The 72,089-nt window shown below is 31.4% G+C and overlaps 1 long non-coding RNA gene across 2 annotated transcripts; it reads right to left on the bottom strand.

Moving 5' to 3' along the window:
• Window positions 1-27,872: 27,872 nt before the first annotated feature.
• On the bottom strand, window positions 27,873-29,662 carry LOC139853469 (uncharacterized). 2 transcript variants are annotated; one of them, XR_011761367.1, is made up of 3 exons: window positions 29,139-29,662; window positions 28,727-29,063; window positions 27,873-28,115 (listed from the first exon to the last, which is right to left on the bottom strand). It is a non-coding gene; the product is annotated as an uncharacterized lncRNA (long non-coding RNA). The 2 variants fall into 2 exon arrangements; XR_011761366.1 differs by having other exon boundaries at window positions 28,727-29,138; window positions 29,402-29,662.
• Between the last annotated feature and the right edge of the window lie 42,427 nt (window positions 29,663-72,089).

Below are 72,089 nucleotides of genomic sequence, written 5' to 3'. Positions count from 1 at the left end.
ACATATACGTATCATACTTTTACACTTTGAACACAAGTACGAAAACGAACATTCCACGTACGGGTTTGAACGAAAATCCTCAATTCAATTATCATTAGTTACACTTGCAGGGTGTAAACGTGAACTTATATTATGTGATCACATGGGCTTGACGAGCCTCATTCGGACGGTTCGCTACCGTTAGCGGATGAAATATATTTTCGGGTCTAGTGTATGTTCTAACACTACGCAAAGGGTGCAAAACAGTTAAGTTTGATAATTGGGTGCCCACGAAACAAATAACAACTTTAGAATGCAAATGATTTAGATAATCATATTATATTAAATCTTGTGGTTCAAATGCAACATTTACTAAAACACCTATGATTTCACCAACGTTTTCGTTGACAGTTTTCTATATGTTTTCTCAGGTCCTTGAAAGCTACTTGATACATGCTTCCACACTCTTTTTGATACTTGCTTGGATGTCGAGTATACATGCATAGTTGGAGCGTCTTTTGACTACTTTAAATTGTGTCACATAGGTTTCATTCGTACGTTAAACATTGTAATGTAACTAGTCTTTTGAACTACATCTGTAAACTTGAAGCATCCTTTTTCTTATGAAATGAATGCGACATATTTTGGTCAAACGTCATGATAAAGACTTATGACCATGCAACGGGACCTAAGTAGTCGGTGCCATCAACATGATTTGGTCGGGTCGCTACAACCGTAAGTTACGTCGTGTTTTCTTTAAAGCATTAAATGAGTGGAACCCAAATGCAATTTTACGCTACGGGTTGAGAACCTATTTTGACTCAACATATCCCAACATAGGACTTCGTGAGTTAGAAAGAGCTTCTAACATGCAACATAAAGAATCATGTTATGCTTACGGGTTAGTGATGTTCGCTTCTCACCAAAGTGAGAAAAAGAACATCGGATTACGACTGTTAAATAAGACATTCCCACAAGTGACGGATTCAGTAGTTGAGGTGAGAAACAAGGTTTTTAGATTATTACGGGGATGTTGGTGATGGAATTCAATGAGTTCATAAAACATGTCATTAAGTTTAACATAGTTACAAAACCAACTTGTAATTGTTAAGAAAACGGAAGCCAGATTATCAATAAAACAAGTTTATATGATTAACCATTTATAATGAATTCCATATAGTCATCAAGACATGAATGTATGCTTCCATAAAATAGCAAGGAAGTAAGATTATACCTCCTATATGATGAGTTAAGAGCTGAATTTGGACAGCAGCAAGTTTGGAAAGATGATGATGAAAGCAAGCTCCAAAACTATGAAACCTCAAGAGATAATACCCCAAGCCAACCTCCAACACCTAGTACTTTAGTTAGGATTTAATTAGACACTTAATGTGAGCTTGAAAAAAAAACTTGGAACCTCCTTTGATGTACAAAACCCCACGGTTTTGTGGACAGCAGCAGGAGCTGAATTCAGTTTTTTTTAAGCTTGGAAAATACTAGTTACACTTGAGAGAATAAGTCTTGCTTTGGTCCAAGAGTTCCCCATCCTTATATGGACTTTTGTGTTCTTAAAAGTAACAATAACAAGGCATGCATATGAGTCTTGGAGACCCAAAATCTGCCACTATATATTATATATAACAATGTATTTACATATATATAAACTTGATATATATATATATATATATATATATATATATATATATATATATATATATATATATATATAAAACATGTATATTTTTATGTTACTTTCATATTTTATAAACCTTTTATAAAATATAACACAATATCATCATTTAAAACTTATAAACAATTATATATAAATTATCCAAATAATTTATCTCAAGTGATAACATTTTAGAAAACCGATTTTCTAAATTCCAAGTGTCGCGTATTTACTTAATGATTTAATCGTTAAGCTTGAATACGTTTAGGGTGTCAGTAAGCTTGTTATTGGGTATGACCCGACTTGGATCATAACATATTAGCCACATTAAATTAATATGTCTCTCGGGCATACGAAAAACCTTCAATCTCCCACTTGCACGAGAAACATAAGAAATTAATGAAAGTGATGGATACCACCTAACGACCGTCCATCACCCCCAATATGTTATGACTTTGTGCCATTCAATAACATCATCCTTTTCGAGTTCCCATCTCGAATATGAATAGGTGAATCTTTCATTATATCCTTTCGTCCTAGATGTCATGTTAAATCCAAGAGATACAGAGTGACTCTCAACGAATAAGAGGGACAAATTCCATCTTGACTACATACGTCCTAAATATGTACCTTGCATTATGCCTGAGCTCTTCCTAGTGAACTACCATATTTTAGAATAGCGAAGGAAAGAATCAAGGCACAATACTTGGTAAATATCTGAACCCAATATGCATCTCAGGTCAGAGGATACAATGATATTCACCTTTACTCAAGACTACATGTTATCAACCACAAAGGCTCCATTTAGTAAATCTTGAGGGCGGGTCTTCCAATATTTATATCCCACAAATATCTATGAACCTTGGTCGCAACCTTGCCCCACATTCATCCCGTGAATGTATACCAATCCAAGTTCATAATAGTCTAAACCTCACACTTGTTCCCACAACTGTGATCGACTACGGAATTTAGAATAATTACTTATTCATGGATAAAATATGCAAAATAGGAACATAACTCAAAATAAATTAATACCATAATTATATCAATGAGTTTGAACAATTTCGTTCCTTTACAATACTTAAAACAGATCACAACCAATCACTAGAATATCGAAGCCCTAATGCACTAACATGCCCTTGATGTTTTGCACCATGTAAGAGTTTCGTGAGTGGATCCGCTATATTAAGATCTGTGTGAACTTTGCGAATACATATCTTTCCCTTTTCAACTTCATCCCTTATGTAGTTGAATCTCCGCTCAATGTGACGGGTCTTTTGGTGAGCACGAGGTTCCTTGATTTGAGCAATCGCACCCTCGTTGTCACAAAAGATCTCAAGAGGGTCCTGAATGGAAGGGACTACTCCTAAGTCATCGATGAATTTCTTCATCCATGCAGCTTCCTGAGCTGCCAATGATGCGGCGATGTACTCCGACTCTGTAGTGGATAAAGCAACAACATCCTGTTTTGAACTCTTCTAAGAGACCGCACCTCCATTTAACGTGAAGACATAACCGAATTGTGATAGAGAATCATCTCGATCAGTTTGGAAACTCGCATCTACGTAACCTTTTATAGCAAGTTCCTCTTCACCAAACCCATATATCAGAAGCATATCCTTAGTCCTCCTAAGGTATTTCAATATACTTTTAACAGCAATCCAATGACTGTTTCCTGGGTTATTCTGGTATCTACTTGTCAGGCTAAGAGCGCATGACACATCCGATCTAGTGCATATCATTGCATACATGATTGACCTAATGGCAGACGCATATGGGACTTTCATCATTCTCTTTTGATCATCTTTCGTGGTGGGACACTGAGATGAACTGAGAAGTGTTCCCTTTTGAATAGGTACCAAACCTTTCTTAGAGTTCTCCATCATGAACCTTTTCAAGATCTTTTCAATGTATGCACTTTGATTCAAACCTATCAGTTTCTTGGATCTATTCCTGTAGATCCCAATCCCCAAAACGTATTGTGCTTCTCCAAGATCCTTAATGGAGAAGTATTTACTTAGCCAAGTTTTGACACCTTCCATTGCCGGAATATCATTTCCAAATAACAATATATCATCCACATATAGTACAAGGAACATGATAATGCTCCCACTAGCTTTCTTATATACACAAGCTTCATCACCATTTTTAATGAAGCCAAATTTCTCAGCTTCCTCATTAAAGCGATGATTCCACATTCTAGATGCTTGTTTCAATCCGTAGATTGACTTCTTTAATTTGCATACCTTTTTAGGATATTTCGGATCAACAAAACCTTCAGGCTGAACCATATAGACATCTTCCACAAGATATCCATTTAGGAAAGCAGTCTTGACATCCATTTTCCATATTTCATAATCATAATGAGCAGCAATAGCAAATAATATCCTAATAGACTTTAGCATTGCCACAGGCGAAAAAGTTTCATCATAGTCAACCCCTTGAGTTTGAGTGAAACTTTTTGCTACAAGTCTAGCTTTATATGTATCTAAGTTTCCATGTATGTCGGTTTTCATTTTGAAAATCCATTTACAATCAACTAGCCTAGAGCCAGCAGGTTGTGCAACAAGTTCCCAAACTTGGTTGTCATACATGGATTGCATCTCAGCGTTCATGGCTTCCTGCCATTTATCCTTATCAATCCTTGATAAAGCATCTTGGTAGTTTGCTGGTTCATCCAAATCAACCACATAGCAACCATCCATGAGAAACCCATATCTCTCAGGAGGATTACTAATCCTACCAGATCTGCGAACGTCTTATGTATTTTGATCATCCATTTGATCATTCTCAACATTTTCATGTTGAGTGCTAGTGTCAACCAATTGTGTATCATCTACTTGATCTTGAATCTCTTCAAGATTTATTTTCCTTTCACTTTCGCCTTCCATTAAGAACTTAGTTTCAAGGAATTCTGCCTTCCAAGCGACAAATACATTCTGCTCGGAAGGATCATAGAAATAATATCCCATATTATCCTTGGGATATCCTATGAAGATACACTTCGTGGATCGAGCATTCAACTTGTTAGGGACGTAACGCTTAGGATAAGCTTCACATCCCCATACCTTTAAGTATGATAGTGATGGAGGTTTTCCAAACCACATCTCATGAGGAGTTCGTTCCACTTTCTTGGTTGGGGCCATATTTAAAATACGAGTCGTGGAGCATAGACAATAACCCCAAAATGATAGAGGTAACGAGCTTCTAACCATCATAGATCGAACCATATCCATTAGGGTTCGGTTCCTCCTTTTGGAAACTCCATTCAGTTGGGGTGTTCCAGGAGGAGTGAGTTGCGAGATAATCCCACAACTTCTAAGATGATCTTGGAAAGCATTGCTTAGGTATTCACCTCCTCTATCGGTACGAAGTACCTTGATTGTCTTATTGAGTTGATTTTGAACTTCGTTTTGATACTCTTTGAATGCTTCAAAAGTTTCGACCTTATGTCTTAATAAGTAGACATATCCGAAACGACTGAAGTCATCAATGAAAGTAACGAAGTATCTTTCACCATTCCTAGTTATGGGCTTAAAGGGTCCACATACATCCGAATGTATTAATCCCAATAAGTCCTTAGCCCTTTCATAGGTCCCTTTGAAAGGTGCTTTAGTCATTTTGCCTTGTAAACAAGACTCACATACATCAAACGAGTCTAGTTCATTTGATTTCAAAAGTCCATTCTATTGAAGTGTATGCATTCGGTTCTTGTTTATGTGACCAAGGCGACAATGCCATAAGTAGGAATCACTCAAATCTCTTTTGAGTTTCTTGGTGTTTGCATGGAACATTGAGCTATTGTATGATGTGTCATCATGAACCAATTCATAAATACCATTCGAAGGCGAAGCCTTAAAATAGAACACATTATCTAAAGAAACATGGATATCATCATTAATGAAATTAAGATTAGAACCATATTGTTTCAAACGGGATACAGAAATAATGTTTCGTGATAAATCGGGTGAATACAAAACATTTTTCAAAATAAGCTCCAAACCACTTGGAAGCTTTAAAACAAAGTCTCCTTGAGCTTTCACTTGCACCCTTGCTCCATTTCCCATGAAGAGACTTGTTGTTCCCGTATTCTGATCACTTCTTTTGAACCCCTGCAAAGAATTGCAAATATGAGTTCCACATCATGTGTCTAATACCCATGCATTAGAAGAAGTAATACTAAGCTCAATGTATACCATATATACATTACCTGAGGTTTGCCCTGCATCCCTCTTTTCCTTCAACTCCTTAAGGTAGACCGGGCAGTTGCGTTTCCAGTGACCCATTTCACCGCAACCAAAGCACGGATCTTCCTTGGGGTTAGCCTTTCCGGCAACCTTTTGCTTCTTGTTATTGTTGGTTGGGGTAACCATCTTCCCCTTTCCCTTGCCCTTGCCTTGGTAGGCGGGTCCTTTCCTCTTAGCCACCTTTGGCTTAGAAGTGTTATTGTTTTTGGACCCGCCTTCATTGATCGTAAACACGGGTGAAGCCCTTTTACCCATGCTTGCTTCTGCCGTCTTAAGCATGGCATGTAATTCGACAATGCTTTTATCCCAACCATTCATGTTGTAATTCATTACAAATGTGTCAAACCTTTTTGACAATGAGTTGAGAATAAGGTCCGTGGCTAATCCATTAGACACGTTGCAATTTAGACGGTTTGCTCGATCAATAAGGCTTTTCATCTTAAGGACATAAGATGAAACGAATTAGGAGTCGTCCATCCGACATGCATGTAGCGCTCGGACTGTTTCAAAGCGCTCGACACGAGCTTGTTGAAGGAACATCTCCTTCAACTGTGTGATCATGTCGTATGCACTATAATGCTCAAAATCCTTTTGGATTTCGGGTATCATAGTCCCAAGCATGAGGAAAGAAACTTCCAACGAATCGTGCAATATTTCTCCCAATAAGCCATGCCTTCCGTATCATCCTCGTCCGGTTGATCGGGAATGGGGTCTTCCAACACATACGCCCTATCCTCTAGTTTGAGGACTATTCTTAGATTGCGGAACCAATCCATGAAGTTCGTATGGTTGAGTTTTTACTTTTCGAGGATTGACCTCAACGATAGGTTGTTAAAGTTGATAGGTGCGTTAGGAATGTTGTTGTTATTGGCGGCCATATACAAAATTTAACAAAGTTGTTTAAGTATTATTTTTAATTTAACAATCTATACCCTTTAAACCCAATTGATATTTATTAAATTTTAGAATCCAACGGTAAACCAAATTTCAGTTAGGTGACCTTTATCCCGTCATTTGATTTAGCTAGGTAGTCATTATATGACAATTGCAATCCTTTTGTAATTTCTAAGTTATGGGATTATGCAATCCTTTTGCATGGCATATTATCCCATCAACGCCTATTTATTCATCATGCTTCGGTGACCCTAAGTTCATGATTTCCAAATCAAGTCGTCCTACGTGTGTAAACGTGTAAACTTAACATACAAGTGGTTAGGTGATCTTTATCCCACAAGCATGTGAATTTCACCTTAATCATATTAGTTTGTTCATGATGGTTAGGTGACCTTTATCCCATCATGAGTTCCCTAATATGTCTAAGTGTCACACAAAAGGATGGCGTTTAACTTGTTTACCTTGTTGTTAAAGGGATTTTGAGTTTTCATTATTTCTAGTTTAAGAAAACTTTTATGCCATACACCAACATGCATTTAGTGTATGGTTCATTTGAAATCCATTTTCATGTCTTGTAATTTTAGCCAATTACATGATATAAACCATTTTATATATATGATCCTTATCATGTTCTTAATGTCCTTATAGCCATTTCAATTTAACCGATTAAATTGTGGTTTGGTAAATTTCATGTTGTTAATAATTTAACCAATTAAATTTTAGTTTTGCTTATTGTTAACTTGTGTGATAACTTGTTGTAGTAACATACACAATCCACAATCATACAAGAAATTAAAACAACCACACATGCAAAACAAATGTTCACAATCAAGCCTTTTGGTAGACATTTTGTTTAGCCGAAAACAAAATGCCACCGGTCAATGGGTAAAACACAAAGTAAGAGGTTTTAACCTCCCACTTAACCTTGCATCCACATGCATCTTGTGTTCTTCCTTGTGATCTTCATGCATCTTCATCTTGTTACAAAATATATCCTAATACATTTTGTCTAGAAAATGAAAATACAACCTAATCTATTTTACATGCCAAATATAAAATAAATTACATAACCAAATGAATGAATATTACAACCAAATGAATAAATTAATTATTACATACCAAATGAATAATACATATCATTCAAACACACATGCATTCAAACATAAGGTCAAGGCATTGATTGTGAACTACAACATATGAACAAACATGACCAATTTGCAAGTTCCAAACTCTCTTGGAACCTCCAAGAATTCGGCCAACCTTACAAACCCACCCAAACCCGAACATTTTTACATTCCATATTCATGCATGTGCATGGAATGCAAATATAGTGGGTTTAAAGACCATAAAAGAAGCATAATCCATAGACTTCGGCTCTAGATACCATTGATGGAATTCAATGAGTTCATAAAACATGTCATTAAGTTTAACATAGTTACAAAACCAACTTGTAATTGTTAAGAAAGTGGAAGCAAGATTATCAATAAAACAAGTTTATATGATTAACCATTTATAATGAATTCCATATAGTCATCAAGCCATGAATGTATGCTTACATAAAATAGCAAGGAAGTAAGATTATACCTCCTATATGATGAGTTAAGAGCTGAATTTGGACAGCAGCAAGTTTGGAAAGATGATGATGAAAGCAAGCTCCAAAACTATGAAACCTCAAGAGATAATACACCAAGCCAACCTCCAACACCTAGTACTTTAGTTAGGATTTAATTAGACACTTAATGTGAGCTTGAAAAAAAACTTGGAACCTCCTTTGATGTACAAAACCCCACGGTTTTGTGGACAGCAGCAGGAGCTGAATTCAGTTTTTTTTAAGCTTGGAAAATACTAGTTACACTTGAGAGAATAAGTCTTGCTTTGGTCCAAGAGTTCCCCATGCTTATATGGACTTTTGTGTTCTTAAAAGTAACAATAACAAGGCATGCATATGAGTCTTGGAGACCCAAAATCTGCCACTATATATTATATATAACAATGTATTTACATATATATAAACTTGATATATATATATATATATATATATATATATATATATATATATATATATATATATATATATATATATATATATATATAACATGTATATTTTTATGTTACTTTCATATTTTATAAACCTTTTATAAAATATAACACAATAGAATCATTTAAAACTTATAAACAATTATATATCAATTATCCAAATAATTTATCTCAAGTGATAACATTTTAGAAAACCGATTTTCTAAAATCCAAGTGTCGCGTATTTACTTAATGATTTAATCGTTAAGCTTGAATACATTTAGGGTGTCGGTAAGTTTGTTATTGGGTATGACCCGACTTGGATCAGTTGGGCATTACGAAACCCTCGTCCTTTTGACAACGTTACAACATGCTGTCTAGCCAACGGTCATAACGGTTATTTTTCACAAGACCAAGGATGGGAAGTAGTCTTAGTAAAACCAGAATGCATGACTTGTTTCTGGACTTATGAATTACCTGTTTTTATTGCCTTTGCTGAACGACTTGCGTATTAACTAGGATTATTGTCACAACTATTTTGTATCAAAGTGATTGTGTGCTATATTTCATGCAATATGTATAATAGCGGTATTGTAAGTTTGTAAACTTTTTTTTGTATAAAAGTTTGAACGCGAAATATTATTATAATCAGTTTTTCATATAGAATTGTAGTAGTTGAATGGTATATTAGCTACTAAGTATGAACTTAACGGGTAGGTACTACCCGAATTAAAACTATAAAATGCTAATATGAAGAAAAAGCTTTTATAAATGAGTTCATATTATGCTACGAAATACTATTGACTACTCTTAATATTCTATATAATTAACTTAATTGTTTTGGGCTATTTTTGAAGGAAATGGCACCGACGACTCGTCAGAATTTGAACATGAGCGAGGAAGACTTTCGTGTTTTCCTTGCAGCAAACATAGCCACAGTACAGGCTGCAATGCAAAACAATAACAATAACTCTGAATCTAGCAATGCAAATAATGCTACAAGAAATCGTGTAGGATGCTCCTACAAAGAATTCATTGCCTGTTAACTTCTGGAATTCGATGAAACCGAGGGTCCAATCAGATTGAAACGGTGGACCGAAAAGGTTGAATCGGTGTTTGCCATAAGTAAGTGTACTGAAGAAGACAAAGTAAAGTACGCTACGCATACCTTCACAGGTACTGCGTTAACATGGTGGAATACCTATCTAGAACAAGTGGGATAAGATGATTGCGTACGCACTACCGTGGTCAGCATTCAAACATCTGATGACTGAGCAGTATTGTCCCAGAAGCGAGATCAAAAAACTAAAAGTAGAGCTTAAGGGATTACGAATACAAGGATTCGATATTACCACATACGAACAACGATTCACGGAGTTGTGCTTATTGTGCCCGAGAGCGTTCGAAGATGAAGAGGAGAAAATCGACGCATTTGTAAAAGGGTTACCAGAGAGGATCCAAGAAGATATAAGTTCACACGAGCCCGCTTCCATACAAAAGGCGAGTCAAGTGGCTCATAAACTCATAAATCAGATTGAGGAAAGAGTTAAAGAGCAGGCGGCCGAAGAAGCCAACACGAAACAAATCAAAAGAAAGTGGGAAGAAACCAGTGACAAGGGTCACAATTTTAACAATCAACACAACAATCACAACTTCAATCGCACCAATTATCGCAACAACAAACGCAACAATAATCATTCCAACAACAACTACAACATCCATCCTAACAACAATAACCACCACAACAATCATCCCAACCTCAATAACAACCGCAACAACAACAATTCCTATAACAACAATAATCAGAAAAAGCTATGCCAAAGGTGTGAAGAGTACCACCGAATGAGTTCTGCACGACATTTTTGCACCAAGTGTAAAAGAACTGGCCATGGTGCGAGAAAGTGTTAGGTCTACAGCCCATGAATAACAGAAATAAAAGAATAGATAATGTCGGAACAAGTAATGTCGCCTTTGTTTGTTATGGATGTGGAAAATCGGGCCACATTAGGAGTAATTGCCCGAACTCAGAGAAAAATATTGGGCAAAGTCGTGGAAGAGTTTTCAATATTAATACGACAGAAACGCAGGAAGACCCGGAGCTTGTTACGAGTACGTTTATCATTGACAATAAATCTGTGCTTATGTTTTATTTGATTCGGGTGCGGATAGGAGCTATATGAGTAGAGATTTTTGTGCCAAATTAAGTTGTCCATTGACGCCTTTGGATAATAAATTTTTACTCGAATTAGCAAACGGTAAATTAATTTCAGCAGATAATATATGTCGGAATCGAGAAATTAAACTGGTTAGCGAAACGTTTAAGATTGATTTGATACCAGTAGAGTTAGGGAGTTTTGATGTGATAATCGGCATGGACTGGTTGAAAGAGGTGAAAGCAGAGATCGTTTGTTACAAAAATGCGATTCGCATCATACGAGAAAAAGGAAAACCCTTAATGGTGTACGGAGAAAAGAGCAACGCGAAGCTAAATCTTATTAGTAATTTGAAGGCTCAAAAACTAATAAGAAAAGGTTGCTATGCTGTTCTAGCACATGTCGAGAAAGTACAAACCAAAGAAAAGAACATCAATGATGTTCCCGTCGCAAAAGAGTTTTCCGATGTATTTCCAAAAGAATTACCGGGATTACCTCCACACCGATCCGTTGAATTTCAAATAGACTTGGTACCAGGAGCTGCACTAATAGCCCGTGCTCCATATAGACTTGCACCCATCGAAATGAAGGAACTCAAGAGCCAATTACAAGAACTTTTAGAGCGAGGTTTCATTCGACCAAGCACGTCACCGTGGGGAGCCCCTGTTTTGTTTGTCAAGAAGAAAGATGGTACATTCAGGTTGTGTATCGACTACCGAGAGTTGAACAAACGTACCATCAAGAACCGTTACCCACTACCGAGAATCGACGGCTTATTTGATCAACTACAAGATTCGTCAGTTTATTCGAAGATTGATTTATATTCCGGATATCATCAAATGTGGGTGAAGGAGGATGATATTCCGAAGACTGCTTTTAGGATGCGTTACGGTCATTACGAGTTTATGGTTATGTCGTTTAGTTTAATTAACGCACCAGCTGTGTTCATGGACCTCATGAACCGAGTGTGTGGGCCATATCTTGACAATTTTGTCATTGTCTTCATCGATGACATACTTATCTACTCAAAGAATGATCAAGAGAACGAAGAACATTTGAGAAAAGTGCTAGAGTTGTTGAGGAAGGAAAAATTGTACGCTAAGTTTTCAAAGTGTGCATTTTGGTTGGAAGAAGTTCAATTCCTCGGTCACATAGTGAACAAAGAAGGTATTCAGGTGGATCCGGCAAAGATTGAAACCATTGAAAAGTGGGAAACCCCGAAAACTCCGAAGCATATACGCCAATTTTTAGGACTAGTTGGTTACTACAGAAGATTCATCCAAGATTTTTCCAAAGTAGCAAAACCCTTGACTACATTAACGCATAAAGGGAAGAAATTTGAATGGAATGATGAGTAGGAGAAAGCGTTTCAATTGTTGAAGAAAAAGTTAACTACGGCACCTATATTATCATTGCCTGAAGGGAATGATGATTTTGTGATATATTGTGACGTCTCAAAGCAAGGCCTCGGTTGTGTATTAATGCAATGAACGAAGGTAATTGCTTATGCGTTTAGACAATTGAAGATTCACGAGCAGAATTATACGACACATGATTTGGAATTAGGCGCGGTTGTTTTTGCATTAAAGCCTTGGAGATACTACTTATATGGGGTCAAAAGTATCATATATACCGACCACAAAAGTTTTCAGCATATATTTAATCAGAAACAACTGAACATGAGGCAGCGTAGATGGATTGAATTGTTAAATGATTACGATTTTGAGATTCGTTACCACCCGAGGAAGGCGAATGTGGTAGCCGACGCTTTGAGTAGAAAGGACAGAGAACCTATGCGGGTAAAAGCTATGAATATAATTATTCGTACTAACCTTACTACTCAAATAAAGGAGGCGCAGCAGGGAGTTGTAAAAGAAGGAAAGTTGAAGAATGAAATACCTAAAGGATCGGAGAAACATCTTAATATTCAGGAAGACGGAACCCGGTATAGGGCTGAAAGAGTTTGGGTACCAAAGTTTGGAGATATGAGAGAAAAGGTACTTAAGGAATCACATAAAACCAGATATTCAATACATCTCGGAGCGGGAAAGATGTATAAAGATCTCAAGAAACACATTTGGTGGCCGGGTATGAAAGCCGATATTGCTAAATACGTAGGAGAATGTTTGACGTGTTCTAAAGTCAAAGCTGAACATCAGAAATCATCGGGTCTACTTCAACAACCTGAAATACCAGAATGGAAATGGGAAAACATTACCATAGATTTCATTACTAAATTTTCAAGGACTGCAAGTGGTTATAATACTATTTGGGTAATAGTCGATCGTCTTACCAAATCAGCACACTTTCTGCCAATGAGAGAATATGATAAAATGGAGAAGTTGGCGCGATTATATTTAAAGGAAGTTGTCTCCAGACATGGAATACCAATCTCTGTTATCTCTTATAGGGATGGCAGAATGGAATACCAATCTCTATTATCTCTGATAGGGATGGCAGATTTGTTTCAAGGTTTTGGCAGACACTGCAATAAGCATTGGGGACTCTTCTAGACATGAGTACTGCTTATCATCCACAAACTGATGGGCAAAGTGAAAGGACGATACAGACCCTTGAAGACATGCTACGAGCATGTGTTATCGATTTCGGAAACAGTTGGGATCGACACCTACCATTAGCAGAATTTTCCTACAACAACACTTACCATTCGAGTATTGAAATGGCACCGTTGGAAGTACTTTATGGTAGAAAGTGCAGGTCTCTGATTTATTGGAGTGAAGTGGGGGATAAACAGATTACGCGTCCGGAGATAATACAAGAAACTACCGAGAAAATCATCCAAATTCAACAACGATTGAAAATTGCCCAGAGTCGACAAAAGAGCTACGCGGACAGTAAAAGAAAAGATATAGAATTTGAGATTGGAGAAATGGTCATGCTTAAGGTTTCACCTTGGAAAGGCATTGTTCAATTTGGTAAACAGGGGAAACTAAATCCAAAGTACATTGGACCATTCAAGATTATAGATCGTGTCGGACCAGTAGCTCACCAACTTGAGTTACCTCAACAACTCGCGGCTGTACATAACACTTTCCACGTCTCGAATTTGAAGAAATATTTTGCCAAAGAAGATCTCACTATTCCATTAGACGAAATCCAAATCAACGAAAAAATTCAATTCATTGAAGAACCCGTCGAAATAATGGATCGTGAGGTTAAAAGACTTAAGCAAAACAAGATACCAATTGTTAAGGTTCGATGGAATGCTCGTAGAGGACCCGAGTTCACCTGGGAGCGTGAAGATCAGATGAAGAAGAAATACGCGCACCTATTTTCAGAAGATTCGTCAACACCTTCTACAGCTTAAAATTTCGGGACGAAATTTATTTAACGGGTAGGTACTGTAGTGACCCAAACTTTTCCATAATTATATATATTAAATGATATCTAATATTAACATGATTAAATGTTTCCAACATGTTAAGCAATCAAACTTGTTAAGACTTGATTATTTGTTATGAGTTTCATGTAGACAATTGACCACCCAAGTTGACCGGCGATTCACGAACGTTAAAACTTGTAAAAACGACATGATGATATATATATATATATATATATATATATATATATATATATATATATATATATATATATATATATATATATATATATATATATATATATATATATATATATATATGGACATATATATGGTTAACATGAGATTGTCATATGTAATAATCTCACTAAGTATATTAACAATGTGTGATATACATAAAAATGAGATTATTGAATTATGAAGCTCGAAATGATATACATAACGATTATCGTTATAATAACGTCTTACTAAATACATATGTATTGTAATAAGAGATTGATATACTATATTTAACATGATAAAATGATAATTAAGTATATCATTGAGTGTATTAACAATGAACTATACAAGTAAGATGAGACTACTAACTTAAGGATTTCGAAACAATATACATATGTAACGATTATCGTTGTAATAGTATTTTAATATATATATATATATATATATATATATATATATATATATATATATATATATATATATATATATATATATGATGTTAAGATATATTAATACACCATGTTATCATATTAACATAACAATTTAACATCTCATTTAAGTATAAAAACAATGAATTAATTACATTTAACAAGATCGTTAACATAAAGGTTTCAAAACAACACTTACATGTAACGACTAATGATGACTTAACGACTCAGTTAAAATATATATACATGTAGTGTATTTAGATGTATTAGTACATTTTTGAAAGAATTCAAGACACATATCAAAGTACTTATACTTAACAAAAATACTTACAATTACATCCTCATTCATTTTCATCAACAATTCTACTAGTATGCACTTGTATTCATACACATACAATACCCAGCTCCTAGACGTATATACTATTGGTATATACACATAATAATTCAGCTATTAGCAGCCCTAGATAGTCAAAAAACATGTGGAACCAAACATTTGGCTACTAGCATGAATTATTCACTAAAAATCAAATTACAACTTGCTTAAATGGACACCATGGTTCACGTCCCATTTCACTCACCCACACACTTGCATTTTTCAACTTTCTTTCATCAATTTGATCTCTCTCTTATTTCATGATGATGTTCTAAGTGTTCTTTATCATATTCATCAAAATCTACATCAATCTAGCTCATAAATCGAACCTTTGATCAACCTACAAAACAACTACTCAAGAACACTTCAATAACACTTTCAAGTTTACTAGTTTACTTCCAAGCTTTCAAATCCATTCCAAGTAATCATCCAAGATCAAGAAATCTTTGCTAATTATAGTAGGTTATCTTTCTTATTCAAGGTAATATTCATATTCAAACTTCGATTCAATTTCTATAACTATAACAATCTTATTTCGAGTGAAAATCTTACTTGAACTTGTTTTCGTGTCATGATTCTGCTTCAAGAACTTGCAAGTCATCCAAGGATCCTTTGAAGCTAGATCTATTTTTCTCATTTCCATTAGGTTTACCTACTAAAATTAAGGTAGTAATGATGTTCATAAAATCATTCGATTCATACATATAAAACCATCTTTTTCGAAGATTTAAACTTGTAATCACTAGAATATAGTTTACTTAATTCTAAACTTGTTCGCAAACAAAGTTAATCCCTCTAACTTGATTTTTAAAATCAACTAAACACATTTTCTATATCTATATGATATGCTAACTTAATGATTTAAAACCTGGAAACACGAAGAACACCGTAAAACCGGACATACGCCGTCGTAGTTACACCACGGGCTATTTTGGGTTAGTTAATTAAAAGCTATGATAAACTTTGATTTAAAAGTTGTTCTTCTGGGAAAATGATTTTTCTTATGAATGTGAAACTATATCCAAAAATCATGGTTAAACTCAAAGTGAAAGTATGTTTTTCAAAATGGTCATCAAGACGTCGTTCTTTCGACTGAAATGACTACCTCTTATAATATTGACTTGTAACCTGTATTTCCGACTATAAACTCATACTTTTTCTGTTTAGATTCAAAAAATTAAGTTCAATATGAAACCATAGCAACTTGAATCACTCAAAACGGATTTGAAACGAAGAAATGACGGATAAAACAAAATTGGATAAATTTGCTAGTTTTAGCTACGAAAATTTTGCAACAAACCTAGACTAAACATATCCTAATTAATTTATATTGTATTATACATATTATGAAATCTTGGGATACCATAGACACGTATACAATGTTTTGACATATCATATCGACCCATCTATATATATATATATATATATATATATATATATATATATATATATATATATATATATATATATATATATATATATATATATCGGTACAACCATAGACACTCTATATGCAGTAATGTTTGAGTTAGCTATACAGGGTTGAGGTTGATTTCAAAATAATATATATACTTTGAGTTATGATCGAGTCTGAGACTTGTAGACACAGGGTCTTGGATTGATTCGAGATAATATATTGCTTTATTTCTGTACATCTAACTGTGGACAACTAGTTGTAGGTTACTAACGAGGACTGCTGACTTAACAAACTCAAATCATTAAAACGTAATAAAAATGTTGTAAATATATTTTGAACATACTTTGATATATATGTACATATTTGTTATAGGTTCGTGAATCTACCAGTGGCCAAGTCTTACTTCCCGACGAAGTAAAAATCTGTGAAAGTGAGTTATAGTCCCACTTTTAAAATCTAATATTTTTAGGATGAGAATACATGCAGTTTTATAAATGTTTTACAAAATAGTACAAGTAATCGAAACTACATTCTATGGGTGAATTATTAAATCGAATATGCCCCTTTTAGCTTGGTAGCCTAAGAATTAGGGAACTGGCCCCTAATTGACGCGAATCCTAAAGGTAGATCTACGGGAACTAACAACCCCCATTCTGGAATTTGGAATGCTTTAGTACTTTGAGTTTATCATGTCTGATGGGTGTCCCGGAATGATGGGGATATTCTATATGCATCTTGTTAATGTCGGTTAACAGGTGTTCACCATAGGAATGATTTTTGTCTCTATGCAGTTTGCGAAATGCCTGATATGAGATGTGTTATAAAAATAAAATCTTGTGGTCTATTATTATGATTTGATAATATATAGGTTAAACCTATAACTCACCAACATTTTTGTTGACGTTTTAAGCATGTTTATTCTCAGGTGATTATTAAGAGCTTCCGCTGTTGCATACTAAAATAAGGACATGATTTGGAGTCCATGCTTGTATGATATTGTGTAAAAACTGCATTCAAGAAACTTATTTCGATGTAATATATTTTTATTGTAAACCATTATGTAATGGTCGTGTGTAAAAGGTATATTTTAGAATATCATTATTTGATAATCTATGTAATGCCTTTTAAACCTTTATCGATAAAATAGAAGTTATGGTTATTTTAAAAATGAATGCAGTCTTTGAAAAACGTCTCATATAGAGGTCAAAACCTCGCGACGAAATCAATTAATATGGAACGTTTATAATCTATATGAACGGGACATTTCAATTTAATTTAAATAATTTTATAAAATTAGATTTTATAAAATATATTTTATAACCTCCCATATATTAGTTATGTATGCTTTATTTATAAAACCCATTTTATTAAAATGTAACATAACTTAATTAGTTATTTAACCAATAAATAATTAAATCTGCATTATATAAATTTTTCCATAATTTATATATACATATCAAGTGATTTAAGAAAACCATTTTTCTTATAATTCAAGTGTCGTGTATTATAATCAACGAACCAATCGTTAAGATTAAATACGAATAAGGTGTCGGTAAGCTTGTTATTGGGTATGACCCGACTTGGATCAAAACACATTAGCCACATTAATTTAATATGTCTCTCGGGCATACGAAATACCTTCAAGTTTTGATCGGCCATTGATGTCGAGTGAAGATGAAGATGAAGATGAAGATGAAGATGAAGATCAAGGGTTTTGGGATTTGAAAAACTTGGGAGAGAAATCAGAAAGTTGGGGATTGAAAAAGTGAGGATTTAATTGATAAGTGAAATCTTTTATTAAATCAACATAGATTGGTTATAGGCATACAGGAGAAAGAAAGAAACATCTTTTGACATCTGCAGGTGCGTGGGCAGATGTGACAATTTGTAAAGACGGTTGATTGACGTATAATCGGAGAAAGTACTCATTTTTTCCATTAAATATTAAATGCATTATATGCAGTAGGTATTTTAATTCAAATTGAGTAAAAAACATAGGATGTTTTCATAGTAAACCTTACATTTAACTTTTTTATTGTATTATATTAAATCATTGGTAATAAATGAGGTTCATTTAATTTTGAGATCGTTTGCAAGTGTGTCATCTTTACATTTTACCAGATTTGACTAAGTAGAAAACCTTGTGGTGTTGGTTGCTCACTACATATGTGTATACAAGCAGTAGACAGTCAAGTATGTACTCCTGGTTTGCCTTGTATATTGTATAACCAGCACTACAACAACGTTGTCTTCTACTATTAGAGTTTAAGCATACCCAGCTAAGAAATGAGATAGTTGAAACGTCTCTCATCCAATGGCTTGGTGAATAGATCTGCTAACTGCTGATATGTTGAAATGAAGTGTAGCTAGACATTTCCTTTTTGTACATGATTTCTGATGAAATGATATCGTACGTCAATGTGCTTGGTCCTTGAGTGCATAACAATATTGTTGGTAATGGCAATGGAACTGGTGTTATCACAATAGATTTAAGTCTTTGTAAAGTTCACACCATAATCCTTCTGCTGGCTTTGCATCCATAGTAATTGAGCAGTACAGCTACCAGCAGAAACATACTCTGCATCAGCTATAGATGTAGATACAGTGTTCTGCGTCTTACTGGTCCAACTGACTAGCCTTCTACCTAATAACTGGAAACCACCAGTTGTACTTTTCTTATCTATTTTACAACCTGCAAAGTCTGTATCTAAAAACCCTATTAGATCGAAATATTAATCTTTGGGATACCAAAGACCACGTTTGGGAGTACCATTTATATACCTAAATATCTTTTCTACTGCAAGCAGGTGTGACTCATTAGGATCAGCTTGATATCTAGCACACATACATGTGGCAAACATGGTATCTGGTCTGATGGCAGTAAGATATAATAGGTAACCAGTCATACCTCTATACTCAGTGATATTGACTGAATTACCAGTTAAGTTAGCATCCATATTGATGGCTGCTGACATAGGAGCCCTTATATCTTTTATACAAGTCAGACCAAATTTATTTAACATATCATTGATATATTTATTTTGACTTATAAAAATACCATCATCAAGTTGTTTGATTTGTAATCAAAGAAAGTATTGCAAATCTCTTTGTAAACTCATATCATATGTCTCAGACATAAGTTTTGAAAAATCTTGACAATGTTTTACATTTGTAGAACCATAAATAATATCATCCACACATATCTATTCCAGCAAGAGATCACCATTTATCTCTTTTGAGAATATAGTGGTATCAATTGTTCCAACTTTAAAGTCTAAACCAGTGAGATACACATGAAGTGTCTCATACCATGCTCTAGGTGCCAGTTTCTGGTCATAAAGAGCTTTGTCTAACTTATAAACATGGTTTGAATATTTATTGCTTACAAAACCAGGAGGCTTCTTGACATGAACTTCTTCCAGCTTCCCATTAAGAAAGGCATATTTGACATCCATCTGGAATACTTTAAAGTTCATATGAGCAGCAAAGGATAAGAATCAACTAATTGCTTCCATCCTTGTTACTGGTTCATATATCTCTCCATAATCCAATCCTTCTTCTTGCATGTTCCCTTGGACTACTAATCTAGCCTTGTTTCTAATTACTACCTCATCTTCATCCATCTTGTTCTTGAACACCCACTTGATACTAATGATTTTCTTTTCTTTATCCTCAGGTTAAGGTACCAACTTTTATACTTTGTTCCTATAAAACTGAGTGAGCTCATCTTGCATAGCTCCTAACCAGCTAGGATCTTTTAGTGCTTCTTCAGGATTTGTGGGTTCAATGGTTGAAACAAAGTTTACATTCATACAAAAGTTACTGGTTGCATGCCTTCTTGTTTTTACACCAGATTTCCAATTATCTACTTAGTGGGATGCTCCTTTGTCCATCTGGGGTTATGAACAGGTGAGCTAGTTATAGAACACACAACATCAGGATCATCAGTCGACACAGTAATGTACACAACTGTGGGAGACTATTGTACTTCATTAGTGGAGCCAGTACAAAACTATGATCCTTTAAAACTAGTGGACCTTTACTCAATTTGCAATACTTCAGTAGAGCCTGTAGGTCCAATTGGTTTAGAAAAAGATGGAATTAAAAATTCCATTTCATCTTTATAGTACCCAGCAGCATGGATTGGTGAGGAACTGCTGCTGGTTGTTCTTCATCAAGAGCTGGTTGAGTAGAATCTTCAAATATTAACTCCTTATCAGAAGATAAGGTCAGAACATTTTCATCAAATGTAACATTTATTGATTCTTCAAAACATCCCTTCTTTTGTTGTAGACCTTATATGCCTTTGACATGTTGGAATATCCAAAAAATATTCCTTCATCAGCTTTGGCATCAAATTTTCTAAGTTGGTCCATATTATTCAATATGAAACAGGGAGTGCCAAATACATGTAGAAATGCAATAGAGGGTCTTTTTCCTTTAAGATCTTCATAGGCAGTTTTCTGATGTCTATTCACAATTAAAGATCTATTATGGATAAAAACATGTATTATTCACAGCTTCTTCCCAGTATGAATTTTTCAGCCCAGACTTAGCTAACATAGATCTTGCTGCTTCAATGGGAGTTCTATTTCTTCTTTCTACAACACCATTTTGTTGTGGTGTTCTCACAGTAGAAAAGTTTTGTGAAATACCTTTGTCAGCACAATATTCTTCAAGTGTGAAATTTCTAAATTTTGTACCATGATCACTTCAAAGCTGCTTCACCAATGCCCATTCTATAACTCCATTCTTTTGATAAAATTGATAATTTCATCAGCACCTTCGCTCTTGTGGTTCAAGAAGAATACCGTGGAATATTCATCAACAATAATTAGTGTGTATCTCTTCCCGCTACAGCTGGCAACATTGATAGGACCAAACAGATCCATATGAAGTAAGTGAAATGACTTCTCAACAGATGAGATTTGTTTTGACTTGAATGACGCATGGTGATGCTTTCCCTTTTCACAACCAAGACACAATATGTCCTTAACATAAGAAATCGTGGGTATCCCAGACACTAAACTTTTTCTTGAGAGTTTGTGAATATCTTTAAAGTTGAGATGTGAGAGTCTCTTGTGCCATAACCACTTGAGGTTATCTGCTGAATTTAAATAAAAAAACAAGTATCAGATGTTGTGACTATTGTGTTCATGTCAATCCGATACATATTCTCATGTCTCTTTACAGTGAGCAGAGGCTTCCCTATCTTGTCAAAGATAGTACCAAATTTTCTTCTGATATGAACTATCATTCTCTTGTTTGTCAGTTAGCTTATGCTGAGTAGATTATGTTTAAGCCCAACGACATATGCCACATTTGTGAATGTAACATTTCCATTTGTCAAATTAACATAACCCTTTGTATAACCAAGCGAATTATAACCATATGAAACAACTGGACCATCCTTTTCTTGATAGTCCATCATTGGGGACTTACTTCTGGTCATATGTCTCAAACAACCACTATCGAGATACCAGATTTGCTTATTTGAATGTCCTGCATAGTAACAGTGAGATTAGTTCTTTTCGGGAACCCATCCGAGGATGGGTTCTGGAAGAGTCATCTTAGATGATCTCTTCCTTTCTACTAGTTTGCTTGAAGAAGCACTAGTAGATGTGGTCAGGGTTTGAGCAAAAGATATGTATGGAATTTTGCCAATCTTTTCACGATATGCCTTTTGTAGCTCCTTATACTTTGGACATTAAGTGAGTCTTGCTACCACAGTTGTAGAATTTCCTCACTTTTAGTTTTGGTGGCTGGTTGGGGGTAGATGAACTGGGAGTCCGGTTCTGCTACTGGTTGAGAGTAACAGCTAGTAGCAGCTAGTCCATCTTCACAGTCATTATCTCAGTGATAAATGACTCAGCAGATGACTAAGTCATCTTAGCTTTTCCCTTGAGGGCAACTTTCCGTTTGGAACCCAGTACCATAATTGTGGTTAATTGCTGCTTTTCTTTTGTATTTTGATTTACTGATATGCTCGAATTGGACGGTTTATTTATGCAGTTTTGTTAGGTAGCAAGGTGTTGATACGAACTTATCGACGAAGTTTTAAATTTATATTTTGCTGGGTCTAAATCGATTATTCCTTCCTATGGATTAGCAAGGGAAAATATGACCTAGGGTCATTCCTTGAGTGGTCGAATTTAAAACGGAGTTTATTCAGATAATTTAGTGATTAAGATGGGTTTGTACACAATTCTGTATCCAAGACTAGTGGCCAGGTACACCTTGTGTGGAGGGGCAGGATCCTTTTGGTCCCAATAAATTGGCGACTGTTCGAAAATCCAACAACCAAGTCCAACCGGTTTATTCTAGACACCACTTTATCCGGAATATCAAATTATGTAAAGGAAATAGTTGGGTTGATTTGTTTTATAATTGTATTTAAAATATTAAAGTAATATAATTAAAATAAGCTAGCTAGCATGCAATAGCTAAGGACAGAGAAGACGTGGTTCACCATGATTTAAGATTACGTAGTGTCGGGATAATTGCGAGACACTCATTGGATTTGGTGTAAACACTAGATTCCCTACTAATTGATTTCTCGATTAGCATGTCACGGGGAACTAGGTTATCGTGATTCTGATTGGATGGACTATGCTCAATTCCTGACGCTTTATCTGTTTTAAGGATATAAGAAGCCCATGTTGGATGCAATGCATAGCTTGGGCGCACGAATAAAGTAGCAAAGTCATGTATATATAATACCCACCTTTCTTAACACCTTAGTGTATCACCCAAGTGAGTGGTTATGAATGTGTTTCGAATTCCTTTCTGTCAATGGTTTGGTAAAATCTAAGTGTTTGTAGAAAAATTAGAACTTCTGACAGTTCTCAGTCATCCTTAAAGATTTATAAGCTTAGTTTGTATTGTAGTGCGTTAAATTCCCATTTATGATTTAAACCAGCCCTTAATTAAATCTACCCAATAAATCCCTTAGTTATCTACCATGTACCACACTTGTAGTAGTTCCATAGATTCTAACATTGACCATGCTCAAGTGGTCCTATAGTACATCAACACTGTACTTTACTGTTGCAACAGTATTTTCTCGTGTCTTATACTCTTAACTAATGTCTTGATCTGGTCTATGGTAATTTTCCATGTACTTTATAGTATTTCCGATGGGTTCATACCTTGACCAACGCATAAATACAGATAATTAATTACATTATAATTTTCAACTGTATAAAAGGTTTTAATCACGTTTATTGGTGGAATGACGATAATAACGAGGTTTAATATCATAGACAGAAAGCGAGTACGAAATGATAATCATCCCTAACTAACATTATAAAATCATGGCAAACAATCAAGTAATTACCCACACATCATAACAATCAAGTAATTACCCACACATCATAGCAACAAGCATTTTTAATATTAATAAATCACAAACATCAAACAAGAATATTATAATAAATTAATAAAAGAAAGGATAGAAATTACCGAATAATGAGGGCAGAGATTTACAATGCTTGATAGCTTTCACTACTAACTACATACTAATATCCTATTGAACACTATAGAGCGACAATAGAGAGATAATTATTTTCCTAATCTCTGTACTTTTCTCTCTCTAGAATCTAGAGAGAGAAAGTAGAGAGAACTAATCTCCTACTGATCACTAGAGAGCGACAATAGAGAGATGTTTTAGAGAGAAGTGAAGAAGATGTGTGATGAAATAGTGAGATGTGCCACCTATTTATAGGAAAACTTGATGGCAAAGTTGTAAATAAAACTGGCAAGTAGGATGGCAGGTAGTTCGGCAGGTAGGACGACAGGTAGGACGGCAGGCAGGACGGCAGGTAGGACGGAAGGTAGTTCGGCAGGTAGGAAGGCAGGTAGGACGACATGAAGGATGGCAGGCAGGAAGGCAGCAAGGTCGGCTGGAAGGCCGGCTGGCAGGCAGGCTGGAAAGCCGTTTTTGGTGGCCGATGCCAAGGGCAAGCCGTTTTCAATGCCAGGTGCCAGACAAGCCGTTTGTGATGTGGGTAGGCCAGCTGGCAGGCCGTTTGCTTCCCTAGTCTTGTTGTTTTGCTTGGATTGTTTTGTTCGTTCCCGGGATCGTAACTTGGTTTCCGGGGTCGTAACTTGTCTTTCATCTTTTTCGCTCTAGAATCTTCGTTTTAGCTCCGTTTTACTTGATTCTTTTTGCAATGCCTTTGTAATTACTAAATCTACCAAATTAACCGATAAAATGATTATTTTGGAGATAAATTTTGGAATTTTATTATTTTAGGGCCTTAATAACGAGGTAAAGATGTGACTTTTTAGGCGATATTAAATATCCCACACTTAGACTTTGCTTGTCCTCAAGCAAACCTTTCTTTTATTTTGAGTTCAAGGATGCTTCTAAGGTTTCTGTTCTATTATTCAAGTGGCTTGTTATTTATTATAAAAGCAAAGTCTGACAAACCGTCTTCTAAAAGGGGTAGAAACTATCTCTCCAAGCATGAGGGGAGGTTACATGACTTTAGCTTCCTTATACGGGTCACTCAAATCACTCAAGTGTTTGGGGTTCCGTATCAATCTATGATATGAATTCGCTCATAGCCAGTCATGTTGCAAATATTGTCATAGGCTTGACCAAGAATCAAATCTCCACCGGTTAGATAAGGACAGCACTGATCTTCTCCCTAATAATTTTTTCAAAAGGAAGAGGGGGTTTAAAGGTTGGTTTGCGGAGAAAAGTGAATGTTTTGATATGGCAAAAAATGTGATTTTCGAATCATTGAAATTTAGAGAGATTCGATAGATTTCAGTTTCATGAGGATATACTTTTTCTAGAAAAGATGATACTCTATTTTTGTTGAAAAGTTCCTTTAGAGTCAGCTGATTTCTAGTGAAGACTTTGCTTCTTTTTTTCTGCAATCCTCCTGGGTCACAATCTTCATTTTCTTCGGGGATCTATGCTTTTATTTGAAGACTTTTCTCCTCTTTATTGGAGACTTTGCTCATCAATTTTTTTTTTTTTTTTGCATATCCCATCTTCATAACTTTGTCTATTTCTTCTTGTGCTCAGAGAGAAAGGTATTTCACCAGAAATAGGTCTTTGTGACCTATCAAAAACAGTCTGGAATTTCGGAATTTTTTGACAAGTGTTTAAAGTAAACTTGGATGATCTATCTCTTTGAATTTCTAGATTTTGGAAATGAGAAAGGAAAGAGGGTGGAAAGGATAACGTATTTGATAGTTAATTTGGTTGTGAGTATTTTCTAATTCATCAACTCTTTAGGGTGAGTTGACCGGTTTAAATACGTGGAGTGGAAATGAAAATGGATGGTTTTTGTCTTCTCTATTCAGAATGATTTCAGAAGGAGTATCGCACCTACACCACTTATGACGCTTATTAACCATTGGCCTCGAAATGTATGTCAAGGACAGGTTCTAACTCTAAATGCTAACATCGGCACTCTCAACGGAGAATATAGTGAAGCATTAAAAATGAATGCTTATTGGGACATTTTTGGGGTGCCTCACAACAATTATATTGGGTCAATAATGCCTAGTTATGCAATGTTCTTTTAGAGAATCGGTTCATCCTTAAGAAGATTTATGTCCTCATTTGTCTTAATTCTAGAACAAAAAAGCATGATTTTCGAAAGTACTTTTTCAGAAATTATCATTTAGTCAAAAATTTTGAAAATTTTACGTTGAGAACAAAGAATCTAAATAATAGGTATACTCGAAAAGCTTAGTAAAATTTTAAGTTAAGAACATTTTTCGAGCATTCCATAGCTAATTACGGTGTACTACACCGATATCCCACACTTAGAGGAACATTGTTTTCAATGTTCATTCTTAGATTTTAGAGAGCTAAAATCTCACACTTAGAGTTTGAACATGTTGGAAAATGTACCTAAGCTCAATATTGGGTTGGAATCCCACACTTAGTGATAAGCTTACAATACGGTATAGTTTAAGTATATAACGAATCAATATAAATAAACGAAGAGAACGAAACGAATTACTCCCCTTGGGTGCGCCTGTGAGCTGAGGATCTAAAGGTAGACTGAGTCGGAACCATCTTCTGCTGGATTCGAATCGGTCTTCTTGAAGTGTACTCGAGCTCATTAGGGCATTCTCATCCTCCATACACCATCCACCAATAACTTGGAATGAAATAATCAACGTGCTTCCTTGTTGTTTCATCATTATTCAAAGAGTCTCCACCACAGGCATCAATAACTGTCTATTACTTGTAATAACGGAAAAGTTCAAACCTAGACAGGTGATTAAGCTTTAGGCCATAGACTCACTGATTTGCGTTTTGATGAAAACTAGTGCAAAGATCCGTGGAATCACGGGATTTTTAAGAAATATTTTTTTTTTTAAATTGAAAGTTATATAATCAACGTTCAGATAAACTAACGAAGAATCCTAACAATCATTTGCAATTCGTAGAGTGTCTTCCAAATACGCAGAACCCTAACTTTCAATTTCCATGAGCTTTTGATATTGTAAATATGATTAATATCACTGGCATAATCTTTACAATGCTTAACATCCTTGATACGATATCCGTAGATATAATTCTCACCCAACGAAAATAGTACAATGGAATGACCAAGTGTAAAACACAAATAGTAGATGTTTTCCATTATTAAATGGATCTATCAATTAAAACACAAAACAATCTATCTGCATATTATACATGGAGTTTACTTGTTACTATTAAGGAAATTTGAAACACGTCCTATAATCCCATTAACTAAGTGATTAAACCATAACCTAGTATCAATCCTGGTAGCCATTTCTAAACCATACGTAGTTTAACTTACATGCTTTAACTACGATATTGGCTAGACATCTTTTTTCTCAGCTTAACTGATAACTTCTTCTCCATAAGTTGCAGAACTACATATCAACCCTTTATAAACCTAGTATCAATTCTGGTATCCATTTCTAAACCATAACCCAATGTCAATTCTACAAATAATCTTAGCAACAAAACATCATCCATAATCTTTTATTTAATAGTAGCTAAATACCTTGACCCCAGTTCTGTCTACTTTAGAGACTTTGATAGATAAATGACTGCCCATTTAAGAATCCATATTTGTATTCCAATTGCCATATCTAAGTTATCAGCCTTAGACCAAACAAAGACAACAAACCATGTAAACCTTTATGTAAATTAAAAGTTTCTTATGTCATATTTACAACAACATACATCAAATACTAACAAAGTTGACTACAACCAAAAAGAGAAAAAAAGTATTCCATTTAGTATCTAAACTATACCAAAGAGAAAGCAAGAAGAGATGTGTCACGTTTTTTCTTCTTTTTCTTCTTCCATCCTTTCAGTTCAATGGCAGCAACTTCTATTCTTTTTAAGACCATCGGTTCACTTTTCACTTGGTATCTACAATATTAGGAATATTCCACAAACAACAACCATGAATACTAATTCCAATTGTTTTGAATATTATACCAGAATCCAAATCCAAAAAACCTATGAGCATAATTTCGACAGTGGGAGTGTGAAAACAACATTCATGTTAATAAAGGTGTGATTGGAGAGTGTTTTCTGCAATCATTTCATTTCATATAATAATAAGGCCATATAAACATTTTGATATCAAGCATCTAAATTATCCAAAGGTATATATACAACTTACAAAATAGAAGTTATGATATTATTAGTGATAATAGATATAAATAAAAAATAACCAAGCATTTAACCTTATTTGTGCTCGACTTTATATATTTCTAATCCATTAAGCAACTATAACTTTACATAACAACCATTTTTAAAAGAAACTATATCTTTAAGCAAAGTATTGCAGCGTGTTTGTATAACATTACTTCAAACTACCTTAACTTGTGAAATTCAAAACCTAGGAAATAGTTTTGATATTTTTTTATTTATATCGCGAAGCAATAGATTCATACAATATCTAGAAAACGTATAGTTATTATATATAGATCACGACTTTATCTACTAAATGAAAGCAACTATAATAGAAACCATACCATGTGTCTTCATCGTTTTCGAACATTTCATCGAACACCTTCTATGCATTTGAATAATCACCCATAGTAAAATAACCACTAACCAAGATTACTAAGACTTTAGAACAAAAATGAGTGTCAAAAAATGACTAGTGAAATTCATATTGTGAAAAACAAATTTTTAAAAGCTTCTAGAGCCAAGGGTGAACTGTAAATGCAATCCTACCCACTGATTTCTTCAAAAAAATTCTTTTTCGTGTTGGTCGTCTTTATCATTCCAACGTTCACAGCACCCATCCAATCTTTAAGCATGTAAACTCTATATAATCGCAATCTCCTGGTATTTGAGATAATCTCTCTAAGAACCATAGCCATAGTTAGTAACAATGAAAGAAGGCAAGTACTCTACTTCAAACCCAGTTGAAAATCAAACCTGGAATTTGTTGGTTAAATTACTCAGGCTTATTTGGATGTATCATTTCCATTAAAAACAAACACACAGAAATTAGATAAACCTTAAGATAAAAATCTCAACCAACAAATCATAACAAAACATAAACAAAGAAAAGTATAAGATAACTTACACCATTATAATCGATTAGAAAAAAAAATAGGAGTAACATATATGACACATACCCATTAAAGATAATCAATTATATAACTTGAAGAAACACAATAATCAAATAAAAAGATCACCTGATGGAGATGAAAATATTCAAGTGAAAACTTTAAAAATTGAAATTTGTGGTACGGATTTAAGATGCTGTTGGGGGAAGAAGGTGAAAGATAAAGAAAATCTTTGATCTTGAGTGCATAAATTTGAATCGGTTGATTGTATATAAAAATGGGTAATGACTCGTATCAAATTTCGAAGAATAAAGATGAAGACTTCATAATTGTATGTGTATTGTGTATTCCCTATACCTAATGGTAGGAGCCGTGCATATTTTCATTATTCCTAATGCAAAGTTATTGACATACACTATTTGATTATGAACTTGTACATATAGTCTTGAAGATTGTACATAATTATTTACAGTATCAATTTATTTAAAATAATCTCTATCTCTATCTCTATCTCCTCTCTATTCACATTAAAAGATAGTCTTTATTAACTAATAAATTACGTTACAGTACCTTTTAATCCAACAATCATTATTCATTCACTAAAAATATTAGTTAATAAATCAATTTTAAATAATCTAATCCTAGAATACCCTTTCAACCTCAATTCAATAAAAATAAATACGGGATACGGGATAACGTAATCCCTTTCAACAGTTGAGAAAATCCAGGAATACTTCTTACATCTGCACGATTGAAACAATGGAGAAATTAAAGGGATTAGTATCAAAAAATCATATTATGGAAGATATTCATACGAATCAAATATATATGGATCAGTTTCCTCTAATGCGCATCAAAATTCATAAAAATATAATTCTCAGTTTGAATGTTTGATACAGCTCTCACCGGAAACTGAAAACCTAACAAACTTTTTCAACTTTCTCCATTTTCGTACGCAATTATGTCTCGATTCATCTCTTTACCGGCGTTCTTAATTACCGTTACCGTGATCGTAACGATTACTATGCTGATTAATCTTCAACAATCTTCGGTTGTTGTTTACGCGATTGTTGATGATCCATCCACTATTATGCTCTGTCCACCGCATTCCAGTAGCAGTCGTCACACCGTGTTTTTACCTCTCTTTCGTTCTCTGCCTAATTCTAGTTTCTCCGGCGACGTCAATTATCGCCGTCGCCTCCAGAACGATACTGATCATCTCCCTAACTCTCGGATGGATCTTCATGACGGTCTCCTTGTGAACGGGTACTGTTTCAGTTTCAATTGAATATAAACGGACTGTATGTATATTTAATTTCTGATTAATCGTGTAATTGAACGAGCATTGAGTAGAATCATTAGTTAACTGAATAATGATTTGATTATAATTAGGTAAATGTTAACATATATAATTCTCATTTATAAAGGTAGTTATTATTACTTTTTGTATTGTTTGATTTACAATTGTGTAATTGTGCAGATGTTTATATGTGCACCTATAATTTACATTTTTGTAGCATACATATTGAGCATTAGGTACTTGTGCACATGTTTAAGTATGCAGATGTTTAAGTGTGCACATATGATGATTGACAAATGATGATTCTAAGTGTTGGTATGGGGTCTCTTTGTTCTCTTAAATCGAAAAATTAGAAGGAAGATGAAATAAAGATTAATTCTTTATGTTATTCTTAGATTTTCGTCAATGTATGGTTAATTGTTTGTTAAACTCTGAGTTTTTTTTCTAGTGTGTTAATGCATTTTAATGTCATAAGAAGATTTCACAACATTGGGATATATAACCTAATCTTCACTATCTATTTTATCTCCATCGTCAACAATCGATTGGTGAAATCGATTTTTTTTCCATGAAAATTACATACTTAATGAATGAATGCATTGCTTAAGAACGGGAATCGATCTAAGTATGCGTTTGCTTAACCCTAATTCTTTAGACTAATTTTGCTATGGTTTCATCGGTTGAACAGTGTGTTTTTTTCTTTTCGAGTTCCTAGAAATCATTCAATAGAATTAATGATGAATAATATTAGTCATAATTAATTCGTGAGTACAATACGTACAAATATTGATTCATCTTAATTTAATTGAATCTAAATTAGGTTCTTTGACTAATATTCTTATTGTTTCATTGGTAATTAGTAAAATAATGTGTTTTAACTGTTTTTGATATTATTCATTGTTATGAACTTGGAACATGAAGATTTCTATTAATAATGATGGGTAACAGGGCTAATATTGCGCCCTTATGATATTTTACAATTATGTACATGATGGAAAAATTGTTGGTGATGCAGTACATGGAGAATTCTTGGAATTTTTGTGTGATTAGGCTCCTATTTCTAAAGGTCCACCCTCAGCTCTACAACACTAGACCTTTTATATTTATATAAATTTGAATTTTTTTGTCACATAGAAAAGTATATTGTTCGTTACTAGACAAATGAATCAGGACTTGATATTTGCCCTATTTTACTATTTATACCAATTCTTTAGTCTATACGTGTAGGTGTATTTTGTATTCTTTTGAGACAGGTATGTGTAGTTAGTACGTAATATTTAGTGTAATGTTCACTTATAACAATATATATATATATATATATATATATATATATATATATATATATATATATATATATATATATAAAGCATTTTGGAGGTCTCCGAAATTTGTTAATTTGAAGGCAAAACTATGATCATCGTTGAAACAAATGCTCCATGGGAACACAATTTAGCCTCAACAAGTGATGAATGGCTTTGGTGTTTGAAGAAAGGACCTTTACGAACAACGTGCTTTCTTTATTTCGACAAGACACGGTATCTAAAATGATATCTGAATTAGGAACTTATTGTGTGTTACTAATGTGCAAGGTACTCACTTGAAGGAGATTATATGTTAAAACGTATACGTTTGAAGTTGATTATAGGTATTCCTAACCATGTGCTTGCTTTAAAGAGAGGAATTCCGATAATGTTACTTTGTAACATTGACCAGACAAAAGGATTGTGCAATGGGACAAGACTACAAGTTGAAGGATTAGGTGACCATACCATTCAAGCACGTATTATTACTGGACACTGTTTTGGTAAGGTTACATATATACCAAGAATGATTGTTGCCCCAAGTGACAACAAGATTGCAGTAAAGTTTCAACGAAGACAATTTCCAATAAAAGTTTGCTATGCAATGACTATCAATAAAAGTCAGGGTCAATCATTAACTAATGTTGAATTATACCTTCGAAAACTGGTATTTACTCATGGACAATTGTATGTAGCAGTTTCTCGTGTGACCACAAAAAAAGGATTAAAAGCAATCATATTGGACGGCAATGGGAAAGATTCAAAAACCACCAAGAATGTTGTTTATAAAGAAGTTTTGAGACTTATTTGACTTATACAATTGATTTGGAGACTTCTACTGCATCTTCAAATTCGAAGATGGAGTAAATTAAAAAAGTTATGTTCGTGGATCGATATATTGATTTTGTTTAAGAATTTCTATTTGTCAAGAACATGTTAATGTGGTTTAGGTTTTTTCTTTCAATTACGTAGCATTTATGTTTCAATTACGGAGTACTTTATTTCTATTTCAATACTGGTTTCTTTATCTAGGTGTTATTGTTTGTACAGGTAAAAAATACAGAGTAATCTATAAGAGCAGTACTTATCAGTTTATAGGTCTCGCTAACCTGAGTAAAAATCAAAGAAATTGAATAACAATTAGAAACCCTCAATTGAAAAGATAATAGAGTTAAATGTAAGAAGATGAGTAAAAATTATAATGTATGAAAAGTTAAAGATACTTGACATGATGATGAGACATATGATTTTAGAACCATCAAAAAAATAGAAGCTTGTTTATAAGTCTAACGACCCGTCCTAATCCATCAGGACGAATACATTACATTTGGTTGCATCGCGAGGTACTTGACCTCTATATGATACAATTTTACAAACATTGCATTCGTTTTTAAAAGACAAACTTTCATTACATCGAAAGTTGACGGCATGCATACCATTTCATAATATATCCAACTATAATTGATTTAATAATAATCTTGATGAACTCAATGACTCGAATGCAACGTCTTTTGAAATATGTCATGAACAACTCCAAGTAATATCTCTAAAATGAGCAAATGCACAGCGGAAGATTTCTTTCATACCTGAGAATAAACATGCTTTAAAGTGTCAACCAAAAGGTTGGTGAGTTCATTAGTTTAACATAAATAATCATTTTCATCATTTTAATAGACCACAAGAATTTCATTTCCAGTTCTCATAAATATACGTCCCATGCATAGAGACAAAAATCATTCATATGGATTGAACACCTGGTAACCGACATTAACAAGATGCATATAAGAATATCCCCTATCATTCCGGGAAATCCTTCGGACATGATAAAAACAACATCGAAGTACTAAAGCATCCGGTACTTTGGATGGGGTTCGTTAGGCCCAATATATCTATCTTTAGGATTCGCGTCAATTAGTAGACTGGTTTACTAATTCTTAGGTTACCAGGTAAAAAGTGGCATATTCGGCTTCGATCATTCAACCATATAATGTAGTTTCGGTTACTTGGGTCTATTTCGTAAAACAGTTATAAAAGCAGCGCATGTATTCTCAGTCCCAAAAATATATATTGCAAAAGCATTTAAAAAGGGAGTAAATGAAACTCACCTAATATATTTTGTAGTAAAAATACATATGACGAGATTGAACAAGTGTAGGGTTGGCCTCGAATTCACGAACATATATCAGGTATATATATATATATATATATATATATATATATATATATATATATATATATATATATATATATATATATATATATATATATATATATATATATATATATATATATATTAACTCATATAGTTAACATGTAAATAATCAAACTAGTTTATATTTAATTAGTATATATTTGTTATTTCAAAAGTTATATATATATTTATTTTGTATATGATTATTTATACATATAGTTATACTAATACATATATATCTATATAATTAGTATTATATTGTTAAATCAAAATTTGTTATATGTAAATATTTATGTTAACAGCGTTTTTAGGTTTAATATATAATGGATATGTAATATTAATATAGTTATAGTATATATAATAATTATATTTTTATATGCCAATATTTATTTGTTAAAATGATAGTTTTGATAAAAATAATAATTTTAAATAAAATGATACTAGTAATAATAAAAATAATAATACTACTGATAATTCTAATAATAATATTATTAGTCATAATAATCTTCGTGTTAAATTTCTAAACTTGTAATTATAATTTCTAAAATTCTACTTCTTAGTTATAATCATAATCGTACATGTATTTATATAGTTATGATCTCTTTCCATATTCTTTACCATTTCATCTTTTATTAACTTCTTAATAAACATATATTTATATTATTAACATATACCTAATTATACTACTTATAATAATCTTAATAATGATAATGATAATAGTAATTATAATTTTGATATTACTAATACTAACAATAATAATTAATAATAAAAATAATACAATAACAATAATAATTGTAATATCATTAATAATAATAATAATTATAATGAAAAAAAATAAATAAAATAAAAAAATAAAATAATAAGACTACCTTAGGAGTTTTTATAAAAAGAACACCCGGAACCGGGTTCGAACCCGTAACCTCCCGTTCAGTCAAAACACCCTCACGCCACTCCTCTATTTCTGTATTTCCTGATAGTATCCCAACTTAAATTTATTTATACACTGCCTATCTGTCATCTTCTTCATCCTTCTTCTTTAAAAAAAACTATGATCGAATTAAAAATTGTAGTAACTACTTTAACATCAAAACACTAATTAAATTATATACTTAAATAATCAGAGGTGATTAAAGGAGGTATTTGAAATTAATAAAATCGAAAAAAACAAATATATATATATATATATATATATATATATATATATATATATATATATATATATATATATATATATATATATATATATAAAAGAAAAACGCTGTAATACCATCGCTGCTATCCTCTAAGAAAAAAATTTGATTTTGCAATTGGTAATGTTATAGACTAAGTTTACAACACAAATTGTGTTTCAAATCGTTCATAAAAACTTTCCCCATCGTCAATTAAACTCAAAACATAACATTAAACTCGAATTTAATCATGAACAATTGTTTGACTTTTTAAATCAAAAACTTTGACTCTAAAAATTTAAACTCGATATGAAAAATTGGACCTTGAATCTTTGCAGATAGTTTGAAGGATTGATTTCTAACAAAACCTCATTTTTACTTTTTGAAAATTATTTCAAAATCGAATTTTTTTGAAAAATGATATCAATAACAGAGTTCGTCTGTATACAGCTTCCTACTTCTGCTTTAATTCGATTTTTGAGTGGATTATTGTTGATAATGGATAAAGTTATTGAGTATGAACTCGAATAACTGCAATGTACTCTGTATTCATTGTTTATAATACCACTGATACTCGACAGGAATTTTTCTCAAAGGACAGAAGTATAATAAAATTATAAAAAGGAAGAAAATGACATTCAACAGATTTTTGGCTTGTATCAGGAAGTTTTAATCGACAGAATCAAAGGAAAATATTTTAACAGACATCTCAGATAGCGAAGTGTAACAATATTTGTTGTTATCCCTTTGTAATTTATAATTAATAAATGTAAATAAAAAAATATATTAATATTAATAATAATTCTAATACTAACTATATTAATACTAATAAATAATAATACTAACAGATTATAATACTAATAAAATTTGTAATAATAAAATTATTGATGGTGATACTAATAAATTTATCATTTTCTAATAACTATAATAATATCTAAGCAATAATACTAATTATTTTAATATTAATAATGGCAATAATAATGTTAGTAATTATATTATTTATATATCACAAATTTCATATCTATATGTCATATATTTAAAAAAATATAAATGTAGATATTAATATTGAAAGTAATAACGATATCACTATAGTAATTATATTTTAATTTATGATCAATTTAATATCTTAATATTACTTATTAATAATTTTTGTAATATAATACATTACATAATAACATGTTTTGAATATTTAATATTTATACATGTTGTTATTATATATTTGTATTTGCATTTTAGATACAACATATATTATATACGTAAATATAAGTATACTAATAATGTTTTATAAATTTTAGTATTATACATCTATTTACTATATTGTATTATTTTATAATAGGAATAGATATTATAAATTTCATCACATAAAGTTTATATCTTATATATATATATATATATATATATATATATATATATATATATATATATATATATATATATATATATATATATATATATATATAATAATAATAATAATTATGTGTAGTAATCATATATGTTTATATATATAGATTTTTTTTAATAATAATTTTATTACATATCTTATTACATGTTTAACTCTACTAATTAACTTGTATTTTATTTTACATATTGAATTCTAATTATTGTTTTATATTTTGTTAATCTGAGTTAATACATATACACTTATATTTATATATATTTATATATTTATTTATAACAATTGTTCGTGAATCGTCGGGCATAGTCTGAGGTTAAATGCATCCGTGTAAACAGTTCAAAAATTTTGAGACTCAACATTACAGACTTTGCTTATCGTCGATATCATATAATGATTTAGGTTTAAATTTGGTCGGAAATCTCCGGGTCGTCACAGTACCTACCCGTTAAAGAAATTTCGTCCTGAAATTTGAGTGAGGTGGTCATGGTTAACAATAAAAATGTTTTCATGATGAATATGAGTTGATAAATAGAGTTTTATTATCATTGAGTAATATGGATAAAATGATTCGATTAATCGAAGCGTATGAATGAAGTTATCACAAAAGATCGAGATGAAGAAATGGAGATTTTCCATAACTTTTGACGTAGTCGTGATTGAATTCAGGAATTCAAGGAATTTAAAGAAAATCTTCGAAATCTAAGAGATTTGATTCTTCGGCGAATAAGGAGATTAAGATCTCTATAATTAAATACGGTGATCTGCCTCGATTACTATGTCTGATATTTCCATTATAAATTAAACTCCTTCATTCCATTATTCTCACCATTCCTATACTTTCTTTCTTAGTTCATACATCTAAAAGATTGTGAAAATGCTTAGTCCAGTTCTAATCCCTAATATTTTCCTAATTATCATTTCTGTTATCCTTCTTTTCAATCTTCCACCAGAAAAATCTGTTTACTTTTAATATAACCTTGGGGTGATACTATTCTTAATTATGCCGTGTCTTTATATTGCTATTCTTATTAATATCCACGGTTTGTAACCTCCGTGTTGTTATTGGGCTTAATATTTTCTATTATATTTTGGAGCTTTTTGCCTTTTTATTATCCTCCCGGCCTCTAGTAAAGCGAGTAACGGTCCAGAATTCATAAGTATGGAATTTCGGATAAACATCATGTTCTAAATAAGAAAGAATGTATTAGCACGATTTGATTTGTCAAATTACCAGAATCACTGAGAATAGAACTATCAAGAATATATTTTCTTGATATGTTCAGAAGTTAATCAGAATGATAAAGTAATGTAACATGACACATGATGACGTTATAATCTGTGAATCATCATGTTCCATTTAGAAACTCAGCATGACTTACTGTAATATAATTATGTTGATCAAGTGTCATTATGTTATACTAACTCATGCATCAGTTCCCAACACTACTTCAATATCATTCATATTTTAAGTTCGAAAGTTTACAGAAAATAGAAACTAACAGTTTCTTATTTGATGTAACACTGATAGCACGAAGAGATTAATGATTTCAGAAAAAAATAGTTATAAAAATATCTTCAGAAATATGGAGGATATTTATAATGAAAGATACGATGATATCTTAGAATTTTTAATATCGAAAGATGGTGAAGAAAATTTGTCCGCAAGAGTTTGGAGTCAGAAGCAAGGTATTCACTAAAGATTTCATCAGAAACAGAATCATCAGGATTCTTAATGTACAAGTTTAATCCTTGTGATTTGTTCAGAGACTCCTTCGTAGTTTGCTCAATCAGTTTTTAAGTTTCAAACTTTTTCTAAGCTTTGCCAACATACAATTCTTTATCATCAACTTTTGGCTGTTGAGGTCGTTTACAGTTTTTGTTGCTATATTCAACTTTTCAAAATTCAGAGTATTAATTCGCAGACTGGGTGCTTTTCAGAATTTCAGAATGGAAGATCATAGTTCTAAGAGATAAATGTTATATGGATACATATAACTGTTGATGTGGAAACATTGCGAGACTCACCATACAGATTTGTTGATTTCCGGTAATTGGTATGGCAATTCTTGTTACAAGATGTGGATGAGTACATGATGAGACCTCAATAGATAAATATAGTAATTTATCGGAGAGATTTAAACATGGAGCGACGAGGTTGCTGGTACATCTGCTGGTAATATGGTGGAATATAAAAGGTTCCCCGGTAACAATAAAAGAGCACGCATATATATCAAGGTTATAATAAGGTTGTTTCAAACGAAAAGTCGAAGTTGACTTGCTGGAGCTGTGACAAAATTGGCTACCTTGAAAAGGGATTGTAAAGTCATTTTGGATAATAACAACGCTAAAGGAATTAGCATAGCAACATGTTAAACGTTTACTCAGGTTCCGAGTGTTTTCAGGTGCATAACTGTATGTATCAATCTTTTCTTTCGTTGATGAAGTGCGGTTGGTTCATCCTCTCGTTTGAGGTGTTTTCAAGAATCATGAAAGGTTTAAATGCAGATTGTAATCGTCAAGATACAAATGAGGTTTAAGATGAGATCAAGTGGAAAATTTGAAGAAATGTTTAGTTTCATATGTTATAATCAATATATTAATTCATTTTAACTGTCCAATGTTATTAGTCCACAGTCGATAGTCCACAGTTAACAGTCCAATAATTCATATATAATTTAATATATAATATTCGAATTGATTAATACGTATCGTGACCCGTGTACATGTCTCAGACTCGATCACAACTCAAAGTATATATATTATTTGAGAATCAACCTCAACCCTGTATAGCTAACTCTATCATTACTGCATATAGAGTGTCTATGGTGATTCCAAATAATATATATAGATGCGTCGATATGATATGTCAAAACCTTGTATACGTGTCTCGATATTTAAAATGCGTATGTAACAGTATTTAAATGACAATAAATAAAGTGCGTAAAATAAATAACAAAAATTAAATGACGATAAATAAAATTGCGAGAATTAAAATTGCGATAAATAAAATGTAATACAGAATTAACAGTTAGCTAGGATTTCGTTAGCGTGGTTTCTTAACAAATTTTCTCATAGTTAATTTGTTTGTTTCTAACAAATTTTATTTTGTCAAATGTTTTCTTCATTATGCCACTCGTTGGATTCTGATAGGTCAAAATTCAGATATGAAATTGAAGGAAAATGGTTATTCTGCGGTAAACGGATACGTATATTTGTGGATGTAAGTAGGATAGTAAATGACTGTTGAATCAGATTCGAAGAATGTACAGTGTAACTTATTAATGTGAAATCTAAATATTTCACGGGTATTACCTACCCGTTAATATATTTTCACCATTAACAGTTTGTACAAAAGAATTTTTAATTACAATCCTTATGAAAATATATACATATATATTTTCTTCAGATGTAATCATGGATTTAATGAGTTAATATAATATTAATCTCATCTGATTTTCGGTTGGAACTGGAATGAATAATCTCCAAAACTTTAGAGATTACATAATCGCCATGTCGATCGAGGATAAATGATGTAGAATGATACGTAGAACGATGATTATACTCGAGGTACAGAATGAGATGTTGAGGCATGGATTGTTGATGGTGCTGTGGGTGCCGGTGATGTTGTTGAAGCTGGTAATTTTTGCACCATATTCTCCGAATTTATTACTCGAGCGCGAAGCTCGTTGACTTCTTCTATTACACTGGGATGATTGTCGGTTCAGATGAGTGGATGAATAAGATTCTAGAATATGAGATAGTATATAATCGTGACGGGATACTCTGGAAATGAGAGAGAAAATGGTTTTTCGAACAGGTTCGCCGGTAAGTGCTTCAGGTTCTTCATCAAGTGGTGAATTCGGTTAGTGGAAGGGATCGCCTTCTGCGCGTCTCCATTGATTAAGTCGACTACGAACCCATCAGATGAATTGGGGATGGATGATTGGTTGATTCATTTTGGTGACTCTGCTTTCGGAGCTTAGGTGAAACTCCATATCGGAATAGCTATCGGAATCCGAGGAATTCGAACTGGTTGAGGGATTCATCTCATACGATCAGATGAAGGACTTTTCGATAAGAAATAGATTATAGGATGTAGATTAGTACCCTGCAATACATAATTTACATATGCATATATAATACTAAAATCCCATAAGTGATGGAGGAATCTACGGAAGCTGTCAGGCAACGGTGATAATAACAGATACGCTAAGATATGAATTTATCTATACACAGTCTATGCAATAGAGGCAGTAAGACGTGTTTAGACTTTAAGGATGATAAACAAGTAATTTTCGACACTAAATGATAAGCAAACATTTGACATGCAGACACGGTCGAAGTCCAGACTCACTAATGCATCAAAATGACTATCAGTTAGACACACTAATGCAAGACCTGGTTCGCTAAGACCACTGCTCTGATAAAAACTCTAACGACCTGTCCTAATCTAACAGGACGAATACATTACATTTGGTTGCATCGCGAGGTACTTGACCTCTATATGATACAATTTTACAAACATTGCATTTGTTTTTAAAAGACAAACTTTCATTACTTCGAAAGTTGACGGCACGCATACCATTTCATAATATATCCAACTATAATTGATTTAATAATAATCTTGATGAACTCAATGACTCGAATGCAACGTCTTTTGAAATATGTCATAAACAACTCCAAGTAATATCTCTAAAATGAGCAAATGCACAGCAGAAGATTTCTTTCATACCTGAGAATAAACATGCTTTAAAGTGTCAACCAAAAGATTGGTGAGTTCATTAGTTTAACATAAATAATCATTTTCATCATTTTAATAGACCACAAGAATTTCATTTCCAGTTCTCATAAATATACGTCCCATGCATAAAGACAAAAATCATTCATATGGATTGAACACCTGGTAACCGACATTAACAAGATGCATATAAGAATATCCCCTATCATTCCGGGAAATCCTTCGGACATGATAAAAACAATATCGAAGTACTAAAGCATCCGATACTTTTGATGGGGTTCGTTAGGCCCAATAGATCTATCTTTAGGATTCGCATCAATTAGTAGACTGGTTTACTAATTTTTAGGTTACCAACTAAAAAGGGGCATATTCGGCTTCGATCATTCAACCATATAATGTAGTTTCGATTACTTGTGTCTGTTTCGTAAAACAGTTATAAAAGCAGCGCATGTATTCTCAGTCCCAAAAATATATATTGCAAAAGCATTTAAAAAGGGAGTAAATGAAACTCACCTAATGTATTTTGTAGTAAAAATACATATGACGACATTGAACAAGTGTAGGGTTGGCCTCGGATTCACGAACATATATCAGGTATATATATATTAACTCATATAGTTAACATGTAAATAATCAAACTAGTTTATATTTAATTAGTATATATTTGTTATTTCAAAAGTTATATATATATATATATATATATATATATATATATATATATATATATATATATATATATATATATATATATATATATATATATATATATATATATATATATATATATATATATATTTTGTATATGATTATTTATACATATAGTTATACTAATACATATATATCTATATAATTAGTATTATATTATTAAATCAAAATTTGTTATATGTAAATATTTATGTTAACAGCGTTTTTAGGTTTAATATATAATGGATATGTAATATTAATATAGTTAGAGTATATATAATAATTATATTTTTATTTGCCAATATTTATTTGTTAAAATGATAGTTTTGATAAAAATAATAATTTTAAATAAAATGATACTAGTAATAATAAAAATAATAATACTACTGATAATTCTAATAATAATATTATTAGTCATAATAATCTTCGTGTTAAATTTCTAAACTTATACTTATAATTTCTAAAATTCTGCTTCTTAGTCATAATCATAATCGTACATGTATTTATATAGTTATGATCTCTTTCCATATTCTTTACAATTTCATCTTTTATTAACTTCTTAATAAACATATATTTATATTATTAACATATTCCTAATTATACTACTTATAATAATCTTAATAATGATAATGATAATAGTAATTATAATTTCGATATTACTAATACTAACAATAATAATTAATAATAACAATAATACAATAACAATAATAATTGTAATATCATTAATAGTAATAATTATTATAATGAAAAATTAAATAAATAAAATAAAAAATAAAATAATAAGATTACCTTAGGAGTTTTTATAAAAAGAACACCCGGAACCGGGTTCGAGCCCGTAACCTCCCGTTCATTCAAAACACCCTCACGCCACTCCTCTATTTCTGTATTTCCTGATAGTATCCCAACTTAAATTTATTTACACACTGCCTATCTGTCATCTTCTTCATCATTCTTCTTTAAAAAAAACTATGATCGAATTAAAAATTGTAGTAACTACTTTAACATCAAAACACTAATTAAATTATATACTTAAACAATCAGAGGTGATTAAAGGAGGTATTTAAAATTAATAAAATCGAAAAAAATATATATATAAATAAAAAAAACGCTGTAATACCGTCGCTGCTATCCTCTAAGAAAAAAAATTTGATTTTGTAATTGGTAACGTTATAGACTAAGTTTACAACACAAATTGTGTTTCAAATCGTTCATAAAAACTTTCCCCATCGTCAATTAAACTCAAAACATAACATTAAACTCGAATTTAATCATGAACAATTGTTTGACTTTTTAAATCAAAAACTTTGACTCTAAAAATTGAAACTCGATATGAAAAATTGGACCTTGAATCTTTGCAGATTTTATGAAGGATTGATTTCTAACAAAACCCCATTTTTACTTTTTGAAAATTATTTCAAAATCGAATTTTTTTGAAAAATGATATCAATAACAGAGTTCGTCTGTATACAGCTTCCTACTTCTGCTTTAATTCGATTTTTGAGTGGATTATTGTTGATAATGGATAAAGTTATTGAATATGAATTCGAATAACTGCAATGTACTATGTATTCATTGTTTATAATACCACTGATACTCGACAGGAATTTTTCTCAAATTACAGAAATATTATAAAATTATAAAAAGGAAGAAAATGACATTCAACCGATTTTTGGCTTGTATCAGGTAGTTTTAATCAACAGAATCAAAGGAAAATATTTTAACAGACATCTCAGATAGCGAAGTGTAACAATATTTGTTGTTATCCCTTTGTAATTTATAATTAATAAATGTAAATAAAAAAATATATTAATATTAATAATAATTCTAATACTAACTATATTAATACTAATAAATAATAATACTAACATATTATAATACTGATAAAATTTGTAATAATAAAATTATTGATGGTGATACTAATAAATTTATCATTTTCTAATAACTATAATAATATCTAAGCAATAATACTAATTATTTTAATATTAATAATGGCAATAATAATGTTAGTAATTATTTTATTTATATATCACAAATTTCATATCTATATGTCATATATTTAAAAAAATATAAATGTAGATATTAATATTGAAAGTAATAACGATATCACTATAGTAATTATATTTTAATTTATGATCAATTTAATATCTTAATATTACTTATTAATAATTTTTGTAATATATTACATTACATAATAACATGTTTTGAATATTTAATATTTATACATGTTGTTATTATATATTTGTATTTGCATTTTAGTTACAACATATATTATATACGTAAATATAAGTATATTAATAATGTTTTATAAATTTGATTATTATACATCTATTTACTATATTGTATTATTTTATAATAGGAATAGATATTATAAATTTCATCACATAATGTTTATATCTTATATATATATATATATATATATATATATATATATATATATATATATATATATAATAATTATGTGTAGTAATCATATATGTTTATATATATAGATTTTTTTAATAATAATTTTATTACATATCTTATTACATGTTTAACTCTACTAATTAACTTGTATTGTATTTTACATATTGAATTCTAATTATTGTTTTATATTTTGTTAATCTGAGCTAATACATATACACTTATATTTATATATTTATTTATAACCATTGTTCGTGAATCGTCGGGCATAGTCTGAGGTTAAATGCATCCGTGTAAACAGTTCAAAAATTTTGAGAATCAACATTACAGACTTTGCTTATCGTCGATATCATATAATTATTTAGGTTTAAATTTGGTCGGAAATCTCCTGGTCGTCACAATAAGATATCCATGGAGAAGCATTTGGGGAGAAAGAATGAAAGAGGTACATTTTTTCTAAAAAATATGCAATTTTTTTGAAAATTACACAATAACAATAAAATACAAACTAAAGCCCAACAGTACAAAAAAAAAAAAAAACACCCGGAATAGTCGACCATACTTTTCATTAGTTTACATCCTGCTTTAATGATGTAATCAATGATTTTTCCCAATTCAACACCTTTTAATCTAACATTTTATCCACATTAACACATCCAATCTTGTGTTGTGTTTCATATGACCGAATACATTTTTCTCAATCTGAATTGTTCAATCCAGAACATTTTCCTACAACATACATTCCATCATCCATTGTGATGACAACAAAACAATAAAAAATTATAATGATAAATTACATTTGCCATGTAGCGTATACATCATATTACAAAAATTATTAATATGTATTTATTACCTTCAATAAAATGAATAAACAATCATTGAAGACATGCGTATTTGACTACATTAAATGGATTAAAACCAATCATATTGGACAACAATGGAAATGAATAAATACCACCAAGAATGTTGTTTATAAGAAAGCCTTGAGACGTATTTAACTGAGATGTAAATGTTCTATGGTTAAATATCCTTTGAATATTTTTGGTACAACTCTAATTATATATAGTTATAGTACAAACTAAATTCATTTTGACACCTAATATAAGCTTAATGGATAAAAAGGATTCACGTTGAGAGTTAATGATCTAAGGTTAAGGAATTACTATTTAGGGTTTACATTTTAGGATTTAGGGTTTAGGGTTATGATTTTAGATTTTATGCTTTAGGGTTTAGGGTTTATGATTTAGTGTATAGGGTTTACGATTTAGTGTTTAGGGTTTAGGATTAAGGATTTAGGGTTTAGAGTTTAGGCTTTAGAGTTTACGGTTAGTTTTTAGAATTTATGGTATAAAATTTAGGGTTTAGGGTTTTATGGTTTTTGGTTTAGGGTTTAGTGTTTAGGGTTTACAAGTAGGGTTTCGTGTATAAGGTTTAGTTTATAGGGTATATTTTTCGAGTTTATGGTTTAGATTTTAGAATTTATGGTTTAGGGTATAGTATTTAAGGTTTAGGATTTAGAGTTTAGGGTTTAGTATGTAAGGTTAAGGGTTTACGGTTGGTTTAGGGTTTAGGGTTTAGATATAGGGTTTAGGGGTTTAAAGTTTAGTGTATAGGGTTTAGGGTTTATTGTTTAGGGTTTAGGGTTTAATGTGTAGGGTTTAGTGTTTAGGGTTTAGGGATTAGTGTTTAGGGTTTATGGTTTAGTGTTTAGGTTTGGACTTTATGGTTTAGTGTTTAGCGTTTAGTGTTTAGTGTGTAGGGTTTAGTGTTTAGTGTGTAGGGTTTAGTTTTTGGTGTTTAGGTTTAGGGTTTGGGGTTTAAGTTTAGTGTTTGGGTTTAGTGTTTAAGGTTTATTGTTTAGGGTTTAGTGTTTAGGTTTTAGAGTTTAGTGTTTATGGTTTGGGGTTTAGTGTGTATGGTTTGTTGTTTAGGGTTTAGGGTTATGTGTTTAGGGTTGGTGGTTTATAGTTTAGGGTTTAGAGTTTAGTGTATAGGGTTTGGGGTTTAGAGTTTAGGGTTTAGGGTTTAGTGTGTATGGTATAACGTTGGTGGTTTAGGGTTTAGGGTTGGTTTAAGTTTTAGAGTTTAGGGTTTATATATAGGGTTTAGGGTTTAGAGTTTGTGTATAGGGTTTATGATTTAGTGTTTAAGGTTTATTGTTTACAGGTTAAGATTTAGGGTTTAGATTTTAAAATTTATGATTTAGGGTTTAGGTTATAGGGTTTAGGTTTTAGGGTTTAGGGTTTATTGATTAGCGTTTAGGGTTTAGAGTTTAGGGTTTTGTATGTTTAAGGTTTAGATTTAGGGTTTAGGTTTAGGGTTTAGTGTTTAGGGAGTGAGATATGTTGATAAAGCTGAAGGTTAAAGTACAATTTAGGTTATCTTTTAACCCATTTGTTTTTCGTTTTTTACCAGTATGTTCCAATTGACCATTAAACTAATTTAAGATTAAAACTTCTCCAATAAACCCATAATCAACTCAGAAAATATTGCAAGAAACATTCGAGAAACAATTCAAGTTTAGATAAAAACATAACCCAATTGACCCAATCCCAATTAATTTGACAATATGGTCTAAACTGTAACCCCTCTATCATGTTTAATTGTTCATATCGTTCACACCAAAAAGAACAATTGGTATTTCTCTAAACTTAATACAATTATCAATTAATACATTTGTTTATAGTACTTCAACTTCAAAGTTCACATATTGATCAACGTTATTTTGTTGAATGATTAATCTACAACAACTTCCAAAACATTTTGTCCGTAAACAGTTTAAGAAAACAGTGAAAAAGAGGAATGCTTGTATTAACTATAATGATGTTGAATTAAAAGTGAAAATAACCTAAAAAGGCGAGATATGATTCATAAATAGTGGCTGACCTTCAATAATGTAGCAATTAAATTTAAAACATGGTGATTTCATTTGCTTCACAGTAATACAACAAGCTTATTGGTATTTAATGATTTATGATGTAGAAATGTTCTTGACCAAGTTTGAAGATGAAGTAACACATACAAATAATACATCAACCCATCTTAAATGACTTTCAATGGCACCACACATGAGTTTTCCATCTTGCATCAAACACATTACGGATAATGATATGCATCAACTGATATTTTCCTTTTTCTACACACATCATATCTAATTACAATGTTTCGTTCAATATTATATTAATGTTAATATTACTATACCTGTTTTTATTTAAGTTTTAGAAACTTGGGAAGTCCGGGTGTTCACACTAGCCAAACCAACATTGATGTCCATTATCAGTATTAGAATAATCCTATCGCTAATGATGAAAATAATGAAATGACAGCATCAAAGTAATGAAGAATTGGATCCTGAATATGATAATGAGTAAATGAATGAAGAAAACCAACCTGCACATCCCCAACAATGATCTCCACGACCGATAAGTTGTCTTTCCTGTACTAGGCGGATATACATGGGTACGCAGCCTTTTCAATCTCAATGAAAAGTATTTTTCGTTATTTAATTCTAAGTTTAACGAGATTTCGTATTTATTAACTATCGAAAGACCATCAAATAAACAAACTTTCTAATTATAATCAAAAAAGCATGAATGATATAGATAAACAATTGCGATTACCATCAGCTACATAAATAAAAAATTAATTGATCAAAAGCATAGCAATTGCAAACAAAATATTCAACCACAAATAACACTAATATAAAACTTTAAAATACTGACAAATTCAATTGATCATTTACTTCAAGTATTTATCACACGAATTATAGTTATCATTTGTTATAAATATGAAAAAATAAAAATCACACTCTTTAAAATGGTAAGTGAATGAACATTTTGTACCAGGCTTTAGTCGATTTTCTTTTCATAATCGACTAAATCCATACGTCATACGGAGGTTTGGATTTTTCTTCGACTTTTCTTGTTTCAACATCCATTTGTATCTACGTCGTGCAAAATTAAAGCACAAAACTCTTTTACCACTACGTAGGTCCAAAAGTAGCATTCGTTCATTTGGAAGATGCTAAAAATCAACAAAATACATATATAAATGAATTATATTATGTAGTATTAAATGAAGACAAATAAAAAGTTATTATTAACATAAGTATTAAAACTTAAAAGAATAATTTATTTTACTTACCAACACATTACCGCGGGGTATCCAAATATCACAAGCCCAAAAAACAAGTTCTTTTTGCAAAAACACCCTTCAAAAATTTCGCGAAATCGCGGGTCTTTAACTAGTTTTTATTTAAAGTATTATTTTTGATGACATCATGTACATAGTCTAGATTTTTTTCTGTTTATTTTTTAAATTTTTTTATACAAAGAAGATGCTAGATTAATGACATCATGAAATTGGACAATTAAAAGCATTGTAAGAAATTATTTGAAAACTTGAGGGTTTCAATATTAGGTTTATTGAAAATTCAACAAATTAGTGTATGACTAAAAAGCTAATCCCACATTTAAAGTGTTGAGTGCCTTTAATTTTAAGACTTTTGAATTAATGTAACAATTAATTTACTTAGGCCCAAGACAAGTAGGAGAAGTGAATTCGTCCTAAGAAACGTTGAAAATTTTATTTTAATTTTCACTTTTCACTTATTCAATTAACCTAATTATACTAATCTAACTACTACTAAAGCTAAAGAAAAATAAACACACGGGTTGCCTCCCGAGAAGCGCTTGTTTTTGTTCGAGTCACGAGCCTGACTCTAGCCTTATTTCTCAGGAAATCTAGGCGGCTCCCTTGCATCCATCAGTAGGCACAAGAGGTAATATTGGAACATACCTATGGGATTGAAACGGACATAGAATAAGGTATGTCCAATGAGAGGAGAAGGTGGTTTGAAGTGAATGCTTTGTTTAACTTGAGGTATAACAAAGCTATCAACTTCTTTTACCTCCTTAATTGGAACGGCATGGTCAAAGTTATGTATTTGAGTGATGGTTTATAGGGTAGCCCTGAAGCAAAACCCGTCTTTATTCTTAGTGACTTCTAGTTGGTCATAATGCCGTACTCTAAGGATGGAGGTGGTACAGTGTCCATTGACATCTCCAATATGGTAGCAACATTAACAACTACTTCGGTGCTAGAATCCCCCATCTCTTTCTTCTTATCTAGGCTCTCCATTTCAATTTCTTCATCCACCTCCTCGTCACTTTGGTCGGGAGACTCAAGTATAATTGTTTCAGAGAGTTCTTCTAGAACGAAATCCTCTCCAGTCATTAAAAGATCAAAATAAGGTGGGAGTGAAGATTGGGTTGGTGTGGAGTGGTTATTCTTCTTGTCTTCTACTTGTATCTTCTTCTCTTCATTATCGGAATAAAAGGTGACTTTCCTAGTAGAGATGGTATTTATTTCGCTGTTCCCATAAGAAGGACATACAGACTTGTCAATCATGAAAGTGACCTCTTCTCCATGGGCTCTCAAAGTGATAGTCCGTGAATAAACGTCAACAATCGCTTTGGCTGTATTCATGAAAGGCCTTCCTAAGATGATAGGGGTTTCACATCTTCTTTAAAATCCATAACCACAAAGACGGTCGAAAAAAGGAATTTTTCGACCTTAACCATGACGTTCTTGTGATGACCCGGAGATTTTCGACCAAATTTAAACTTAATCTTTATATATTTCCGATACGATAAGCAAAGTCCGTTATGTTACGTCTCAAAATTTTTGAACTGTTTCATTTATGCAATTACCCTTCAACTATCTCTTACGATTCACGAACCATTAATTGTAAATAAATGTGTATACATATAAATATAAATATAAATATAAATATAAATATGAATATAAATATAAATATAAATATAAATATAAATATAAATATAAATATAAATATAAATATAAATATAAATATAAATATAAATATAAATATAAATATAAATATAAATATAAATATAAATATAAATATAAATATAAATATATGTATATATATAATAACTAAAAATAATAATATACGATTTAATCGTTAGAACTGAAAATATAAAATAATATATGATATAATTAAATTGCTATTAAAATAAATCTATATGTATATATATAGAGAGAGTATATCAAATATGATTATTTAATAATTGTAATACTTGTTGGCCGTTTCGATTATTATTTAGAGAAGTTTAATTCGAACTTATATGATTTTAAAATAAACGGTGATTCGAAAATGAGTTCTATAAAATTTAGGCTTATTAAAAATGTATTTAGGAGCTGTTTATTAAATTTTAGAACTTTTTATATTTTAGCCAGAATTGAGAGGGACAATTGATATAATTTTTATTTAACAAATAAAGAATCGAATTTTATACCATAATGACCAAAATAAATAAATATAGTTAATTTAAAAATATGGAATTTTTCTGAACACTTTACCCACCACTAATTAACAACGGAGTACGATGTCACTCTCCGTGAGAACAGTCGATAGAAAAATGAGGCTGCTTAACTATTTTAAAAACTTCATTTCATTTCTACACGTTTGTAATATATTATTATTATAATTACTATTTGGGTTACTGTGCTTACTTTGGATTATGGATTAGTTTGTTACCTATCGTTTGTCTAAACATGTAAGTGGGATGATTATTAATATTCTCTAACTGTTAATGCACGAATCATAATATGTAATTATACTGTACTTGATTGGTGATTGCTTGATTGGTAATTATGCCTTTTCAATATCACTTATTTTATATATACAATTACATATACCACATGCACGAGAATTTTATGAGTAAACCCATAAACATTTGTGCTCCTTCTTCTTCTACCTCACTCACAACTTGTAAAGACCCGTCCTAATCCATAAGAACGAATACAATAACATATGATTACATCGCGAGGTATTTGACCTCTATATAATACATTTTACAAACATTGCATTCGTTTTAAAAGATAAACTTTCTTTACATCGAAAGTTGACATGCATGCATACCATTTCGTAATATCCATCTATAAATGATTTAATTTGTCATTTACTTAATCATAATCTTTACTGATCTCAACGACTTGAATGCAACTTCTTTTGAAATATGTCATGAATGATTCCAAGTAATATCTTTAAAATGAGCTAATGCACAATGGAAGATTTCTTTAATACCTGAGAATAAACATGCTTTAAAGTGTCAACCAAAAGGTTGGTGAGTTCATTAGTTTATCATAATCATTCATTTCCATCATTTTAATAGACCACAAGAATTTTATTTCCATTTCTCATAAATATACGTCCCATGCATAGAGACAAAAATCATTCATATGGATTGAACACCTGGTAACTGACATTAACAAGATGCATATAGAATATCCCCATCATTCCGGGACACCCATCGGACATGATAAATTTCGAAGTACTAAAGCATTCCAAATTCCAGAATGGGGCTTGTTGGGCCCAATAGATCTATCTTTAGGATTCGCGTGAATTAGGGGTGCACTAATTCTAAAAATTAGTGATGTTTCCTAATTCTTAGATTACCAGGCTAAAAGGGGCATATTCGGCTTCGATCCATTCAACCATATAATATAGTTTCAAATACTTGTGTCTATTTCGTAAAACATTTAAAAAGCGCATGTATTCTCAGTCCCAAAAATATATATTGCAAAAGCATTTAAAAAGGGATTAATGAAACTCGCCATACTGTATTTCGTAGTAAAAATACATATAACGTCATTGAACAAGTGCAAGGTTGGCCTCGGATTCACGAACCTAAATTAATTATATATATTCATATGATGGTCAATATTTGTCTAACAATTTAGGTCAAGTCATAGTATACCACAATCCTAATTCTCGAGACTAATATGCAAAAGTCAACAAAAGTCAATTTGACTAAAAATGATTTCCAAAATTTATGCATGATTATTATATAGTTTAAATATCGTCGTTTTATATTTTTAAATATTTTTAAAAGATTTATTAGAGTAAATAATATTATTCATTTATTAATAAATAAAACTTTATATAAAAATATACTTTTATATATTTTAAGTAATAAAATTTATAAAGTTCATTTAATATCATAAAAATATTATGATAGGTTTTATTAAGGTAAATATATTATTTGTATTACATATTTATTTGCTAAAATAACATTGATAATAATAATAAGTAAAAGTTGTATTATTTTGTAATAATAATAATTATTATTCTATTAATAAAAAAGGTATCAATATTTATATTTACTAAAAATGATATTATGATAAAACGATAATTCTAATTATGATAACTTTAATATTTGCGATACTTTTTAATATTAACTTTAAAATAATAATTTTATTTAAAATGATAATAATAATGATATTTTATAATAACAATGACATTTCATTTAAAATGATAATTTTTTATTAAAATGATAGTTTTAATACTAACGATACATTTAATAATAGTAATGATAAAAATACTAAGAATGATAATTTTATCTAAATCAATATCTTAAAATATTTTAATTTCATCATGATAATCATACTCATTATTTCCTAATTGATTCGTTTAATAGCTTTTAATCGTCTTTTATAGTGTGTTCATGTTAATGATAATAATAGTAATCATAATAATTAGGTGTTACTAATATTAGTTTTTAATTATAATAATACTAATGATAATAAATATTATGATAATATTAATGATAATACTTAATTATAACTTTAATGATAATAACGATAGTAATAATAATAAAAATAACAATTTTTAATGATAATACCTTTTATTGATAATGATAATAATAATGATAATAATAATAATAATAATAATAATAATAATAATAATAATAATAATAATAATAATAATAATAATAATAATAATAATAATAATAATAATGATTAGATAAAAACTATAACAACGATAATAACGATGATAATAATAATAATAATCATTTTTAATAATAATATAAAAATTCAATTGACTATAACTTCTAATCCGTTCATCGAAATCATTCGATATCTAAATGAAAAGTTCTTAATTTTTCGCTAGCTTTCTAACGACATGCATATCTTATACCTTATCTCAACCGCATATGTAACTAATTCAGGATACAACATAACCTATCTAATGGCAATATCAAAAGTACAAGTATGCATAATCCTATATACTCGAGCACTAGTCAGGGATACACTATTAGTATGTAAAAATTAAATTATGAGTACTCACGTATCAATATTGAGATTCAATATTGCAGGAAAGGTACGTAGACGCAACAGAGATGATAAACACTAAATTGACCTCACGAGCATACCCATGAACCATACCCACCACCTCCATAGCTATAACGCATAATTTCCTTAGCCCTATCCCGCTCCCAAAACTTGTATTGAAATAACTCGCGCGTACCCTTGTCGTAGTATTTTATGTAATATACTACTAATAATATTTTCTAATACTACTAATAATAATATTTTAGATTAATAATAATAATCTTTATTAATAATATTAATAATTAAAATAAATAAATACATACGGAGTAATATAGAGAAGGAGAGATTTGAGAGAGGTGAACAAATGAACCAGATCGTGCGAGCTTTATGGACCTCCCTTCACCAAACCCCCCATGCAATCGCGTGGGGGCTCCTTGAGAATTTCATGCGATCGCATGCCTCCACATCCCAGCTCATATGCACTACTAAACTCGCTGCTGACACTTTTAATATTATTATATATATTATATTTAATTTATATAATTTCTTATATATTATATTATATTTACGTGCATGGTAAAAATGTAATTTTTGTTCAAATGACACGTACATTGTCACTCGACTCATGTACCACTTTCGGTTTTTCGAACGTATTTTCGTACGTTTAGAAAACTAGCCTTTTACGTTACGCGACGTGTACCCTTATTAATAATTTGACTTTCTTATCAATAAATTACCTTATAAAAAATGTAACTTATATAATCAAGTGTTGTGGTCATTTGCTTCTATAAATCAGTGGCTCGTTGTTCGTCAAAATATATTATTTTAAATCAGAAAGTTTTATAACTAAATTAGAATATATATATATATATATATATATATATATATATATATATATATATATATATATATATATATATATATATTAGAATTGTAAATTTGTACATAATATATGTTTGAAATATTTATCTAATGATACAATATTTAGTCTTTCAAAACCAATTATTTTTCAAAGTTCGTTTTAAAATCGTTCAGAAAAATATTATAATTCGTAACATTTTCATTTAAAAACTTAGTTAAATACAATTCATTTATGTATTAACTTTTTAAATATCAATCGCATTACTAAGCGAATGTTACTATCGTGTACTAAACTAATTTAAAAACATATATATTTAATGAACACGTTTTAATGTACGTTGCAAGTTATTCATATATCTAACAACTAATATTCCAACTTACGTTATTTAAACATATACATTAATAAACTAGTTCTATTATGTTGAAAAACATTTTTACTTAAGAGAGTAAAATAATATATAAATCATAACATGTTTAAGTTATTAACTTACAGTTTATTCATGAGTTGTTGGATTAGGTCAAATGGATAAATGTACGTATAAAATCATCTTAACATGACAAATGGTTTTATCTTGCCGACGAACATTAATTTAATTAATTACTCTTCATGATAAAATATCATTAAAGACTAGTAATTAACCTATCAATTGTCACGAGAAAATTATTGTAAGGCATGTATTGAAAATCAAACAGGAGTCTCCACTAATCCGACTAGCTCTCGCTATTGGACACTTTGTCCTTACTCGAAGATCACTTTACCATTTATTCCGAATATCGTTAAAAGGAAATGTTTTCCAAATCAAAGTGGACCTCCTAACAGAGACTCGTAATCGTAATTTAATGTATTTGATAAATCAATCATTTGATATCATCTTTTAATTCCATCGATAACTATTAGAATATATTTTGAAACAAATACGTTTATGTAAAGTATTATACGTCTAATACTTTGTTAATGTTTTCAAGTTACAATATATACACATATACATATATAATCGTATTCGTTCATATAATGGTTCGTGAATCATTAGAATTTGGTCGAGGTTAAATGAGTGTATGAACACAGTTTAAAATTCTTGAGATTCAACTTACAAACTTTGCTTATCGTGTCGGGAATATATAAAGATTAAAGTTTAAATATGGTCGGAAATTTTCTGGTCGTCACAGTACCTACCCGTTAAAGAAATTTCGTCCCAAAATTTTATTGGGATGGTCATGGCTGAAAATAAGTATGTTTTCATGATGCATATAAGCTGAAGATTAGGGTTTTATCATCATTGAGTAATATGGATAAAACCATTTGATTTTTGTGAAGAGTACGAGTGAAGCTATCACCAAAAGAGTGAAATAAGTAGGTATAGATTCGTCATATCTTTTGACGTAGATAGGATTGATTTCCAAGTTCAAGAGATTTGGAGAAAATCTTCGTAATATGATTTGATTCTTCGATAATCAAGGGAATTAGGATCTGCTTTAAATGCGATCATCTATTTTGATTTCTCTGTCAGATATTTTACTATAAATCCACCTCCTTCGTTTCCTTTTAACTCACACCTTCCATTATTTCTAACTCATACTTTAAAGCATTCATCAATATGCTCCATCCAGTTCTGCTTCTTGATATATTCCGAACCTTCATATCGGTCATTCTTCTTTTTCATCTACCGCCGAAAGAATCTATTTACTTCTACTATACACTTGGTTTTATAGTGTTTTTAGTTTTCCCGTGTCTTTATATTGCTATATGTATTGATATATACGGTTTATAATTTCTGGGTGGTTGTTGGGTTTTATATCTTCTCTTATATTTTGATGTCCCTGCTTCTGTCTCCCATAATCATTGTCATCTCCCATTAATGTTTTCTTTTATTTGCTGCAATTTATACCCCAATTTCTGTTTCGGAGCTTTGTCCTTTCGTTTCTTCTTCTTGCGATTAAGCACCGCTTGTAATGATCCAGAATTCACAGATATGAATTTCGGAATGAACATTGTTAATGTTCTAGGAAGGAAATTGTAATGGCACGATCTTGACTTGTCAAATTACCAGAATTCCTCGAAAAAGGCCGAATCATCAAGAAATATTTTCTTGATATTTTAGAGGTTAAATAGAATACAAGAGTCGTATAACATGGCACATGATGATGTTATGATCTGTGAATTATCACGTTCCATTTAGAAACTCAGCATGACTTACTGTAATATAATCACGTTGATCAAGTGTCATTATATTATACTAACTCATGCTTCAGCTCCCAACACTACTTCAAAAATATTCCTATTTTAAACTCGAATGTTTTAGAATTTAGAAACTAAAATAGTTTCTTTTATGATGTAATACAGATAGCGCGGAGAGGTAAATGATTTCAGATAAGAATAATTATGAAAATATCTTCAGAAATATGGAGTATATTTATAATGAAAGATACGATGATATCTTAGAATTTCTAATATCAGAGGATGATGAAGAATATTGTCCGCAGGGGTTTAGAGTCAAGACCAAGGTATTCGTTAATGACTTCAACAGGTACTGAATCATTTGGATTCTTTGAAGTCAGGTTCAGTCTTTGTGATTTGTCCACAGCCTCCTTCATACTTTGCTCAATCCGATTTCCAGTTCCAAGACTTCTCTTTTTCTGCGCTTTGCCAGCACACTCATTCATTATCATCAAACTTTTACTGTTAAAGTCGTTTATAATTTTTGCTGCTTCATCAGCATTTTTCCACTTTCGGAGAACCAATTCGTAGTTCGGAGTGTTTTTCAGAAACTTCACATTCAAATTAAGTCCACATATAACTGTTGGCGTAGACATGCTGCGAGATTTCAAAATACTGATTGCTGATTCTCAATGATTGGTATGGCAATTTTTGTTACAAGGTGCGGATGAGTATACGGTCGGGTTTTAACGAACAAATATAATTGTTTTTCGGAGAGACTTAAACCATTGAATCACGAAGTTGTTGGTAACTCTACTGCTAATGTGGTGGAATATGAAAGGTTCTCCAGTATCGATGGTGAAAGGGTAACGTATCTATTGTGGTTATAATAAAACTTGTCTGATTGAAAAGTCGCAGTTGACTTGTTGGAGCTATGACAAAATTGGCTATTTTGAGAAGTAATTGAAAAGTCATTTTAGCTAGTAAATGCCAAAATGGTCTGACACGGGTACATGTTGAACTATGATTTTGGTTTTGAGAGTTTTTCAGGTACGTAACTGTGGGTAATATGTGGTTGGATCATCATCTCGATTGCTCATTATTTGAAGTGTCTTCAGAAATTTTCGAAGGGTTTGAACACAGATTGTAATCGTTAATATAAATTTGATGTTCTAACACAGTTTTGAAGTCAAAGTATAGCTTTGAAAGATGTAGGAATCTAAAAGTGATGGTACCGGTTATATCTCGAATTAAATTCTGAGGTTTCAAAATCAGAATATGTAATTGGGTTTGAATGAGCATCGTTGTTTTGATTTCTATGAAAGAATGTATATTATTGTGAAAGTAGGAAGTATAGTTGATAATTTGCTTAATCAGATTCGAAGAATGTAACATATTAATTGTGAATATATATATATATATATATATATATATATATATATATATATATATATATATATATATATATATATATATATATATATATATCTCTTGGGTATTACCTACCCGTTAAAAAAATTCCACAATTAATATTTTATACAAAAGAATTTTTATTACAGTCTTTATGAAAATATATGTATATATTCTCTTTAGATGTAACATAGATTTCAATGAGTTAATACTAAATTAAACTCATTCGATTTACGGTTGGAACCAGAATTGAATAATCCCTTGAAGGCTTTAGAGATTACATAAGTATTTCTTCAATAATATTGAAATTATGAATCAATACTTCGTTATTTGTTGAGGCGTGATGTTGGTTTTCGTTAAATTCTTGTGAACTTCGCAAAGTACGAATGATGTTATCTGAAAAGTTTCGGGTACATCGATGATGAAAGTGTAAAATCAAATATATACTTGATTTATTATGAATTGGAATTTGTTGAATTGAGACAGAGATTGTAGTTAACGATGGTTAAGTTGTGGGCGAATGACGTACATTATTGCATATTTGTAATATGAATTAACCGAGTAATTAAGATTCACACACAATAGCTTAGCACGGAAAGATTTATTTCTATTTCAAAAAAAAATATATATATATATATATATATATATATATATATATATATATATATATATATATATATATATATATATATATATATATATATAAAATATACATATAAATTCTTCAGGGGGAATGAGTTAATTCTTCATAACTCGTTGATACAATATACGCGTTATTGATTCGTAATGATGTCCACAATGATTCTTGAACCGACGGAGCTTGTGATGTTATAGGTGTTGTTGATTCTGATGCTGATTGCACTGACGATGTTGGTGACGCCGACGATACTGATGATGTTGTTGGTAAAACAAGTTTAGCTTGTTATCCACACACCATTTTTATCAGGGTTTCTACTCTTCCTTCTATCATTTTAGTTCGCTTAACTGATTTATGGTTAGGGCTAGATTAGATAATCTCTAAGACTTTAGAGATTATATAATCGCCGCAGAATGTTTCTCCAATGAAGTTATAAATTAATACTTTGTCAGTTATTGTTGTTGGTATTCCTTGGTATCCATGGTGCGTATGACGTTGATGCTCGTGGGACAGATTGTGAAGTTGAGATTTATGACGTGGTTGTTGTTGGAGGTGGTAATGGTACTGTTGGCGTTGATGATGGTGGTACTGGTTATGCTGCTGGTGCTGCTGCTGGTGTTTGTAATCTTTGCACCATATTCTCCAAAGCCACTACCCGAGCGCGAAACTCGTTGACTTCTTCTATTACACCGGGGTGATTGTCGGTTCGGACGAACGGATAAATAAAATCTAGAATTTGATGTAGTATATAATCGTGATGAGATACTCTGGAAATGAGAGAGAAAATGGTGTATCGGATTGGTTCGCCGGTAAGTGCTTCAGGTTCTTCGTCAAGAGGACAATGTGGTGGATGGAAGGGATCACCTTCTTCTTGTCTCCAATAATTGAGGAGGCTACGAACCCATCTCCAATTCATCCAGAATAGATGATGGCTGATTGGTTGATCCATTCCGGTCACACTGCTTTCGGAGCTGGAGTGGGATTCCATTTCGGAATCCGAGGAACTTGAATTAATGACGAATTCCATTTCGTACGATTGAATAAAGGATTTTTCGATATAAAAATGATTTTCCGGCTATCTGGTGGTATTCTATTTACATAGGATATCTATATATATATATATATATATAGATCAAAAGATTTCGTAGATTACAGAGGAATTTACGGAATATATCAGGAAAAGTTTAAAGTAACAGATACGATAAGATATGATTTAGCAGATACGCTAAGATATTAATTTTGTCTATACACTACTCATGCAATTAATGTAGCAAGACGTGTATAGACTAATAATGATAAGCAGGTAATTTCTTAAGGATGATAAACATATGATTTCCGACTAGAAATGATAAGCAAAACTTTTGACATGCAGACACGGTCGAAGTCCAGACTCACTAATGCATCCTAACGACTTATCAGTTAGACACACTAATGCAGACCTGGTTCGCTAAGACCACTGCTCTGATACCACATGTAAAGACCCGTCCTAATCTATAAGAACGAATACAATAACATATGATTACATCGTGAGGTATTTGACCTCTATATGATACATTTTACAAACATTGCATTCATTTTAAAAGACAAACTTTCATTACATCGAAAGTTGACAGGTGATGTTTTGCGAGGTGTATACGAAATAGTTATATTTTTATTGCAAAATACTATTAAATACGATACAATTTTACACAAGTTATTTATTTATTTATAGAGTGGATATACCTAAACCTTGCTACAATATTATAGGCAGTGTATCTAATCATACAGTAGTGTAGTTTTTAGTAAGTCCAGTTCATTCCACAGGGAGCTAGCCAAGTTTAACGCTATATTTTATTTTAAACTATATTTGTATATAAATATATATATAAGTAGTATTATTATTATAAAAAGGGGGTTTTACCGTTTAATGACCGGTTTGTCGATTTTATGTCTTAAGGCACAATTTAAACCTAATGTAAAATATTAAATATAAAATAAATTAATTTAAAGCGTAAAGTAAATGACGATAATTAAAGTGCGATAAATTAAAGTGCGTTAAATAAAATGACGATAAATAAAATTGCGATAATTAAAAGTGCGATAAGGTATAAAATAAAGGAATTATGCTTATTTAAACTTCCGTAATCATGATGTTCGACGTATTGATTTTAGTTTATTACCATGGGTTAATTGTCCTTTGTCCTGGATTATTCGATATGTCCATACGGTTTTTATCCATAACAGTCCATCAGTCATAAATATAAAGTGCGAGTATCCTCGTCAAATTATCCTTATACCCGAAGTCAAATATTCCAACTAATTAGGGACTTAAACTGTAATAAGGTTTAATACATTGTTAATGATTACACCAGGTTATCGACTGTGTGTAATCCAAGGTTTTAATACTTTATTATCAATTACACCAAGTGTCCTTGTATGTAATCCACCCCTGTTTTAATGAGTCCATTGACTATTAATCCATTCTCTTGTTCAGTTAAATGAACGATTATTAGTACATATAAATATCCATCCCATCGTGTCCGATCGAGTGTATATGGTTATTTATAGATACGTCAAATTGTAAATCTCTATATTAAATTAACGAACTATCATTCAGTTAAACAAAGATAAAGCCCATTAATAGTCCATAGTCCAATTTCCATAAGTGTCGGTCTTTTGTCCAAACCCCAATTATGGTATAAAGCCCAATAACCCCATCTTTAATATTTAGTCCAACATCATGATTACTTCGATTTAAATAAGCATAATAATAACTTAGCTACGAGACATTAATTTAAAAAGGTTGAACATAACTTACAATGAGTATTAATAGCGTAGCGTTACACGGACAGAATTTCGATTTACAAACTTACAACATTCGCCAGTATAACCTTATTATTATTAACTTAATATTAAAATTAAAATTAAAATTATAAATATATTTATATATCAGAGAGTAAGAGATAGAAAAAGATGTGTATAAATCAGCCAGAATTCGTGAACTTCATAGGACTTGGCCTGCTACAGGAAGCCATGCGACCGCATGGTTTTTGTGAGTCCAGGCCATGCCATCGCATGACCAGCTGGATCAGACCACATCCTCTTGTTTGCTAGTTTGCCGACGGTTTATAATATATATATATATATATATATATATATATATATATATATATATATATATATATATATATAATTTTAAGAATTATTTATATATTATATTATATTCATGTACATAGTTGACTTGTCATTTTAGCTCCGTTACGTCGCGCGTTGATAGTTGGTTCATGTCCCGGTTCCGGATTTTCGAACGTTCTTGCGTACTATTTAACTTTTAGACGTTTCTTATCAATAAATTGAACCTCTTGGATTGTACTTTGTACTTTTTAGTGTTTTGGTCGTTTGCGTCTTCAATTCGTTGAATCTGTCTTTTGTCTTCACCTTTTATTATTTAAATGAATATCATTTGTAAATAGAATAATTGCAACTAAAAGCTTGTCTTTCTTGAAGGATAATGCTATGAAATATATGTTCGTTTTTAGCATTATCAAATATTCCCACACTTGAGCGTTGCTTGTCCTCAAGCAATATAGAACTTGAATATAACTTTACTAGAATCACTTCTTTATTCTTCACACTTTGTACATCAGTGATTTTAATAAGGCGGTATGAACAATGATAGTATGTTGGGGTTTACAGTCCCACATGACTATAAAAATTTAGATCCTTTAAGGAAACTGGATCTTTATGAAAACATTTGATCTTTTGAAAATTCATTCTAGCTTTTACCCTAGATAAAATTTCCGGAATAACCCTTCACCGGTGTTTGCAAATTGTTTTTGTGGGTTTTGTGGGTTTCAGATTTTAAAATTTTAGCTTAAAACTTATGGTTTTGTGTCACCCACTTTCTAACCTTGTATTGGGAAAGCAATACGTCCAGTATACTTGCTCCGTATATTACCTTTCAGTAAACTACCGTCCGGTTGTAAAGGAAAGCGTTGAACAAGCAACTGTTAAGGCAATGTCCTGTGACATGCTTTTGATTATGGTCTATATTGTGTCGGATGCAATTACTATCCTTTGTAGGAGCAATAGTAAAGATCACCCTATAGTTTTTTCGGTCTGGCATAAGGTCCTGTCTTCGACCATGCTATGCAACCATCGTTCTTACGATTGACACCCGATTTGGTTCAGGTGACCTAATGAATTCCAGGTGAATTCCTAGGATATTACGTTCAATGGTAATGAACGCATTAAAAATGGGTTTTCAGAAAACAAATCGGTTTGCAATTTGATCAAAATATTTTCTCGTTCAAGCTCGAGTTTAGATATCATTGAATTCCATGAGTTTGAATTCTCAATCTTTAAGGTCAATCTCAAAGATTGAGTAATATCAGTCTTAAAAGCTGATTTTTGATCTTTAAGGAGATTATCCTTTTCGGGGATCTGATTCATTAGTCTTATAAGCTAATTTGTACGGTGCCCCTCATTATACGAGACAGATCCTCTCATGGTTAGGATAAGTCTGACCACTTGGCGACCCTGTTTGATGCTGAGGTCCGTGAATTTCCAGCTGATTTTCGAGAAAACTTTTCAAGATTTTTCGTAGACTCTACAACTGGTCTGGACGACAACTTCCTGACCTAAATCAAGAAGCGCGTGTCTTTTTCTCGGAAGACTTTACTTACTTTTAAATTCTATTTATATTACAATAAACTGCGTAAAACTGATTAATATCGTCCAAAACAAAAGTATTTTCAATTATTTGTACAAAAATATGTGATATATGTTCTAAATAACTTGGTAAATTTTTCCCACACTTGGCTTTTATTTTCCTTTCTTTGCCTTTTTATTTTTCTCTATTCCATTTTAAATGAATTCTAGCATTTTGGGTCGTTTCTCAATTTATGTCCTTTCCGAGGTAACAATAATTTCGGTATTAACACCTAGTTTTATCGTTCATAAATATGTATAAACAAGATTTTGAGTTCATTTAGTTGAAAATTTTGAAAATTTTTACTAGAATTGGGTAGTCAGTATATAAGACTAGGGCTGTTCTTTATTATCATAGAGCACTAGATTCTAATACAACTACTGCGTGACTAGTATTTTTAATGGTAACCAAGTATTTAAGTCAAAAAATTTAAAAATCCAAAAGAATTTAACCCCTTCCCACACTTAAGATCTTGCAATGCCCTCATTTGTAAGAAATCAGTAACAATTTAAATTATTGAGGGTGATTAGCGTAGAAAAATGATTAAATTTTACCAACGTTTCCAAACATATTGTTGTTTGTGTCGAATGATAAATGGTGCACATCATTTGTTCATTCAGTCTGTTGTTACATCACACTTATTTTTTGTTTTGTCGTCAAAATTAATAGCTTTTGCCGAACTTAATGCCAGTCTTTGAAAATGCGCTGTTTTACCCTGTTGCGTACATGAGATAAAATGCATACAATATAAATATAAACATGCATGGTAATTTGAAATGGGACTTAATATCCCACTTTCAAATTACAAAAATGAAATATTAGTACAAAATAATAAAAATATTAAACATTACATTAAAGTATCAAAATGTTAGATGTTTAGCATAAATAGATAAAAATAATAAAAGAGAAGACATCACCAATGGAATACTATTGATTAGGATAGGGGTTCCAGTTCATATCATCGTTTGGGTTCCATGGTTGGTGATAGGCGTTCTGGTATACTTGATTGGGGTCGTACAGGTCAAAGGGTGGTCGCATGTCGGGCTGATGTGGAGGATAAAAATCAGGCCGAGTCGGGATGTAGTTATTTGGTACCTGATATGATAGCTGGCTTATGATTTGGTGCTGATGAACTTGCCAGCTATCGTGTTGGCATCGCCTGGAAGTCTCATACTCATTCACGGCTTGCCACTGCTCATACCGACGATGCCTTTCCTCATTAGTCATTTCTACCTCATCTATACGCTGGAAAACGTCAGTAAAACTATCCCTAATGACATCCCTAATGTCATCCGCCTCCTCCATCTCATCATCCGAACCCCTCTCTACCTGTGGATGGCGGCCCTGATATTGTACTGCATGATTGCGTCTCCTAGTCAATACCTTTGCACCTTGATAGACTTGCAAACCTAAAGTCTCTTCCTGTTCCCTACATACCATTATCGGACCCCCTTGATCCCTATCTACACCCAAATACTCTCCAATGAGAGTAACAAAAAAACCTCCTCTTATTATTCCCCCTTCCTGTATTCCTTCCACCATTTTGGACAGATAAAAATCAACACAGTAGGGGATATTAACAAAGCTTCTAGTGTTTCGAATGCACTTAAGTTAAAATAAATCGTGTAAGGTCATTTTTTCTTTGTTGTTACCTCTTTGTGTAATCGTATTTACTAAGAATCTATATATTATACGAAGCTCGGCTTTATTAATATCTAAATAGGAGTGTCTTCCTCCCCGCGTAAACACATTAAAATTTGACATATGCCTCTAGATGGAGTTGGCGTCAAAATTCCTATCTACCCTCTCACCATGATAAATCAAATTTGTACAATCAGGTGATAGTAATTCTTTGGTAGTGTAAATCTGTAAAGCCCTGGCCATGTCCAGCATGGACATCCTGTACATCCTACGGCCAAGTAAAAATCTAAGAAACTCTTATCATCTATCCTATCTACATCTTTATTAAAAGCTATAGTACTGATAAGCTCAACACACCACTCTTTATATATAGGAACACGAGTGGTAAATAAACGTTCCCAATCAGTAAAAGAAGAGCTGCCATACCTTTGGATTAGATGATGCCTAACTGGGTTAGCTAGGTGGACCCTTTCCAAAGGCTTCCAATCTATTACCCTTGGAACTTCTACATTTTTGGTCCAAAGCTTAAATTTGTTACTTTGGTACGTCGGGTAATCTCTCCAACTTCTATGAATCCTTAAATTGGGATGCAACTGTTCTTCATGAATTATTGGGTGTTCTATTATATGGTGAGCAGGAAATACGACGTAGGCAATAAAAAATTGTGGGTCCGGCTCATAGTATGGCACATGTTGATCAGGTTGTTGTTGTTGTTCAGGTTGGTGTTCCGGTTCGTGATATAGCATCTCTGGCTGTGATTCTGGAGCAGGTTGCCTAAATGATGATGATGCACCATCAGTATCGGTATTTTTCTGCAAAACACATTAAACACAAATTTTGTGCATCCAAATATGCATTAGTGTTAGCAAAATAACAAATTAAAACAATTACAATAACATGTTTAATCTATATTAAACTTATACTCATTTTCATATTTTATCAATTCTACACTTTTTCAAATAAGCATATATGAAAATGTTTACAAAGTTCATAAGCATTTAACTCGAATAATATGTCAAAATAATCATTACTAGCAATTAAACAAGTTTCAAATGGCATTTATATCAAATTAATCAAGTTCATGAATTTTAGACTTAAAAAGTCCACTTTAATTCTCAAAAATCAAGTTTAGGATCAAAGTTTAGATCATTTAGCTACCTAAACATGCTATACTACTTAATTTAGCAATAACTCATGACAAAAATCGGCCATAACCTGTTTATATCAAAAAGCCCCAAATTTCTCAAGAACACAAACCCTAGATTTCTAAAATTTTTGAAGTTTTTGGCTTCAAATCATGTTAAATAACATCAATCTAGGTTATACATGCATAATATACTAACAATTTAACTCTAATTACACTAGAAATTAACAAAATCAAATTAGGTAAAAATTAGCTCAAGAACACTAAAATTCGAATTTAAAGAGTTTTAAGGGTGAAATCTTTACCTTCCTGCCTCTCCATCTGAATATAGGCATGATTAGAGCTGATTGTAGAACGAAATTTGGTTGAATTTGGAGAAAAAATGACGATTTTAGAGAGTGTTTTGAGAGTATTTGCGTATGTTTGTGTGTGTGTTGTGTGGAACAGAACAGCTCGCTGGCCTTTTGTTTCTGACCAGTTTTTTAGGGTCATGCGACCGCATGAATTTTAAGAGGAACCCCCATGCAATTGCATGGGGTCAGATTACCTTTTTCTTATATATATATATATATATATATATATATATATATATATATATATATATATATATATATATAACCTTTAACTTCTTAAAACAAATAAGTGATTTATTTAAAATTTTATTTTCCCCCATTTTTTTTTAAGGAAGAGCTCATTTCGGCATGTTTACCTAGTCCGTCCCTTAACAAAATTTAAAATTTTTCATTTTAAAGCGTTGTTTTAACAGCAAAGATTTTTGGGTTTTTTTTAATGTTTTGGCATACTTTAATTCAATAAGATTAAAAATAATGATAACAAAATTTCTCGTCCCTCCCTTGGGTTAAGCAATTTCGGTTCAACGACCTAGTCTTCAACTCACGACGAATTTTTAGAAATCACATGTTTAATCTAATGAAATAAAGTAAATTTTTGTTTTTAAATTCACATCAAACTTAAATTTAAAATGCATAAAATTAAAAATTCATATAAATAATATTTTTATATATTAATTTTACAAACTTATATTGAATATTTTAATTTTTAAAATATTTAAGAACTTAAATATATTGATTTTTTAAAAATTTACAATATTAATTTTAAAAACATGGTAAAAATAAAATTAAAAATCTTTTTGGTCTTTTATCCCACTTTAATCAATCAGATATTATCAAAAATATACGCCCCTCTTTTGAGTAAAGTAATTTCGGTTCCATAACCTAGTTTTACTCCTGACGAATTTCTGAAATATTTTGGATTGATTGATGAAAGGACCCGTTCATATACATTATAAACGATTCACAATAGTTGATTACATCGCGAGGTATTTGACCTCTATATGATACGTTTTACAAACATTGCATTCGTTTTTAAAAGACAAACTTTCTTTACATCAAAAATTGACGACATGCATACCATTTCATATTACATCCAACTATAATTGACTTAATATTAATCTTGATGAACTCAATGACTCGAATGCAACGTCTTTCAAAGTATGTCATGAATGACTCCAGGTAATATTCTTAAAATGAGCTAATGCACAGCGGAAGATTTCTTTAATACCTGAGAATAAACATGCTTTAAAGTGTCAACCAAAAGGTTGGTGAGTTCATTAGTTTATCATAATCAATCATTTCTGTAATAGTAATAGACCACAAGATTTCAGTTTCCATAAATATCCGTACACTCGCAAGTGTTTAAAAGTATTCTATAAGTTGTAGGCACCCAGTAACAAGCCTTAACTTCATGTTTTACCCTCTGAAGTACACCAGATCAGGTGTGTTTAAAATAACCTCGAAGTACTAAAGCATCCCATAGTCAGGATGGGGTTTGTCAGGCCCAATAGATCTATCTTTAGGATTCGCGCCTACCGTACATAGACAAGTAGTTTAATGTTACCAAGCTAAGGGTATATTTCTGGTTTAAACCTACATAGAATTAGTTTTAGTACTTGTGCCTACTTCGTAAAACATTTATAAAACAGCGCATGTATTCTCAGCCCAAAAATATATATTGCAAAAGCAATTAAAAAAGGAGCAAATGAAACTCACAATACTGTATTTCGTAGCAGTTATATATATGACGGCACTGAACAAGTGCAGGGTTTGTCTCGGATTCACGAACGTATCAATATTGTGATTCAATATTGCAGGAAAGTACGTAGACGCAATGAAAATGATAAACGTTAGGTTGACCTCACGAGCAATACCCTAGATCAATACCCATAACCTCCATAGCTATAACCCATAATTTCCTTAGCTCTATCCCGTTTGAAAACTTATTTTGAAATCGTCTGAGTATAACTCCGTCGTAGTATTTTATGTATACTAATAATATCTTGAAATAATACAAAGAAAATATATATATGTAATTCGATTGAGAGAGTTTAGAGAAATATATTTTCAAGTTTCTATGAAATAATGAAACCTATTCAATTCTATTTATAATAGATTTTTGAATTATTAAAGTGAATTATTAAAGTATGAATTATTAAAGTGAATTATTAAAGTATGAATTATTAAAGTGAATTATTAAAGTGAATTATTAAAGTATGAATTATTAAAGTGAATTATTAAAGTGAATTATTAAAGTATGAATTATTAAAGTGAATTATTAAAGTATGAATTATTAAAGTGAATTATTAAAGTATGAATTATTAAAGTTAAAATAAAGTAAAAGTAAAGTAAAGGTAAAGTTAAAGTATAGTAAAAGTATAAAACTATATACGTATAATACGCGTATAAATATATATAATATTAATTTAAATCGTTATATATATTTAATAAAATAAAATATAAATATCGTTATCTTTATCATACTGGTTAAGTAACGAGTTATCAAAAGTGGTTCTTGATATTTATAAAAGATATACGTTTTAATAATAAAGTTTTTTTTAAACTGAAAATGTTTTTTATACTTTTGAAACTAAATCAAATAAATATGATAATTTTGTTTTCCAAAACTAAATATATTTAAGAATCATTTTGTTAAAAGGTTAAAATAATGGAAATCGTTATATCATAAAACATTTTAGAAAAGTAGAATTATATATATTCATAATAGGTTTCAAGTTTTTAAATTACAGTCTATTGGTGAAGAATGGGATAAAGTCCAAAGGTTAAATAAACGTATGAAATCATCTTATTGAAAAATGTCGAGTTACTTAACTTGTCGATATCCAACATCTAAGTTATTTACACTCCATGTTCTTATTTTCATATTAAATAAAATAAAAGTTAACATAGTTATCTTATCAAGGTCACGAGAAAAATATTATAAAACATGCCTTGGAAATTAAACAGGAATTTCCACTAACCCTTGTCTAGTTCCCGTTAATTGACACATTTGTTCTTATTTATAAATCACTTTACCATTTTCCGAATGTTGTCAAAAAGAATAGATTTCTTAAATCACAGTGGACCTCATAACATAGGCCCGTAATCATATTATAATGTATCTGATAATTCAATCATTTGATATTATCTCTTAATTCTGTCGATAAATATATATATCGAAACAAATACGTTCATGTAAAATATCATATATCTAATACTTTATTAATGTTTTCAGTTAATATTATATATTATATATACATATCTATATACTCATAATTGTTCGTGAATCGTCGAACACGGTCAAAGGGTAATTGATTACATGAATGTAGTTCCAAACTTTTTGAGATTCAACATTACAAATTCTGCTTATCGTGTCGGAAACATATAAAGGTTAAGTTTAAATTTGGTCGGAAATTTTCGGGTCGTCACAGTACCTACCCGTTAAAGAAATTTCGTCCCGAAATTTGATCGAGGTCGTCATGGCTAACAATAAGAATGTTATTATGACGAATATAAGTTGATTCATAGGGTTTTATCATGATTGAGAAATATGGATAAAATAATTCGATTACTCGAAACGTATGAGTGAAGCTATCGTAAAAGAGTGAAATGAGAAAATAGGGATTCATCTTATCTGTTGACGTCATCACGGTTGATCTCCAGATTAAAGAAAATCTTTGTAATCTATATAGGATTTAATTCTTCGATGATTAAGGAAATTATGATCCACTTTGATTTAATGCGATGATTCATCTCGATTTTTCCATCGGATATTTCACTATAAATCCACCTCCTTCGTTTTCTTTTAATTCACACCTTCTATTCTTTCTCCCTCAAATCTTACTTTAAAATTATTCGTCAATATGCTTCATCCAGTGCTGATTCTCGATATACTCCTCACTTTCATATCTGTCGTTCTTCTTTTTCATCTACCTCCAGAAGAATCTATTTACTTCTACTATACTCTTGGTTTTATAGTGTTCTTAGTTCTCCCGTGTCTTTATATTGCTATATGCATCGATATATATGGTTTATAGTTTCTGGGTTGTTGTTGGGTTTTATATCTTCCCTTATACTTCGATGTCCCTGCTTCTGTCTTCTATAATCATTGTCATCCCCAATTAATGCTCTCTTTTATTTGCTGCGATTTATACCCCAATTTCTATTTCGGAGTTTTGTTCTTTCGTTTCTTCTTCTTGCGATTAAGCACCGCTTGTAATGGTCCAGAATTTGCATATATGAATTTCAGAATGAACATTGTTAAAGTTCTAAGAAGGAAATTGTAATGGCACGATCTTGACTTGTCAAATTACTAGAACACCTCGGAAAAGTCCGAATCATAAAGAAATATTTTCTTGATATTTTAGAGGTTAAAGAGAATACAAGAGTCGTGTAACATAGCACATGATGACGTTATGATCTGTGAATCATCACGTTCCATTTAGAAACTCAGCATGACTTACTGTAATATAATCACGTTGATCAAGTGTCATTATATTATACTAGTTCATGCTTCAGTTCCCAACACTACTTCAAAAATATTCCTATTTTAAATTCGAAAGTTTCAGAATTTAGAAACTAAAATAGTTTCTTTTATGATGTAATACAGACAGCACGAAGAGGTAAATGATTTCAAATAAGAATAATTATGGAAATATCTTCAGAAATATGGAGGATATTTATAATGAAAGATACGATGATATCTTAAAATTTCTAATATCAGAGGATGATGAAGAATATTGTCCGTAAGGGTTTAGAGTCAGGAGCAAGGTATTCGATAATGACTTCAGCAGATACGGAATCATTTGGATTCTTTGAAGGTAGATTTCGTCCTTGTGATTTATCCACATCCTTCTTCATGGTTTGCTCAATCCGTATTTTTCAGTACCAAGTCTTCTCTTTTTCTGAGCTTTGCCAACACACTACTCTTTATCATCAAACTTTTTACTGTTAAGGTCGTTTATAGTTTTTGCTGCTTCATCAGTATTTTGAGAACTAGTTCGCAGTTTAGGGTGTTTTTCAGAAACTTCACATTCAAAGTATATAAGTCCAGAAGATATACACATATAATTGTTGGCGTAAACATGCTGCGAGATTTCAAAATACTGATTGCTAATTTTTGATGATTCGTATGGCAATTCTCGTTACAAGATGCAAGTGAGTAAATGATGGGGTTTTGATAAATATAAAGATTTTTCGGAAAGTTAAAGATCAATAAAGTTGTTAATAAGTTTACTGCTAATGTGGCGAGATATGAAAGGTTCCCCGGTAATAATGATGAAGGGGTAATCATTATAATAAGGCTTATTCGAATGAACAATTGAAGTTGGTTTGCTGGAGCTATGACAAAACCGTCTATTTTTAGAAGGGATTGAAAAGTTATTTTAGCTAGTAAATGCCAAAAGGTCTGACATGGATACATGTTAAATTATGACTTTGGTTTCAAGAGTTTTTCAGGTTCGTAACTGTGGATAACATGTGGTTGGATCATCATCTTGATTGTTCATTATTTGAAGTATCTTCAGGTATTTCGAAGGGCTTGAACACAGATTATAATCGTTAATATAGATACGATGTTCTAACATAGTTTTGAAGTTAAAGTATAGCTTTGA

Source organism: Rutidosis leptorrhynchoides, chromosome 6 (genome assembly GCF_046630445.1).
Source record: "Rutidosis leptorrhynchoides isolate AG116_Rl617_1_P2 chromosome 6, CSIRO_AGI_Rlap_v1, whole genome shotgun sequence".
Lineage (NCBI taxonomy): Eukaryota > Viridiplantae > Streptophyta > Magnoliopsida > Asterales > Asteraceae > Rutidosis > Rutidosis leptorrhynchoides.
This window is presented reverse-complemented; position numbering and strand designations above follow the sequence as displayed.